This window comes from Arachis hypogaea, chromosome 17 (genome assembly GCF_003086295.3).
Source record: "Arachis hypogaea cultivar Tifrunner chromosome 17, arahy.Tifrunner.gnm2.J5K5, whole genome shotgun sequence".
Lineage (NCBI taxonomy): Eukaryota > Viridiplantae > Streptophyta > Magnoliopsida > Fabales > Fabaceae > Arachis > Arachis hypogaea.
In genome coordinates, this window is record NC_092052.1 from 61,846,243 (window position 1) to 61,918,331 (window position 72,089).

At 38.8% G+C, this 72,089-nt stretch overlaps 1 non-coding gene across 1 annotated transcript; it reads left to right on the forward strand.

Annotated features, from left to right (window-relative positions):
* Positions 1 to 30,422: 30,422 nt before the first annotated feature.
* Positions 30,423 to 30,530, forward strand: LOC112768416 (small nucleolar RNA R71). Its single transcript, XR_003185849.1, has one exon. It is a non-coding gene; the product is annotated as a small nucleolar RNA R71 (small nucleolar RNA).
* Positions 30,531 to 72,089: the final 41,559 nt, after the last annotated feature.

A 72,089-nucleotide genomic window follows, 5' to 3' on the forward strand; every position in this document is an offset into this window, starting at 1 on the left:
ATATCTATAATATATACCAAGCAATATAAAAGGTGCAACATATATACCAAGACTAGAGATGCAATACTAATGATGACTAAAAGCAACTAATATATATACCGAAAAATAGTAAGCAATATGAAAAAGTAAAGTACTGTCAATATCCACAAAAGCATAATAAAACTAAAAGTAAACTAAATGAGAGTGTTCAGGAGAGAATATTTACACCCAAAAATAGAAGATCCTCCTGCACACTTAAGTTATGCATTGTTCTCAATGCCAAAGGAATCAATCGGGAGAGGTCAATCATGTGAGGCTCCACCGCCTGGCGGTGGTGGGTGGTGATGGCGCTGGTAGACAATAAGGGCGCTGGATGGCTGTGTGGTGGTCTGTGCTGCTGGCGGGTCAACTGCCTGGTCAGCTGCCTCAGCTCTCGGCTCGGCTACAGTTGCTGGCTCCTCAGCTCTATCAAATACTACCTCCTCAACTGTGGTCTCCTCAGGTACAGGCTCAGGTGGCTGGACTACCTGGCCAGCTTTAGTTGCTGGCTCTTCAGATACATATTCCTCGGCCTCTAGCTCTGGTGTATTTGGAGGAGGTGGCCCAGGGTTTCTACCCTCAAACTTTGCCACTATCCACTGAAAGTGGTGAGTGTTGCGGCGCTCGGATCGGTGGAGGGCCTGAAGGATGTCCCGGCATAACTCATATGGTGTCTGAGGTCAGGGTATTGGTGCAGGTGCTGAAGGAGGTGCTGAAGGCTCTGCTGCTGCTGATGGAGGCTCAATAGTCTTCCTCTTCTTCTGAGGCGGCCCGTCATAATCTCCGTATCACAGATACAGCTGCTTACTGATGTAGATAGACATCCGGTCAGTTGGACGTCTCTCTACACCAGATAAGGCTGCTAATCTGGTGATGAGGGATGAGAAAGGAATGTTGAATTTCTGCTGCAGGTTCACCTTCATCATCGACTCTCTGATAAGAGGAAGAATAGAGATCCTCTTCCCCTTCAGAATAGACCATAGTAATACTGCCACATGGATCTTGATATGAGTGGCATGTGTGCTCGGAAGGATGTAATCGGCAATGATCTGCTGCCAGATCCTTGCCTCTGGGTTCAGGTCTGTGCACGTAATGCTCGCGGGGACAGGCTGCTCGCCCTTGCTGTATTCCCATGTAGCCTCAGGTTGGCCAATCTTTTTCAGGACCGCATCCAAAGAGATTTTACCCATGGTGACATTCGTCATTATTTGAGTATAAGCGTCCCTACCCGGAGGAATATGCGGAATGTCCAAGAGGGCCTCTAAAGCAATATTAGAGGTGTCCAAGGTGACACCTCTTAAGAAAACGGTTTGGGCATCCCTCTTGAGAAGATTGGCGTAAAATTCCTTAACCTAGTGTTCATTCACTTCCACCGGGTTGGATTTTACGAATCCCCAATGATAAAAATTAATTTTGTCAAGGATTGTATCCGCATATTTCTCGGGTAGGTTTAGCTTCCTCTCGTAATGAAAGGCACGCTTTTCTAGCTTCTTATATTGTTCTTGGGCCTCGAAATTGATGAAAATGCCCGGTTGGTCACTGGGAGGCATGGGTGGAGGGCGAACCAAGGGGTTGTCTTTCTCCTTTCCCTTGCGACCCATCCTGAAAAAGACAAAAACAGAATACAACTCAGGGAACAGATAAAATCACAAAAATAGAAGGATATAATCAAACAATTCAATTAAGAGCCAATTAGGTAAACAAATATCAGGGAAAACATGTACAAAGCAGTTAGAGTTTCAAATGAGATGTGTTTTCCCAAGATAAGGCAACCTAAGTATCAAAAGGATGAGTGAACAAACAATTCAAGCATCTGTATGTCTTGGGTGCATCATGTGAGTGAATTGAATTTTGAAGAATTTGATTATTGCAATTGTGCTTGTACAATGAGAAGAGTTTGCAAAAATCAGCACTAAAGGTAAAAAATCAAAGTCACAGTGAAAGAGTTGCATATTCATGTTGAGACAAAGAAAATGATCGCATGTACATAGCCCTTTGGCCAAAGCAGTGCTCGCTTGAAAAAAAGGTACATTGCTTAAAAAGATAAAGGCACAAGTTGCTATATAGGTTGTCATTGATATTAAAAATACATGAACATGCACTTAATCAAAACCACATTATGCGTACTGCTGCAAAGGGTACCAAACAGGTTTCAAAAATTCAAGTTGAATCCATCTTTGGTGTCAAAAATAAGTGCATAGGTACAGGTTAATTAACATGGGGTGATAAGCTCAGTAAGATTGGTATCAAAAAAGAAAATCACAAAGCAAAAAGAAAAGAAGTTTAGTTTGATATTCCAGCATGAAAACAGAGTGCACAAGTCATTTCAAATTAGTAGAAAAGTGCACAGTTATGAAGTAGTGATGCAGAATGGAAGGAAATTCAAAAGTTATGATGATCAGACATAAAAATTGAATCAAAAACTCTGTTCAGGCATTCTGACAAGCATGATATGTGCAATAATAATGAGCAGCAGTCACATTTCAATATACATTGTAGCATTCACAATGCAGGCAAAATCAGTAGCATGTAGTCTTAGCAATCAATCCAAATAATTAGCCAGTCAATCAATAGTATCCAATTCAGTGAACACAAGTCATCTAATCCTAATACCACCTAATTCTAAAGCAGAAATTAAACACAGGAGTAAAAGGAAGCAGTAAAGCAAAGTAGAAAAGAAATGGAGCAGGGGAGGGGAAACATGGGCAAACCTATGATGTAAAGGAGAGGAAAGGTGGTAGACGGAGAGGGAGAAATGGGGTGTGGTCACGGCGGCACAGAAGCTCGCCGCCCCTGATGACTGGTCGCCAGATAGGCTGACGCGTCTAGGGTTGGAGGCTGCGCAGAGTACAAAGACAGGGAAGATAGAGAGAAGGGAAATGTAGGGGAGAGAGTGAGAGAAGGAGTGTACAGCGGCGATGGCGGGGCGGTCACCGGCGGTGGTTGGCTGCGGAGTGGAGGGAGAAGAGGGGTTGGGTGAGTATATGTTCAGGGAAGTGAGGAAATGAAGCACGAGTCCCTGATCTTTTCGAATTAACGTTCGAAAAGTGACATATGCGGATGCACAAGGTCATGTGCCGACGCACACAGGGGAGAAAGAAGGGGGTATGCGCGCTCACAGAGTCGTGTGAGCGCTGCGAACAAAGGGTGGAACGCTGCTTATGTGGGTGCACACTTGGTGTGCGGACGCACAGAAGAGGAAAGAGAGTAGGGTGCATACGCACAGCTTGTGCGTGTGCTGCGACCAGGGGGCGTTGTTGAAGATCTGCGGGTGCACAGAGGGTGTGCATTCGCACAAGGGATTTTTTTTTGAAACGTGCGGCCGTACGCATGGTTTGCGGATGCATAGAAGAGGGAATAGGAGGTGGTGTGCACACGCACAAGACGTGCGCGTGCTGCGAACAGAGAGGGCTTTTGAAGTCGTGCGCGCGCACACTACTGTGCGAACACATAGGAATGCGAAACAGGGGAGCTGTGCACACGCACAGGTCTGTGCGGACGCACAGGCCTCTGTTCTTGCAACAAGAATTTTGGCTCTAAGGCACCGAAATTGACATCCGCAACATGTTTTCAAGCCCCAAAACATCATAAAACTCCCAAAAACACCTTATTTTACCCAAACCAATCAACAAACATCAAAATAAAACAACCAGCCAAGCAAACTAACCCATTATTCATGAAACAATAACTAAAAGAGACAAGATTAGAAGGATATTACCATGGTGGGGTGTCTCCCACCTAGCACTTTGGTTTATAGTCCTAAGTTGGACTTGGTGAGGAGATCCTTGTTAGGGCGGTTTATGCTTCCACTCCTCCTTGAATCTCCAACCAAGTTTGCTATTGATTCGACCTCCGGGGTTCCAATTGAGTTTCATCAAACTTATGAGGGACTTCAAGCTAGCAAATGGGATCCACAAGTATTGACTTTTGAAATTAATACCTGGATCCCATACTTGAGTTCCTCTATCACCATTGACATGATTGTGCACTCCCCGGAATCCATTAAATTGACTCATGCACCAAAATTGAGCTTCAAATGTTGAGTTAGCTCCGTTGATAAACTTCCCATTTCTTAGCCAATCAACATTCTTCTCTTTACCATCCACTACTCCAAGGAAGGTTCGAAGTTGACTATCCGTTTCTAAAATGGCATATTGATATGGGCTTAGGAATTTTGTTAGAGAAGTCTTCACCCGCTCAATTCGTTCTTGCACAACTACCTTCACTTCTTGGTATACAGAATCTTCCTCAACCTTTTTTGGATCTTCTTCATCATCACTCAAGTCAAATATTGGAGGTTGTGTGAAGTCCACATCAACATCTCCTTCCAAATCTAATGATAAAGGTTCATGAAAGTCATAGAAGGAATTACCCAAGTTGGACAAAAAATCTTGAATGATGGAATCCTCTTGATCAATTCCTATCCACTGTTCATTCATCTCCTCTTGTGCTTCCTGTTGTGACTTGAAATCTTCCATTTGATTTTGCGATTCTTCTTCCACTCCACACTTTTCACTTGGTTCCGCACATTCACCCACTAGAGTTTCTTGCTTGTGGCATGAACGCAATGAAGCTAAATGACCCAAAGCCTTGGCTAAGGTAGACATGACTTGCTCTTGCTTCTTCTGGAACTCTTGTTGTTCTTGAATGAGCATGAAAAGTACTTCTTGTGTGGCTTGATCCATGTATGAAGATGAGGATTGAGGTGATGAAGGTTGACAATCAAACTCATGAGGGTAAGTATTTTGGTTTTGTATGTAGTGAGGTGATGGTGTATAAGGTTGGTGACTATATAGGTAAGTGCTTGGGTTCTGTTGGGGTGCATTGTGGCCATAGTGTGAAAAAGTCATTAAGAAAATATTAACAAAAACAAATAAACAACCAAAAAGAGCTATTTACACTATTAACATATTCACAACAACCAAAAGATATAACACCGTTTGTGTTCCCCAGCAACGGCGCTAAAATTTTGATAAAGAGAGTTCTCGCATGGTTTGGAATCAAGAATCAATTCGTTGGTAGCATAGTCCAAACCAACAATGAACTCTCACAATCAAAATAATAAATTCAATACAAGATATAAACTAAGATCAAGAGTAAATCAACCTCGGGTCGTCTTTCCTAGGAATGCAAATGAAATGTTACTTCTTTCGGTTGTGAAGAGGGCAAAAGGGGTTTGAAATCAAAGGATGAAAGATTAAAAGAACTTAAGCAATAAGAGAACTAAACAATGATCAAAATTGGAAATTGATGCAAGCAAGGGAAAATGAGATCAAAACTAGTGAAAATGCAATAAAAGAAAGCCTTGACTTGGGAATGAGTATCCAAAGAATCCTATCATGGTCATAACCACAACTATGGTAATTATGATGAGTCAATCTCGCCTAGTCAACCCCAACCATCGAGGAGTAAGTCAAGCAAGCATAATTGACCTTAATCCATAAGTCCTAACCAACTTACTAAACTAGTTGATAAAAGGCTAGCGTCAATGGAAACAAGAGCCAACTAACTACCCAAGAATTACCTCTAAATGTCGGATATTATGACTCTAGTATCCTAGGAACTCAAGCTACAAGCCAAGGTGGGAAAATCTACTCAAAATCTAGAGTTGGCATTTTCACAAACACCTTGTGTGCATAAAAGTAAAACATGGAGAATTGCAAAGTAAAATGTAAAACTATGACTAACTACCAACAAAACCAAACATAAACAAGCAATCAAACATAAGGGAAGCATGAAATCTAAAATTCATTACTCAAAACTTCAAGAAACACAAAATTGCAATATGAACAAAGGAACTTGAACCAATAGAACTTGAAAGTAAAAGTGCTTGAATTAAAGAGGAAATTGAGAGTACTTACAATTGAAGAAGTAAAATCCAAATCAAAGCTTACTATAAAATGCTACAATGGAAATTGATAAACCCTAGGAGAGCTATCTACTCTACACTACTCCTACTCCTAATTACTATGAAAACTATATAAAAATTGCTTTCATGCTTCCCCCATTTGATAAGTGTTGAAGCCTCTTTTATATAGCACTCCAAAATAGCATTACAGCCTCCCAAAAATGAGCCAAGGACCTCAGAAATCGCAAAGCACGTGCATCATTAATGAAATCACGTGTTGGGACCTGTGTGGACGCACAGACGTGTGCGTCCACACATGCGGCTGAAAATGGACCTATGCGTACGCACAGGTGTGTGCGTACACACACATGGAAATTCTCGCTTGTGCGCGTGCACGCAGGGCTATGCGCACGCACACTTCGCTGTGTGTGTTTTTCCTTGTTTTCTTCATATTTTCTCCCTTGTACATGCTTTTGGCTATCCATTCTTGCCTTCAAGGCCTGAAATCACTCACAAACCATATCACAGCATCGAATGGCACAAAGGTGGGATTAAATTGCTCTATTAAAGCACAAAATTGCATGTTTCCACGTTTAAGAACACACTAGGGGTCAAACACAAAAGTATGCTATTTTGGTGCTTAAGTGTGAGTTCATGTGCTAGAATCCATCCAAATTGAGTCAAAATATACCATCAAATATGGACTCATCACGCATCCAGTGTCTTTGAGGAGTAAGCAATGATGTAAGGGAGCTTACCATCGCGCTGTGCAAACGCGGCACCTACGGCATGATTTGACGTGTCGCACATGATCTTGAATGGCTGTGTCCAGTCAGGGCCCTGATAAACCCCATTTATAGGGTTTATCTTGTGCCAAATTTAGGTGATTTTATGACCTTTTGCCCGCTTTTATTCAATGAAATAGCATGGTTTCATGATTGTCTCCCAATTTGTGCTTAAGTGTGAAAACATGCTTTCTAAACCCTTAATTAGCTAAATTCAATTCACCTTTCATTCCACTAGATGCCTTGATTTGTTTGTTAACTGATTTCAGGATGAAAAGGCTAGGAATGGATCAAATGAATAGAGAGGAAAGCATGCAAAGTGGGAAAATCATGAAAAGCCAAAGATTTGGAAAACGCCCAAGGACACGCGCGCACCATGCGCTTACGCGCGGATCGCGAAATGCTCCATGGACACATACGCGCACTGTACGCGTACGCGCCGAAGGCCGCACATGATTTTTTTAGTCAAACTCGTGCCTGGCGATTTTGGAGGGTTTCTGGCCCCATTTGGAGCTGAGTTTTGGCGGGAAATGCATAAAAGGACCAAGGATTGAAGGGGAAGTCATCATTCACATCACTTCACACACTTTACACACTTTAGATCTAGTTTTAGTTAGCTTTAGAGAGAGAATCTCTCACTTCTCTCTAGGATTTGGATTAGGATTAGGTTTAAGTCAATAATCTTAGATCTAGGTTTAATTCATGCTTTGATTTACTTTTCTTTTGCAATCTCTTGTTTCTCTACTCTTCCTCTCTCTAATTTTGTATTTCATTCTTGTAATTTCTATACTTTGTTGTTGATGCACTATTTCTTCTTATATTTTCTTTCAATTCAATTTGAGGTAATTCATGATAATTCTGTTTCTCTTGATTGTTGTTATTAATTCCTTGCAATGATTGTTGTTAGATTCTATTCTTGTTGTCAATTTACTATGCTTTCTTTTTGTGCCTTCCAAGTGTTTGATAAAATGCTTGGTTGGATTTTAGAGTAGAATTTTATGCTTTTATCTTGGGAAGGTAACTTAGGAACTCTTGAGTTGCTAATGTCCAACTGATTGATGATTGGGAGCCATTAACTCTAGTTCTCACTAATTGAATTAGTGGATAGTTAGGACTTATGGACTTGGATTGATATAACTCATTTGACTTTCTTTTACTACTAAGTTAGAGGATGACTTAATGGGATTGATCCTTGCCAATTCTCATGTTGTGGTTAGTGATAAGGATAGAGATCCTTGATCACCAAACCTTGCCAAGACCACTTTATCATTTACATTTCCATTGTCATTTACTTTTCTTATTTCTTATCCAAAACCCCAAAATATACAACTCATAACCAATAACACGAACACTACCCTGCAATTCCTTTGAGAGACGACCCGAGGTTCCAGTACTTCGGTTTATAAATTTAGGGGTTTGTACTTGTGACAAACAAAATTTTTGTATGAAAAGATTATTGTTGGTTTAGTAGCTATACTTTACAACGAGACTTCATTTGTGAAATTCTATACTGTCAAAATTCCATTCATCAAAATGGTGCCGTTGCCGGGGACTTGCAATGGTGTTATGTTATTGGTTATTGTATATTTGTGAATAGTGTGAATAGGTTTGTCTTTTACTTGTTTTTCCACTATGAATTCTCACTATGGCTATGAGTTTGGTTCTCACTATGTTATAGAAAATGTGGACTTTATCGACAATATGTACCAAGGATGGAACACTTCAAGATGGGAGGAGCCTCAAGGAATTGATCACTCCTATTGGCAACAACCTCCGGATACTTATAGGTATAATTCACATCCTAGTACATGCCAATTCAATGGCTATGGTGACTCTTTTTGTGATAATCAATTACCACCATCATATGCCCATGACTCTTATCCTCAACATGAACCTCAACCATACTCACAAGCCTTCCCGTACCAAGCATCTTCCTATGATCCATATCCATCATATGACCAATAACCCATACCATATTCTCATGACCATTATGAACAAGAACCTTTAGAACCACCACAACCCTATCAAGATTACTACCATGAACCACCTCAATACTCACCATCTCCACACCCTTATCAAGAAGAACCACCTTCCTACTATGAACCCTCTCTCCAAAATGATGAACCCTCTTATCCACCCCAAGCCCAAATAGATAATTCTCTTACCTTACTACTTCAAGGACAAGCGAATATGCAAAGAAACACCCTAGAGTTTGTGACTAACTTGACCAAGGTAGTGCATACCTTAGCCTACCAATGCTTGAATATTCAAGGTGCTTCCATGGCCATATGTGAAGAATTACTTGAAGATCATAGCATGAAGGAGAGATTGGAAACTCCGGTGGGAAATGAGGAATGTTATTTCATATTGGAGCAACTAGAGAAAGCCATGATTGTTGAAGAAAAGGAAGAAGTGGTTGAAGATTTAGGAGATGTTGAAAGTCCATGGGAATGTAGCATCATGGAGCACACTTCTAAGAAGCTTGATATTGATGTTGAGGAGGGTGCGCAACCTCCAAGGCATATTATAGTTGGAGACTTGGAAGAAGTTTATCAAGAGATGGATTCAATCATGGATGAATTTCTATCTACAATTGAATCCTCTCCCATTAGACGTGAAGTTGAAATTATAGAAGAATGTGCACAACCTCCCATACCCTTGGTGAGCAATGAAGAAAAGAGTGAATCAGAAGAGAGCTACCAAGGGGAAAAGGTTGAAATTGAAGAAGCTTGCGAAGAGGTGGGGAGAGTCAAGGAAGAGCACAAGGGAGTGGAGCTTGCAAGATCATTAGGACCACCCCTTCCTAAGTCACCATCCTACACAACATTTAAGTGGGTAAGATTCTTATCCCTAAGCTTTACCTTCTCACTTGAATATGGTTTTATTGAAAATGATGGTCAACTTAGAGCTCTCTGTGGAGTTAAAAGTAGAAGAGAGTTTTGTAGTGGTCAGAAACATCACTCTAAGTTCATGATGGTTCCATGCTCAAAGTTGTATAGTAATGATTGGTGGAGAGCCAAATTGCATGAGTCTAAGAAGTTGTTTGGAAGTTTCTTTGAGAATTCTAAGGTCATGCCACTCGGATGGAATAATGATGACCAATTTAAGGACAGGTGTCAAAACGAAGTGTGGGATCCCGGATCGCACAAGGAAAATCAAATTTGGGAGCTCATTGTTTGTGAAGAACTCCATAAAAGCTTGAAGATATTAAAATTGAAGAATGGAGCTTATTGGAGACTCAAGCATTGGTGGATGTTCAAGGATAGCTTCAAGCAAAAGCCACCTTGAAAGGAGCTCCCCATAAATCCAACTTAAGGACAATAAACAAAAGTGCTAGGTGGGTGACAGCCCACCATGGTAACTTCTTTTCATTTTCTCTTTTTGTACATATTGGTAATTAGTTTAATTTCATGATTTGTTGAGTTTGTTGAGTATAATCGATAGTTTAGTATGTTAAATATGGTTTTGTGGTGTTTTGGTAGCCGTTTGGAGGTTTGGAATGCTTGGCTTGGTGCGAAAATAGAGAAATTTTTTTTTTGAAAAACAGAGCACAATCCACGCGTACGCGCACCTCACGCGTACACGTGCATCAAGCATTTTCACCAATCCACGTGCACGCATCATGCTGATAAACCCCGATTTCTTGATTTATCTTGTACTTATTTTGGGGGATTTTATCAACTTTTCTCACATTTATTCAATGAAATAGCATGGTTTTGCAATTCTCCCTTGATTTGTGCTTAAATGTGAAAACATGCTTTTTAGGCCTTAAAATAGCTAAATTTAACTCACTTTAATTCCATTCGATGCCTTGATATGTTTGTTGAGTGATTTCAGGTTGATAAGGCAAGTATTGGATGGAAGAAGTGATGAGAAAAGCATGCAAGTGGGAGAACTCATGAAGAAATGAAGGAACCGTAAAGCTGTCAAGCCCGACCTCTTGGCACTAAAACAACCATAACTTGAGCTACAGAGGTCCAAATGAGGCGGTTTCAGTTGCGTTGGAAAGCTAACATCCGGGGCTTCAAAATGATATAAATTTTGCTATATGTTGCTACGCGTTCAGGGGCGCGCACGCGCACTTTGCGCGCGCACGCCGATGCTGTCCGTGGCCCACTTTAATGAAATCGCCCCCAGCGATTTTGCAGCTCATTTTGGGCCCAATCCAACCCATTTCTAATGCTATTGAACCCAAGGATTGAAGGGGGAATGAACCAAGTAGTCATAGTTTAGTTTTCATCATGTTTTAGGGTAGAATTCTAGAGAGAGAAGCTCTCTCTTCTCTCTAGAATTTAGGGTAGTTTAGGTTTAATTTTCTTGAAACTCACTTTTATTCTTGTTTTGATTTAGTTTCTCCTTTTAATTTCTTGTTGTTACATCTCTACTCTTCTAGTTTTTACTTGTTCATTTCTTTTATTTTGTTGCTTTTATGTTCATGAACCTTGTTGGATCTTAATTTTCCTTTAATGCAATTTTATGTTTGATGTTATTTTTTATTGTTGATTTGAGTTATTGATTTTACTTTTCTTGCTATTGGTACTTGGTAGATTTTACTATTTCTTGTCATTTATTATGCTTTCCATGTATGCCTTCCAAGTATTTGATAAAATGCTTGGAAGGATGTTAGAGTAGATTTGAGCATTCTTGGCTTGGAAAGAGTAATTAGGCAATCTTGAGTCATGAAAACCCAACTTATGTTGGTGATCTAGAGTTGTTAGCTAATATTGTTTCCATTGACGCTAATCTTTTGCTAATTTAATTAGTAAGTTGGTTAGGACTTATGGAATATCGTTTCCATTGACGCTAATCTTTTGCTAATTTAATTAGTAAGTTGGTTAGGACTTTTGGATTGAGATTAGCTAGTCTCGTTAGACTTTCTCCCTATTTGTTGGAGTTGACGTAATGAGATAAATTCTTGTTATTATTGTGGTATGATTAATTAGTCTTGTTTGACATTCTCCCGATGTGTGAGTTAACTAAATAAGGCGAATTAATCATGCATGACTAGGATAGAAAGCCTATGATCTCAATTCTTGCCATGAATATCTCTCTTTATTACTTGCTTTCTTTAATTACTTGCTCAATTTACTTTTCTTGTGTTTTTACTTTCTTGCCCAATTATCAATCAAACCCCCCTTGCATTTTTATAGCCAATAATTAAACACTTCATTGCAACTCTTCGTGAGACGACCCGGAGTCTAAATACTCCAGTTATTTCTTATTTGGGGTTTGTTCTTTGTGACAACTCAAATTTTTGATTGGGAGGATTGTTTGTTGGTGTAGAACTATACTTGCAACGAGAATTCATTCAATTTGAGGAAATTCTATACCAACACGACAATTTTCTTTAAATCACATGCACGCATACACATGGATCCCAAAATCCCACATCCCAGCCATTTTCCAGAGAGTTGCGCCTACACTGCGCCAACACTGTGCCTGAGGCACAAATCAACCCGCGCGGACGCGTACCTGACGTGTACGCATCCCTTCTCTTGTTTGCCATGCACGCGGATGCGCCATATGCGCGTATGCGTCGCGTCCATTGAACCACCATCCACGCGCGCGGGGCATGCACACGTACCCGTGGATGCCCTTCCTTCACTCCATTTCTTTTCTTCTCCCCCTTCTATTTCTTTCCCTCTCCTTTCTTCTTCCCTTCTCCTACCCCTCATCCAACACTTCCAACAGCATCTATAACCACGTCTTTTAGTTAGTTAGGTTAGTTAGCTAGTTACTTAGTTTAGTTTTCATCTTTTTTTCTCTTGTTCATTATAAGTGTTGGATTATTAATTTTGTTTGCTATATATTGCTGCTTATTCCTAATTGCATGCTATCTTAGCATAATCATTGTTTATAATCTTTGTTGGATTCCTTGATTGAGGTTATAATTTGCTACTTGGTTTTGACTTTTCTACTTAATCTTGAGAATACCAAGTGATGAGAATTGCCTTCGAGCTTGTAACTCTTTGTGAATTGCATGATTTGGCCACCATGTAATTGGAATCCTTCTCCTCGATTAGGCAATCTCTTGATGGACGTTGTGCATTTATCGTAATGCATTGTGTTTCATGATTATATGCATCCATATGCTTCTATTATTACCTCATTCCAACAATTATGCTTCCTTGCTTTTGTATCTTCTCATCTTATGGTGTTATTTTCTGTTTTTCATGATTGATGCACCACAAGCAAAAATGAAAGCAGAAGAAAGAACACGCAACAACCGGTTGACCTACCAGCTGAAGGTAGCAATCCAGAGAGTCTCCGTACCCCCTTGCTCATATTTGAATGCACCGAGGACTGTGCAAACTTTTAAGTGTGGGGAGGTCATCCGATCGTGCGGAGTTTTTGGGTGACAAATTTTTAATCCCAACACTTTTGCATCTCATTTTATATTTTTTGGATTTTTACTTGTATCTTCTTATTTTTTTGCATATATATACATAATAAGCTTAGTCAAAATAATGAGATTTTTCAAGGAAATTATCCATAGGGCACCCCAATTGATTTGAGTGAAAATTCTTCATAAAACTTGCTTGGATTATACATATATTGTGGAACATGATTTTCGAGCTAAGAACACAAGCTTGTGAGATTTGAGCCTAATGGTGTGGTTACATCTTATAACCACTTATTTTCCTTCTTCTGTGTAGTATTCTCTTTCTATGATTATAATTTTTTATTTGTTTGATTCTTTATGTCCATTATTTTATGTATTCATGCATTTATATGATTGAGGCCATCATTTCATTTAGTTCAATAACCCAAAAAGCCTTACCTTTATCTTCCTTTGTTAGCCAACTTTGAGCCTACGATTAACCCACTTTGTTCTAATTTTAGCACAATACAAGCCTTAAAGTGAAAAACAATAAAATTCCTTTTTTGGATCTTTAATTGGCTTAGGCTAGTGAGTGTGTAACATTCAAGTGTGGGAAAACTTGGGACATTGGTCCAGTAAAAGGGTAGTTTTGTATTTTTGTTGAAAATATTGGGAATTGGGTATATGCTCATGTATTTATTAAATGTATAAACCTTATGCATTGATGTTCTTGTAAATAGTTTGAAAGAAAGAAATATGAGAAAAAAAGAGAAAAAGAAAAAAAAGTATGGAAAGAACAAAAAGAAAAGAAAAAAAAATATATGGAAAAGAAAAAAAATAGAAAAAAGAAAGAAATAAAAAGGGACAAAATGCCCCAAAGCAAAGTGAAGCTCAATAAGATCAATGGATATGAGTTGAAATGAAAAAGGAAATGCATGAGTATGTGAAAAAATGTGAAAATGGGTAGTTAGGTTAGAACTTAATTGTATAGGTTGTCATAGGTTAGGTGGAAAGTTTAAGTTGATCAAAGATTCAAATTTCAAGCTCACTTAACCAAATATGCATCCTACCTTGACCCTAGCCTCATTATAACCAATGAAAAGACCTCATGATAATTGTATGCATGCATGGAATAAATGTTGATTGTTAGAAGAAAAACAAATCTTGGAAAGCATGATTAGGAGAGAATTGAGAGAATCGATCCGAAACACTTGAGCGACTAGAGTGCAAACACATCTGGTGAGGGTTCGATTGCTCAATTACATGTTTTCCACCTATGATCATCACTCCTCATGCAAGTTTGTAAAAATATTTAATAACTCAATTCAATTATGGATTAGATTGGCTAATACCGTTGGCCCTTGCGCTTATATTGGTTTTCTTGGGAATTGATTTATTTTGACCAAGCAATTGCATTCGTGTAGATAGTTGTGTATAGGTTGTTTGCATATAGTTTATTTCCATTGAATAAATGTCATACCCCTTACTTCATTCTTGGCTTAAGCATGAGAACATGCTTGGTTTAAGTGTGAGGAGGTTGATAAAACCCATTTGTAGGGTTTATCTTATGCCTAATTTAGGTGATTTTATGACCTTTTTCCCATATTTATTCAATGAAATAGCATGGTTTCATGTTTGTCTCCCAATTTGTGCTTAAGTGTGAAAACATGCTTTCTAAGCCCTTAATTAGGTAAATTTAATTCACCTTTGATTCCACTAGATGCCTTTATTTGTTTGTTAAGTGATTTCTGGATGAAAAGGCTAGGAATGGATCAAAGGACTAGAGAGGAAAGCATGCAAAGTGGAGAAATCATGAAAAGCCAAAGATTTGGAAAACGCCCATGGACGCGCGCGCGTACTATGCACTTACGCGCAGATCGCGAAATGCTCCATGGACGCGTACGCGCGCTGTACGCGTATGCACTGAAGGCCGCACGTGATTCTTTTAGTCAAACTCGTGCCTGGCGATTTTGTAGGGTTTCTGGCCCCATTTGGAGCTGAGTTTTGGCGGGAAATGCATAAAAGGACCAAGGATTGAAGGTAAATCATCATTCACATCACTTCACACACTTTACACACCTTAGATCTAGTTTTAGTTAGATTTAGAGAGAGAAGCTCTCACTTCTCTCTAGGATTAGGATTAGGATTAGGTTTAGGTCAATAATCTTAGATCTAGGTTTAATTCATGCTTTGATTTACTTTTCTTTTACAATCTCTTGTTTCTCTACTCTTCCTCTCTCTAATTTTGTATTTCATTCTTGTAATTTCTATACTTTGTTGTTGATGCACTATTTCTTCTTCTATTTTCTTTCAATTCAATTTGAGGTAATTCATGATAATTGTGTTTCTCTTGATTGTTGTTATTAATTCCTTGCAATAATTATTGTTAGATTCTATTCTTGTTGTCAATTTACTATGCTTTCCTTTTGTGCCTTCCAAGTGTTTGATAAAATGCTTGGTTGGATTTTAGAGTAGAATTTTATGCTCTTGGCTTGGGAAGGTAACTTAGGAACTCTTGAGTTGCTAATGTTCAAGTGATTGATGATTGGGAGCCATTAACTCTAGTTCTCACTAATTGAATTAGTGGAGAGTTAGGACTTATGGACTTGGATTGATATAACTCATTTGACTTTCCTTTACTACTAAGTTAGAGGATGACTTAATGGGATTGATCCTTGCCAATTCTCATGTTGTGGTTAGTGATAAGGATAGAGATCCTTGATCACCAAACCTTGCCAAGACCGCTTTATCATTTACATTTCCATTGTCATTTACTTTTCTTATTTCTTATCCAAAACCCCAAAATATACAACTCATAACCAATAACACGAACACTACCCTGCAATTTATTTTGAGAGACGACCCGAGGTTCCAATACTTCGGTTTATAAATTTAGGGGTTTGTACTTGTGACAAACAAAATTTTTGTATGAAAGGATTATTGTTGGTTTAGAAGCTATACTTTACAACGAGACTTCATTTGTGAAATTCTATACCATCAAAATTCTGTTCATCAGGCCCCTCACAATTGGTATCGTGGTAAGAGCTCTCCTTAACTCCTCAAATGCATCCGCACAAGCACTATCAAACTCGAAGTCTATGTCCTTTTGGAGCAAGCGCAACAATGGCAATGCAATCTTACTAAAATTCTTGATGAAGCGTCTATAGAATCCTGCATGCCCAAAAAAAGAATGGACCTCCCTCACAGAAGAGGGGTGAGGTAAACTGGTAATGACATCAACCTTGGCCAGGTCCACAGAAATGCCCTTATCAGAAACTATGTGTCCTAACACTATGGCTTGTCTTACCATGAAGTGACATTTTTTGAAATTGAGGACAGGATTAGTGTCAACACACCTCTCTAAGACCTTGGCCAAGTTCTCTAAATAACTATCAAAAGAAGTCCCATATACACTGAAATCATCCATAAAGACTTCCAGACAACTCTCCATAAGATCGGAAAAGACACTAGTCATGCACCGCTGAAAAGTGGCGGGTGCATTGCATAACCCAAATGGCATCCTTTCGTAAGCAAAGGTGCCAAAGGGACAAGTAAAGGTGGTCTCTTCCTGATCCTCAGGAGCAATATGTATCTGGAAGTAACCAGTAAAACCATCAAGAAAGCAGTAATGAGATTTACCTGCAAGTCGGTCCAACATCTGGTCAATGAATGGCAAGAGGTCTTTCCTTGTTGTGGCATTCAACTTCCTATAATCAATGCATACCCGCCAAGCATTTTGCACTCTTGTGGTGACCACTTCACCATCATCCTTCTTAATAGCAGTGATTCCTGATTTCTTTGGAACAACTTGGACCGCGTTCACCCACTCACTGTCAGAAATCGGGTAAATAATACCCGCATCAAGAAGCCATGTGACTTTCTTTTTCACCACATCAAGAATAGTAGGGTTGAGCCTTCTTTGGGGTTGTCTAACCGGCCGAGCTCCCTCTTGGAGAAAAATACGATGCATACATATACGGGGGTCAATCCCCACAATGTCGACCAAGCTTTAACTAATTGCTTTCTTGTGCTTCCTTAGGACCTCTAGGAGCTTCTCTTCTTCTTGGCTAGAAAGCTCACTAGCAATAATGATCGGAAACTTTTGGTTGTCCTCAAGGAATGCATACTTCAAGTGAGAAGGTAGAGGCTTCAATTCACTTTTTGCTTCAAATTGAGGTTTTTTTTCACAAGATCATGAAGCTCATCCTCATCAACTTTCTCTCGTTCACCCTCATGTTTATCCTTTTATTTAACAACGGGATAGTACAACTTGTTATGATCTTCTCTTTGTATCTCCGCTACTACCTCATCAATCACATCACATCAGAGAATGGAGTGCTCTTCGGGTCGGTGTCTCATGGCCTCTTCTAAATTAAACTTGATGGTCTTGTCATCTACCTCAAAGGAGTATGTGCCGGTAAAGGCATCCAATTTAAATTTAGAGGCCTTCAAGAAAGGTCCACCAAGCAAAACAGAGGAAGAACTTCCATTATCCATCGGAGGCATTCCAAGGATATAGAAATCAACCGGAAACACTAAATCCTTGATTGTCACAAGCACATCTTTCGCTATCCCTACTATGGTGATCACACTATTATAGGCTAAGACAAAGTTGGTGGCCGACTGATGTGCTTATTTTAGGGAATTTTATCACCTTTTCCCACATTTATTCAATGAAATAGCATGATTTTGTAATTCTCCCTAAATTTGTGCTTAAGTGTGAAAATATACTTTTTAGGCCTTAAAATAGCTAAATTTAATTCACTTTAATTCCATTCGATGCCTTGATATGTTTTTTAAGTGATTTCAGGTTTGAAAGGCAAAGATTGGATTGAAGGAATGAAGGAAAAATATGCAAAGTATGAGAACTCATGAAGAAATGAAGCAACCGCAAAGCTGTCAATCCTGACCTCTACGCACTCAATCGATCATAACTTGTACCGCAGAGGTCCAAATGAGGCGGTTCTAGTTGCATTGGAAAGCTAACATCTGGGGCTTCAAAATGATATAAAATTTTCCATAGTTGCCTGGCGTCTAGGGATGTGTACGCGTGCATCATGCACACGCATTGCAGGATCAGCATGGGTCCATTTTAGCAACTCGTGGCCAACGATTTCTAGCTTATTTTGGGCCCAATCTAACTCATTTCTGATGCTATTGAACCCAAGGATTGAAGGGGGAATGGGCAAGTAGTCATAGTTGAGTTTTCATCATGTTTTATGTTAGAATTCTAGAGAGAGAAGGTCTCCATTCTTTCTAGAATTTAGGGTAGTTTAGGTTTAATTTTCTTAAATCTAATTTTCAATTCTTGTTTTGATTTAGTCTTCCCTTTTAATTTCTTGTTATTACATCTTTGTTCTTATAGTTTACTTGTCATTTCTTATTTTGCTCTCTTATGATGATGAACAATTGTTGGATCTTGATTTCTTTTAATGCAATTTTATGTTTCCATGTTTCTTTTATGTTGATCTTGATTGTTATTATTGATTTCTTGCTTATGTTAGTTGTGGGTTTCTTTAATTCTTGCATTTTGTGATGTTTACTTTTCTTGCACACTAGGTGTTTGATAAAATATTTTCATTAGTTTTTGAGTAATTTTCTTTACTCTTGGCCTAGGCTAAGGGGATTGAGTGACCTTGAGTCATTGGGTCTAATGGATTTGGTGATTTGAGAATCTTTAGTGGTCAATTTGATAACCATTGACACTAGCCTACTACTAAGTCAATTAGTAGCTAGGTTAAGGCTTATGGATTGATGTTGATCAAGCCATTTGATATACTTCAAGTATAGAAGTAAACTTAATGATCTTGTTTTCTCACAATTGTCAATATATGGTTTGTTGACAAGGATGGTGATCTCAATTTCCCATGTCTTAGCCAAGGGTTCTTTTCCTTTATTTTATTAGTTCTTATCATTTACTTTCTTGTTGGTTACTTTTCTTGTCAAACTATAAAATCAAACCCCCCTTGCATTTTCATAGCCAATAATTGACCACTTCATTGCAATTCCTTGTGAGACGACCCGAGGTTTAAATACTTCGGTTAATTTTCATTGGGGTTTGTACATGTGACAACCAAAATTTTGATGTGATAATTGTTTGTTGGTTTGGAGCTATGCTTACAACAAAGTTCTTATTTCTATAAGAGAAATTCTAGACCGACACAATAATTCTTCACTATCAAAATGGTGCCGTTGCTGGGGAATTGCAATGGTGCTATGTTATTGGCTATTGTATATATGTGAATATGTTTCTTTGGTTGTTTTTGTTTGCTTTAGGAGTTAGTTTTTATTAGTTTTATTAGTTTTTGTTTTATTTTCGCTTTCACTATGAATTCTCATCACTTTTGCTATGAGTATGGTTCAAACTATGTTGTAGGAAATGGAAGCTTTATTGAGGATTTGCATCAAGGATTTAGAGATCAAAGGTGGGAGGAGCCCCAAGCTTATGGACAACCATCTTGGCAACAACCTCCTTCCGAATCTAGTTTGACAAGAGTTCTTGGAGATATGACTACTCTCCTTACGGAGATGCGCAAGGACCAAAAGGTATTTTGTTCCACCCAAGCCGTTCAAGCGTCAGCCCAACATGACTACTCTCCGGATTCTTATGGGTATAATCCTAATCCTAATGCATACCAATCTAATGTATGTGATGACCCTTATTGTGATTGTCAACCACAACCACCACATACATATAACCCCTTCCCCCAACATAGTTTTGAACTACCAAACTCACAAGCTTTGTACCATCAAATACCTCCATATGATCCTAACCCATATCCACCATACCAACCACCTTGTGAACCATGTGAACCATATGAAAAACCACCCCAATTCAACCCCTAATACCCTCAAGAACCACCACCTCTATGTTATTATCAAGATGAGCCACCTCCAATGTATAAGAACTCTCAACCACAAGATGAATCACCTCCCATATTTGAAAAAATCATGGCTCATTTTGCCAAAATCACGGCCACCTTGGAATCATGGGACCCATGCAACAAGCAAAGCATCTCCACGGATGAATGTGAGGAATCAACCAAAGAGTGGAGCATGAAGGAGATTCTAGAATCCCAACATGAGGACAGGGAGATGGGGCATGTCTTGCAACAAGTGGAGGAGAAAGAGATTGTTAAAGAAGAAGAAGTGGTTGAAGACACTTCCACACCAGGTGATGTTGTTGATGATCTTGTGGAAGTTGTTGAACCTTCTTCCAATGAGCTTGAATTTGGTGTTGAGGAGGATAATGCACAACCTCCAAGGCATAGCATGAATGATGAAAGATTGGAAGAGGTTGAGCAAGAAGCAAGCTCCATCATTGAAGATGACTTCACACCAACCAATGTGTCTTTTGAAATTGATGAGCCTACCTCATTGTGTTATGAAATTGATGACAAGGAGGGCCGTGCACAACCTCCAACACATGATTTGAGCAATGAGGGGTGTATAGAAGAAGTTGGTGAGCAAGAAAGTGAACTTAGAGAAGCTTGCAAAGAGGTGGAATTTGCAAAGGAAGACCACAAGGGAATGGATCTCGCATTGGGTAAGTGCGGGGAGGTCCCCTTTCCTAAGTCACCATCATCCAACACAACATTCAAGTGGGTAAAATTCCTATCCTTAAGCTTTACTTTCTCACTTGAATATGGTTTGTGATGTGTGAAATTTTGTTGATATAGAATTTCCTCAATTGAATGAATTCTCGTTACAAGTATAGTTCTAGACCAACAAAGAGTCCTCACATGAAAAAATTTAGTTGGTTGTCACAAATAACTATCCCCAATGAAAATTAACCGAAGTATTTGGACTCCGGGTCGTCTCCCTAGGATAACAATGTAATGCTTAGTTATTGGCTATGAAGGGGTAAAAAGGGGGGAGGGGTTCTTTTGGTTCATGAGATGACAAGAGAATAAATTTAGCAAGTGAATAAAGGAAGTAAGATAAAGAACTCTTGACTAAGACTTGGGTAATTGAGATCACCATCCTTGTCAATAAACCGAATATTGATAATCATGAGAGGCCAACCTATTAAGTCTACTTCCCAAAAGCTTAAAGTACGTAACGTTTACTCCTAAGCTTGAAATACGTCAAATAGATTTGATCACATCCACCCTTAAGTCCTAACCTACCTACTAATTAACTTAGTAGTGGGTTAGCGTCAATGGGTGTCAAATTGATCACCATGGGTTCTCAAATCACCAAATCAATCATACCCAATGACTCAAGATTACCCAATTCCCTTGGCTTAGGCCAAGAGTTGACAAAACTACTCCAAAATTAAAGAGAGCATTTCATCAAACACATAGAGTGCAATAAAAGTAAGCATAATAAATAGCAAGAATAATAAAATCCAACAACTATTAAGTGCAAGAAAAGTAAGATCACAACCCAATTCATTAATAAAAAGAACATCAACACTAAATTTCATTAAAAACAAATCAAATCCAACATGAGTTCATCATCACAAAAGAGAGCAAAACGAGAAATTAACATCACAATTAAGAAAACCAAGATGTAGGAATGAGAAATTATAAAAGAAACAAGATGAGATCAAGTAATTGAACTTGAATTTAAGATAATCTACCCTTCTAACCTAATTCTAGGGAGAAGAGGGATCTTATCTCTCTAGAAAACTAACTAAAGGCTCATGTTGGCTAAAACTAATTGCTCCCTCTTTGCTTGGACTTCAATTCTTCATGAAATACACTCAGAAACAAGTTGGACTTGGGCCTGGGCAGCTCAGAAATTGCCCCCAGCATTTTGCCTTCAAGTGGGCCATGTAAGAGTATTGGCGCGTGCGCGCCATGTGTGTGTGCGTGTCGATTGGCAATTTCTCCATCTGCGCGGAAGCGGCATGTACGCGTGCGCGTCCATGGGCGAGATCTCTTTTGCGCGTGCGCGCCTTGTGCGCGTGCACGTCCTTTGATGAACTTCCAATCTTTGTTTCTTCATGTATTCTCCCCTTTGTATGCTTTTCTACTCACTTCTCCCATCCAATACTTGCCTTATAACCTGAAATTACTCAACACACACATCAAGGTATCGAATGGAATTAAACTGAATCAAAATTACCAATTTAGGGCCTAAAAAGCATGTTTTTACACTTAAGCAAAAATCAAGGGAGAATCATATAACCATGCTATTTTATTGAATAAATGTGGAAAAAGGTGATAAAATCCCCCAAAATAAGCACAAGATAAATCACGAAATCGGGGTTTATCAAATCTCCCCACACTTAAACTAAGCATGTCCTCATGCTAAAATCAAGAAGAAGCAAAGGGTATTAACATTTATTCAATGCAACTACTAAATGCAATCTATCTATATGCAATCTATTCACATGATGTAATGGCTTAGTCTAAACAAATCAATCTCCAAGAATACACATACAAGCACAAGGGCCAAGATATTAGCAATCAAGCAAACCACAATAGGATTGAATCATTGAAAGAGTTCACAAACCTGCAAGAAAAGATGATCATGGGTGGAAACATGTAATTGAGCAATCGAACCCTCACCAGATGTGTATCCGCTCTAGTCACTCAAGTGTATGGGGTTGATTCACTCAATTCTCCCCTAATCATGCTTTCTAAGATTTGTTTTTTTTTTCATCTAACAATCAACAATTATTTCATGCATGCATACAAATATCAAGAGGACTTCCCATAGGTTGTAATGGGGCTAGGGTCAAGGTAGGATGCATATGGTCAAGTGAGCTTGAAATTTGAATCTTTGATTAACTTAAACTTCCCACCTAACCTATGAGAACCTAAACAATTCTAAACAAGCCTAGCTATCCATTCTTCACTTTTCACACACTCATGCATTTCCTTTTCTCTTACCACACATATGTATTGAATTTACGAAAACTTAAACTCTGGGACCCTTTGTTCCCTTTTTTGCTGCAAAATAAATTTTTTTTTTGTAATATATACAAGAATATCAATGCATATGGTTTACATATGATTAATACATGAGTATGCATCCATTTCCTAAAAATTTTCAATAAAAACATAAATACACTTTTATCTCTACCCAATGTACCCAACCTTCCCAAAATCAAGTAATGAACACTTTCACTAGCCTAAGCTAATCAAAGATCCAAACAAGGGACATTTATTGTTTTTCACTTAAGCTTCTAATGTGCTACAATTATGAACAAATGGGTTAGGCATAGGCTCAAAATTGGTTAACAATGGAAGATAAAAGGTAGGCTATTTGGATAAGTGAACTATTTAAACAATGGCCTTAATCATATAAATACATGTATACACAAAGCAATGGACATAAAGAATCAAACAAATCAAAGATTACAATCATAAGAAGAGATTGATCCACACAAGAATGAAACTAAGTGGTTATATATGATGTAACCACACAATTATGCTCAAATCTCACATGCTTGTGTTCATCGCTCAAAACATGATCTACAAGTATATAATTCAAGCAAGTTCTAAAAATTTTTTCAACCAATTGGGTGGTACCCTAAAAATGAATTCCTTGGGAATTTTCATCATATTGACTAAGCTTATTCTAAAGCAATGTTGTGATTTAGAAAATTTTTTAAAAAAAAATTCCCTAGTTTATCCCTTTTTCAATCAAAACACAATTCTTATATAAAAAGGGTCAACTAGATTTTTAACAATCCAGAACACTTTTCTAATCACAATCAAAAACTAAGATGCAAAACATATATATATACATACTAAAAGTGTGCAACTATCAAAACAAGAGCGTCTACAATAGCAAATATATACAGTCATCCCAAAATGATCTAAAATATAAAGTGCAAAATAAAATAAGGTAGCAAAAAACATAAATAGATGTCCGAAAGTTCACCACATCAATGTAAACACCGGTCACGAACGGTGACCTCCCCACACTTTAGAATTAAGCATCATCCTCGATACTACTGCTGAAGCTCGGGATGGGGGTCAAACAAATTAAGGAAACTTGCAAGCCAAGCAAAAACTCAAATTCAAAGAATCATCCCTAATTAAAGCATAAAATGTATAGATGGTGCACGAAATTGTGATCATCAATAGCGCCAACAGCTTGGTATGCACAATTGTAATCTCAACTTCTTGTCACAACTCCGCGCAACTAACCAGCAAGTGCACTGGGTCGTCCAAGTAATAAACCTTACGTAAGTAAGGGTCGATCCCACGGAGACTGTCGGCTTGAAGCAAGCTATGGTCACCTTGTAAATCTCAGTCAGGCGGATTCAAATGGTTATGGAGAATTGATAATTAAAATATGAATAAAACATAAAATAAAGATAGAGATACTTATGTAGTTCATTGGTGAGAATTTTAGATAAGCGTATGAAGATGCTTTGTTCCTCCTAAACTTCTGCTTTCCTATTGCCTTCATCCAATCATTCATACTCCTTTCCATGGCAAGCTTTATGTTGGGCATCACCGTTGTCAATGGCTACTTCCCGTCCTCAAAATGAAAAGGTTCCGAATGCACTGTCACCGCACGGCTAATCATCTGTCGGTTCTCGATCATGTTGGAATAGGATCCATTGATCCTTTTGCGTCTGTCACATGCCCAACACTCGCGAGTTCGAAGCTCGTCATAGTCATCCCTTCCCAGATCCTACTCAGAATACCACAGACAAGGTTTAGACTTTTCGGACCTCAGGAATGGCCACCAATGATTCCAGCCTATACCACGAAGGTTCTAATCTTAGATTAGAAACCCAAGAGATACACATTCAAGCTTGATTGCATGTAGAACGGAAGTGGTTATCAGGCACGCATTCATAGGTGAGAATGGTGATGAGTGTCACGGATCATCACATTCATCATGTTGAAGAACGAATGGATATCTTAGAGAAGAAGTAGGCGTGAATTGAATAGAAAAACAGTAGTACTTTGCATTAAGTCATGAAGAACAGCAGAGCTCCACACCTTAATCTATGGTGTATAGAAACTCCACCGTTGAAAATACATAAGAACAAGTTCTAGGCATGGCCGTGAGGCCAGCCCCCCAAAACGTGAACATACAAGTTTGAAAGATTATATGAAAAGTGTCAAAATACAATAGCAAAAGGTCCTATTTATAGAAAACTAGTAGCCTAGGATTTACAGAAATAGGTAATTGATGCAGAAATCCACTTCCGGGCCCACTTGGTGTGTGCTTGGGCTGAGCATTGAAGCTTTCACGTGTAGAGACTTTTCTTGGAGTTAAACGCCAACTTTTGTACCAGTTTGGGCGTTTAACTCTAGCTTTTATGCCAGTTCTAGCTTTTTGATGCCAAAATTTCTATGCTAACTTTGAACGCCGGTTTGGGCCATCAAATCTTGGGCAAAGTATGGACAATTATATATTGCTGGAAAGCCCAGGATGTCTAATTTCCAGCGCAATTGAGAGCTTGCCAATTGGGCTTCTGTAGCTCCAGAAAATCCACTTTGAGTGCAGGGAGGTCAGAATCCAACAGCATCTGCAGTCCTTTTTCAGCCTCTGAATCAGATTTTTGCTCAGGTCCCTCAATTTCAGTCAGAAAATACCTGAAATCACAGAAAAACACACAAACTCATAGTAAAGTCCAGAAATGTTATTTTTATTTAAAAACTAATAAAAACATAATAAAAACTAGCTAAAATATTCTAAAAATATACTAAAAACAATGCCAAAAAGCGTATAAATTATCCGCTTATCACAACACCAAACCTAAATTGTTGCTTGTCCCCAAGCAACTGAAAATGAAATAGGATAAAAAGAATAGAATACACAATGAATTTCAAAAACATCTATGAAGATCAGTTTTAATTATATGAGCGGGGCTATTAGCTTTCTGCTTCTGAACAGTTTCGGCATCTCACTTTATCCTTTTGAAGTTCAGAATGATTGGCATCTATAGGAACTCATAATTCAGATGGTGTTATTGATTCTCCTAGTTCAGTATGTTGATTCTTGAACACAGCTACTTTATGAGTCTTGGCCGTGACCCAAAGCATTTTGTTTTCCAGTATTACCACCAGATACATAAATGCCACAGACACATAACTGGGTGAACCTTTTCAGATTGTGACTCAGCTTTGCTAGAGTCCCAAATTAGAGGTGTCCAGAGCTCTTAAGCACACTCTTTTTGCTTTGGACTACGACTTTAACCGCTCAGTCTCAAGTTTTCACTTGACACCTTCACGCCACAAGCACATGGTTAGGGACAGCTTGGTTTAGCCGCTTAGGCCAGGATTTTATTCCTGTGGGCCCTCTTATCCACTGATGCTCAAAGCCTTGGATCCTTTTTATTTTACCCTTGCCTTTTGGTTTAAAGGGCTATTGGATTTTTTTGCTTGCTTTTTCTTTTTCTTTCTTTCTCTCTTTTTTTTCGCATATATATTTTTTTCTACAAGCTTTTCACTGCTTTTTCTTGCTTCAAGAATCAATTTTATAATTTTTCAGATTATCAAATAACATTTCTCCTTTTCCATCATTCTTTCAAGAGCCAACAATTTTAACATTCATGAACAACAAATTCAAAAAGTATACACTGTTCAAGCATTCATTCAGAAAGACAAAAGTATTGCCACCACATCAAAATAACTAAACTGTTTTAAAATTCGAAATTCATGCACTTCTTTTTCTTTTTCAATTAAAAATATTTTTCATTTAAGAAAGGTGATGGACTCATTTTCATAGCTTTAAGGCATAGACACTTAGACACTAGTGATCATGTAATAAAGACACAAACATAAATAAACATAAAGCATAAAAATTTGAAAATAGAAAATAAAGAACAAGGAAATTAAAGAACGGGTCCACCTTAATGATGGCGGCTTGTTCTTCCTCTTGAAGATCTTATGGAGTGCTTGAGCTCCTCAATATCTCTTCCTTGCCTTTGTTGCTCCTCTCTCATAACTCTTTGGTCTTCTCTAATTTCATGGAGGAGGATAGAATGCTCTTGGTGCTCCACCCTTAGTTGTCCCATATTGGAACTTAATTCTCCTAGGGAGGTGTTAATTTGCTCCCAATAGTTTTGTGGAGGAAAATGCATCCCTTGAGGTATCTCAGGGATTTCATGATGAGGAATTTGCTCATGCTCTTGTCCATGAGTGGGATCTCTTGTTTGCTCCATCCTTTTCTTAGTGATGGGCTTGTCCTCATCAATGAGGATGTCTTCCTCTATGTCAATTCCAGCTGAATTGCAAAGGTGACAAATAAGATGAGGGAAGGCTAACCTTGACAAAGTAGAGGACTTGTCCGCCACCTTGTAGAGCTCTAGGGATATAACCTCATGAACTTCTACTTCCTCTCCAATCATGATGCTATGGATCATGATAGCCCGGTCTATAGTAACTTCAGACCAATTACTAGTGGGAATGATTGAGCGTTGGATGAACTCCAATCTTCCCCTAGCCACGGGCTTGAGGTCATGCCTTCTTAGTTGAACCAGCTTTCCTCTTGAATCTCTCTTTTATTGAACGCCCTCTTCACAAATGTCTATGAGGACTTGGTCCAACCTTTGATCAAAGTTGACCCTTCTAGTGTAGGGGTGTGCATCTCCTTGCAACATTGGCAAGTTGAATGCCAACCTTACATTTTCCGGACTGAAATCTAAGTATTTCCCCCATACCATTGTAAGCCAATTCTTTGGATCCGAGTTCACACTTTGATCATGGTTCTTGGTGATCCATGCATTGGCATATAACTCTTGAACCATTAAGATTCCGACTTGTTGAATGGGGTTGGTGAGAACTTCCCAACCTCTTTCTCGAATCTCATGTTGGATCTCCGGATATTCACCCTTTTTGAGCTTGAAAGGGACCTCGGGGATCACTTTCTTCTTGGCCACAACTTCATAGAAGTGGTCTTGATGCACCCTTGAGATGAATCTCTCCATCTCCCATGACTCGGAGGTGGAAGCTTTTGCCTTCCCTTTCCTCTTTCTATAGGTTTCTCCGGCCTTTGGTGCCATAAATGGTTATGGAAAAATAAAAAGCTTTAGCTTTTACCACACCAAACTTAGAAGGTTTGCTCTTCCTCGAGCAAAAAAGAAGAAAGAAGAGAGTAGAGGAAGAAGAAATAGAGGAGATGGAGGGGGTAGTATTTCGGCCAAGGGGGTAAAGTAGTGTTTAAGATGTGTGAAAATGAAGGATGGAAGATGGGTTTATATAGGAGTCGAGAGGGGGGCTTGGGTTCGGCCATGTATGGGTGGGTTTGGGAGGGAAAGTGGTTTGAATTTGAATGGTGAGGTAGGTGGGGTTTATGATGGATGGATGTGGATTGGTGAAGAGTATTTGGGGAAGAGTATTATGAAAAGGGGTGAAGAAGAGAGAGAGTGAGTTGAGGTTGGTGGGGATCCTGTGGGGTCCACAGATCTTGAGGTGTCAAGGATTTCTCATCCCTGCACCAATTAGGCGTGCAAAACGCCCTCTGCTTCCCATCCTGGCATTAAACACCAATTTGCTGCCCATTTCTGGCATTTAACGCCAGCTTCTTGCCCTTTTCTGGCGTTAAACGCCAGTCTGGTGCCCATTTCTGGCGTTAAACGCCCAGAATGGTGCCAGACTGGGCGTTTAACGCCCATTCTGCTACCCTTACTGGCGTTTAAACGCTAGTAGGCTTCTTCTCCAGGGTGTGCTATTTTTTATTTTATTTTTCAGTTTGTTTTTACTTTTTTAATTATTTTTGTGACTTCACATGACCATCAACCTATAGAAAACATAAAATAACAATGGAAAATAGAAATTTAACATAGATAAGTAAAATTGGGTTGCCTCCCAACAAGCACTTCTTTAATGTCAGTAGCTTGACAGTGGGCTCTCATGGAGCCTCACAGATACTCAGAGCATGATGATGGCCTCTCAATACCAAACTTAGAGTTTGGTTGTGGCCTCCCAACACCAAACTTAAAGTTTGAATGTGGGGATTTTATTTCACTCTGCATTGAGAGAAGCTTTTCATGCTTCCTCTCCATGGTTACAGAGGGAGATCCTTGAGCTTTAAACACAAGGGAGTCCTCATTCACTTGAAGGACCAATTCTCCACTGTCAACATCACTCACAGCTCTTGCTATGGCTAGGAAGGGTCTGTCAAGAATGATGGATTCATCCATACACTTCCCAGTGTCTAGGATTATGAAATCAGCAGGGATGTAGTGGCCTTTAACCTTTACTAAGACATCCTCTACAAGTCCATAAGCCTGTTTTCTTGAATTGTCTGCCATCTCTAGTGAGATTCTTGCAGCTTGTACCTCAAGGATTCCTAGCTTCTCCATTACAGAGAGAGGCATGAGGTTTATGCTTGACCCTAGGTCACACAGAGCCTTCTCAAGGGTCATGGTGCCTATGGTACAAGGTATTGAGAACTTTCCAAGATCCTGTCTCTTCAGAGGTAATTTCTGCCTATTCAGGTCATCCAATTCTTTGGGGAGCAAGGGGGGTTCATCCTCCCAAGTCTCATTACCAAATAGCTTGGCATTTAGCTTCATGATTGCTCCAAGGTACTTAGCAACTTGTTCTTTAGTAACATCTTCATCCTCTTCAGAGGAAGAATATTCATCAGAGCTCATAAATGGCAAAAATAAATTCAATGGAATCTCTATGGTCTTAGTGTGAGCCTCAGATTCCCATGGTTCCTCATTAGGGAACTCCTTGGAGGCCAGTGAACGTTCATTGAGGTCTTCCTCAGTGGAGATCACTGCCTCTTCCTCTTCTCCAGATTCGGCCGTGTGGGTAATGTTGATGTCCTTGCACTCTCTTTTTGGATTCTCTTCTGTATTGCTTGGGAGAGTACTAGGAGGGAGTTCAGTAATTTTCTTACTTAGCTGACCCACTTGTGCCTCCAAATTTCTAATGGAGGATCTTGTTTCAGTCATGAAACTTTGAGTGGTTTTAATTAGATCAGAGACTACAGTTGCTAAGTCAGAGTGGCTCTGCTTAGAATTCTCTATCTGTTGCTGAGAAGATGATGGAAAAGGCTTGCTATTGCTAAACCTATTTTTTCCACCATTATTGTTGTTGAAGCCTTGTTGAGGCCTCTGTTGATCTTTCCATGAGAGGTTTGGATGATTTCCCCATGAAGGATTATAGGTGTTTCCATAGGGTTCTCCCATGTAATTCACCTCTTCCATTGCTGGATTCTCAGGATCATAAGCTTCTTCTTTAGATGAAGCTTCTTTGGTACTGCCTGTTGCTGCTTGCATTCCAGACAAACTTTGAGAAATCATATTGACTTGTTGAGTCAATATTTTGTTCTGAGCCAATATGCTATTCAGAGTATCAATCTCAAGAACTCTTTTCTTCTGATTTGTCCCATTATTCACAGGATTCCTCTCAGAAGTATACATAAATTGGTTATTTGCAACCATTTCAATGAGTTCCTGAGCTTCTGTAGGCATCTTCTTCAGATGAAGAGATCCTCCAGTAGAGCTATCCAATGACATCTTGGACAGTTCAGATAGACCATCATAGAAAATACCTATGATGCTCCATTCTGAAAGCATGTCAAAAGGACACCTTCTGATCAATTGCTTGTATCTTTCCCAGGCTTCATAGAGGGATTCATCTTCCTTTTGTCTGAAGGTTTGGACTTCCACTCTAAGCTTGCTCAATTTTTGAGGTGGAAAAATTTTTTCCAAGAAGGCATTGACTAGCTTTTCCCAAGAGTTCAGGCTTTCTTTAGGTTGTGAATCCAACCATGTTCTAGCTCTGTCTCTTACAGTAAAGGGAAAAAGCATAAGCTTGTAGACCTCGGGATCAACTCCATTGGTCTTGACAGTGTCACAGATTTGTAAGAATTCAGCTAAGAACTGATGAGGATCTTCCAATAGAAGTCCATGAAACTTGCAATTCTGTTGCATCAGAGAAACTAATTGAGGCTTATGCTCAAAGTTGTTTGCTCCAATGGCAGGGATTGAGATGCTTCTCCCATAGAAGTCAGGAGTAGGTGCAGTAAAGTCACCAAGCACCTTCCTTGCATTGTTGGCATTGTTGTTGTTTTCGGCTGCCATGGCTTCTTCTGGTTTGAAAAGTTCTGTTAGGTCCTCTATAGAGAGTTTTACTTTAGCTTCTCTTAGCTTTCTCTTCAAGGTCCTTTTAGGTTCAGGATCAGCTTCAACAAGAATGCCTTTGTCCTTACTCCTACTCATATGAAAAGGGAGGAGAAGCAAATATAGAATCTTATATGTCACAGTATAGAGATTCCTTGAGGTGTCAAAGGAAAATAAAAAAATAGAAGGATGAGGTAGAGAAGAGACAATTCGAACTTATCAAGAGAGATAGAGTTCAAATTGTTGATAATGAAGAGATGTTAGTCCTTTAAATAGAAGGATGTGAGAAGAGGGGAAGAATTTTCGAAAATAAAGTAAAAGATTTTGAAATAATTAAGAGAAATTTTGAAAATTTGGTAAATGATTTTCGAAAACTAAGATTGGGAAAGAAATTAAGTGTTTTTTGAAAAAGATTTTGAAATTAGAAATCAAAAAGATATGATTGAAACTTAATTTTGAAAAAGATGTGATTGAAAAGACATGATTGAGAAGATATGATTGAGAATCAAATTTAAAAGAAGAAAGTTTTTAAAATTAAAGTTGATTATTTGACCAACAAGAAATTAAAAGATATGATTCTAGAATTAAAACTTTTGATCCTTTCTTAATAGGCAAGTAACAACTTGATAATTTTGAACTAAATCACTAATTGTAGCAAGGATTTTCGAAAATAGTAATAAATAAAAAATTGAAAAGAAATTGATTTTGAAAAGATATGATTGAAAAGATATGATTTGAAAAAAATTTGATTTTTAAAAATTATGAAAATTTGAAAAATATTTGAATTAAAAACAAAATCTTCCCTCTAGTGTCATCCTGGCATTAAACGCCCGGAATGGCATCCATTCTGGCGTTTAACGCCCAAAATGCTACCTTTTTTGGGCGTTTAACGCCCAATCAGGTACCCTGGCTGGCGTTTAAACGCCAGTTTTCCTTCTTCACTGGGCGTTTTGAACGCCCAGCTTTTTCTGTGTGATTCCTCTGCTAAATGTTCTAAATCTTCAATTCTCTGTGTTATTAACTTGAAAAGACACAATTTTGAAATTTTTTTTTTGAATTTTTAAAGATGAGACACAATAATAAAAAGGATGCAACTAAGATCAAATAAACAATGCATGCAAGACACCAAACTTAGAAGTTTGTATACTAAGGACCATAACAAATTGGAAATGCATATGAGAAACAACAAAAGACACAAAATAAGAGAAATTAAAGATCAGAGCTATGGAATCATCAAGAACAGCTTGAAGATCAATGAAGAACATATTACATGTATTCGAAAAAAATGCGAGAAGAATAAAGACATGCAATTGACACCAAAATTAAAAATTGACACTAAGATACATAAAATATTTTTTATTTTTATGATTTTATAAATTTTTTTTGTGATTTTTCGAAAATTATATGGAAAGGAAAATAAAGGGATTCAAAATTTTTAATGAGAATTCCAGGAATCATTGCAATGTTAGTCTAAAACTCCAGTCCAGGAATTAGACATGGCTTACTAGCCAGCCAAGCTTTCAGTGAAAGCTTCGGTCCAAACCACTAGACATGGCCAATGGCCAGCCAAGCTTTAGCAAATCATCACGTTCAACAGCAAGATTGATAGAAATTAACAAGCCCTTGTGATGATAATTTGAAACCTCGGTCCAAAAGATTAGACATGGCTTCTCAGCTAGGCAGACTTCAACAAATCATCATGAACTCTAGAATTCATTCTTAAAAGTTCTGAAGAATAAAATAGAAATAAAAAATATATTTTTTTTGAAATTTTTTGAAAATTAAAAAGTAAAAAGCTTAAACATAAATTAAAATTACCTAATCTGAGCAACAAGATGAACCGTCAGTTGTCCAAACTCGAATAATCCCCGACAACGGCACCAGAAACTTGGTGCACAAAATTGTGATCATCAATGGCACCAACAGCTTGGTACGCACAATTGTAATCTCAACTCCTTGTCACAAATCCGCACAACTAACCAGCAAGTGCACTGGGTCGTCCAAGTAATAAACCTTACGTGAGTAAAGGTCGATCCCACGGAGACTATCGGCTTGAAGCAAGCTATGGTCACCTTGTAAATCTCAGTCAGGCGGATTCAAATGGTTATGGAGAATTGATAATTAAAATATGAATAAAACATAAAATAAAGATAGAGACACTTATGTAATTCATTGGTGAGAATTTCAGATAAGCGTATGAAGATGCTTTGTTCCTCCTAAACTTCTGCTTTCCTATTGCCTTCATCCAATCATTCATACTCCTTTCCATGGCAAGCTTTATGTTGAGCATCACCGTTGTCAATGGCTACTTCCCATCCTCTCAATGAAAATGTTCCAAATGTGCTGTCACCGCACGGCTAATCATCTGTTGTTTCTTAATCATGTTGGAATAGGATCCATTGATCCTTTTGCGTCTGTCACACGCCCAACACTCGCGAGTTTGAAGCTCGTCATAGTCATCCCTTCCTAGATCCTACTCGGAATACCACAGACAAGGTTTCGACTTTCCGGACCTCAGGAATGGCCGCCAATAATTCTAGCCTATACCACGAAGGTTTCTAATCTTAGATTAGAAACACAAGAGATACACATTCAAGCTTGATTGCATGTAGAACGGAAGTGGTTGTCAGGCACGCATTCATAGGTGAGAATGGTGATGAGTGTCACGGATCATCACATTCATCATGTTGAAGAACGAATGGATATCTTAGAGAAGAAGTAGGCATGAATTGAATAGAAAAACAGTAGTACTTTGCTTTAATTCATGAAGAACAGCAGAGCTCCACACCTTAATCTATGGTGTGTAGAAACTCCACCGTTGAAAATACATAAGAACAAGTTCTAGGCATGGCCGTGAGGCCAGCCCCCCAAAACGTGAACATACAAGTTCGAAAGATTATATGAAAAGTGTCAAAATACAATAGCAAAAGGTCCTATTTATAGAAAACTAGTAGCCTAGGATTTACAGAAATAGGTAATTGATGCAGAAATTCACTTCCGGACCCACTTGGTGTGTTTTGGCTGAGCATTGAAGCTTTCACGTGTAGAGACTTTTCTTGGAGTTAAACGCCAGCTTTTGTGCCAGTTTGGGCGTTTAACTCTAGTTTTTATGCCAGTTCTGGCGTTTTGACATCAAAATTTCTATGCTAACTTTGAACGCCAGTTTGGGCCATCAAATCTTGAGCAAAGTATAGACTATTATATATTTCTGGAAAGCCCAGGATGTCTAAGTTCCAACGCAATTGAGAGCGTGCCAATTGGGCTTCTGTAGCTCCAGAAAATCCACTTCGAGTGCAGGGAGGTCAGAATCCAACAGCATCTGCAGTCCTTTTTCAGCCTCTGAATCAGATTTTTGCTTAGGTCCCTTAATTTCAGTCAGAAAATACCTAAAATCAGAGAAAAACACACAAACTCATAGTAAAGTCCAGAAATGTAATTTTTATTTAAAAAATAATAAAAACATAATAAAAACTAGCTAAAATATACTAAAAATATACTAAAAACAATGTCAAAAAGCGTATAAATTATCCGCTCATCAATAGACACCTTAACAAGCAAAGCGAAATGTACCAAGAAGCAAAGGATTTATATACAATGGAACTCAATTCATTCATTCGTTATATCTACAAGGGAATAGAAAGAGTTTACCATGGTGGGGTGTCTCCCACCAAGCACTTTTGGTTTAAATCCTTAAGTTGGACATTTAGGAGGCTTCTTGTCAAGGTGGCTTATGTTTGTACCCATCCTTGAACCTCCAAGAGTGCTTGTCCTCCAATCGGTTGTCAGAAGTTCCAGCCATCTTCAATAAGCTTTGGTGATGTCCTCTCCAAGACACGAGCTACCAAAATTGATTTTCATAAGCTAATCCAGGATCCCATATCTTGTCCTCGCACCCATCTTCTAATTTATTGCCTTGACTTTGTTCGGGGGACGAGAAAGCAGAATTCTCATGGACGCACCAAACTACTCTCCTTAACCCATTTACTTGAGCATTACACCAATCCATGTTCTTCAATTTTGAGCTTCCAACCATAATGAGTCTAGATTTACAACGCCAACCACTAAACATCCCCCTTTTTCGCTTAATTCCACAAAACGCCCTAAGTTGGCCATCCGTCTCAAGAAAACCATACTCAAGTTGGATAATAAAGCTGAGAGTTAGAAGGTTTACCCACTCAAGCGGAGGATTGGATGACGAACTAAGTGAAGGAGTTCCCAAGGGTCTTGATAAAGCGTGTTCTACTCCCGCACATCCTCTTCTGGAGGGTTCCACCACTTGACAAGGTTCTTCAAGTTTCTCCTCATGCCAAGCTTCTTCAAGTTCACATTCTTTTTCACCAATTTCTTCCATCTCCTCCCCATCACTCTCATCATAGATAGGAGGTCTAGTGAAGTCTATCTCCTCATGAAGTGCAAGCATTTTGGGGGAGGACTCTTCAAACTCGAAAGGATCACATGTTGACGCGGAATCATCATAGATGGGAGGGCTTGTTGCTTGGAACACTTCTTCCAGTTCTTCACTTACAATGGGTTTTGAAGGTTGTACATCCTTCTCAACCTTGCTTTCTAATCCACTAGGAGAGGGCTCAACAAGATCGTTAAGGGGGTTGATCAATGTGGGCAAAAAATCACTAGTGATGGAATTCACTTCCTGATCATTTTCCTTCAACTCTCTATTTACTTTTGCAACTTTACTCTCCTTTTTAACATCCTTTATGAGCTCAACGTATCCCAAACATCTATCCACTACTTCCTTTTGATCGCTAATCTCTATCTTCTCCTCTTGTTGCATTTCTTGCTTCAACTCTTCTTCCTCACCTTGGAGCTTCAAGATTATTCCCTCGCTAGGCTCCTTGATAGTTTCTCCGCATTCAATGATGGGAGTGCTCAGGGTACATGAACCTAGGTGAGATGTTAGGTGATTTACGACTTCTACCATGCTAGCTACCCTTACTCTTAGCTCCTTAAACTTAGCTTCATCCTCCTCTTGTCGCCTTAAGATGCGAGATTCAAGATCTCTTAGTTCTAATATGAAGGCTTCGTCGGGAGGTGGTGGTGAAAGATAGGGTTCAGTGTTTGAGGGAAGATTGTCAATATTGGAAGGTGGTTCATATTGGGGGAATTCTTGAGGTGGTGTATATGAAATTTGTGGTTCTTGGGAGTATTGGTATGGGGATAGTGGTTGTTCTAGATGTGATTCAAATGGTGGTTGATATGGTGTGTGTGAGTTATGGTCATATGAAGTTGAATGGCGATGTGAGGCTTGTGAGTATGGTGTGTGGCTATATTAAGGAATGGGATCACATGCATATGATGATTGTGGTTGACAACCACAATTCACACACATTGGATTGATACACATTAGGATCAGGATTATACCCATAGGAGTTCGTAGGAGGTTGTTACCATGAAGGTTGTTCATAAGCTTGAGGTTCCTCCCATCCTTGAATTCCAAACCCTTGATGCATATTCTCAATGGGGCTTTCATTTCCTACAACATAGTTTGAACTGCACTCATAGCCAAAAGGATGAGAATTCATAGTGAAAGAGAAAATAAAAAAATCAATAAGAAACAAAAAGATAAAATCCTAACTAGTAAAAACTAGCAAACAAACCAAAATTCAAGTTATTCATAATATATACAATAGCCAATAATATAGCACCATTGTGATCCCCGGCAATGGTGTGATTTTGATGTGTGAACTTTTGTTGATATAGAATTTCCTCAATTGAATGAATTCTCGTTGCAAGTATAGTTCCAGACCAACAAAGAGTCCTCACATACAAAAATTTAGTTGGTTGTCACAAATAACTAACCCTAATGAAAATTAACTGAAGTATTTAGACTCCGGGTCGTCTCCCTAGGATAACAATGTAATGCTTAGTTATTGGCTATGAAGGGGTAAAAAGGCGGGGGGATTTGGTTCATGAGATGACAAGAGAATAAATTTAGCAAGTGAATAAAGGAAGTAAGATAAAGAACTCTTGGCTAAGACTTGGGTAATTGAGATCACCATCCTTGTCAACAAACCGAATATTGATAATCATGAGAGGCCAACCTATTAAGTCTACTTCCAAAAAGCTTTAAGTAGGTAACGTTTACTCCTAAGCTTGAAGTACATCAAATAGACTTGATCACATCCACCCTTAAGTCCTAACCTACCTACTAATTAACTTAGTAGTGGGTTAGCGTCAATGGGTGTCAAATTGATCACCATGGGTTCTCATATCACCAAATCAATCATACCCAATTACTCAAGATTACCTAATTCTCTTGGCTTAGGCCAAGAGTTGACAAAACTACTCAAAAATTAGAGAGAGCATTTCATGAAACACATAGAGTGCAATAAAAGTAAGCATCATAAATTGCAAGAATAATAAAATCTAACAACTATTAAGTGCAAGAAAAGTAAGATCACAACCCAATTCATCAATAAAAAGAACATCAACACTAAATTGCATTAAAAACAAATCAAATCCAACATGAGTTCATCATCACAAAAGAGAGCAAAACGAGAAATTAACATCACAATTAAGAAAACCAAGATGTAGGAATGAGAAATTATAAAAGAAACAAGATGAGATCAAGGAATTGAACTTGAACTTAAGATAATCTACCCTAATCCTAACCTAATTCTAGAGAGAATAGGTAGCTTCTCTCTCTAGAAAACTAACTAAAGGCTCATGTTGCCTAAAACTAATTGTCCCCCTTTGGTTGGACTTCATATCTGCATGAAATACACTCAGAAACAAGTTGGACTTGGGCCTAGGCAGCTCAGAAATCGCCCCCAGCGTTTTGCCTTCAAGTGGGCCATGTAAGAGTATTGGCGCGTGCGCGCCATGTGCGTGTGCACGTCGATTGGCAATTTCTCCGTCCACACAGAAGCGGCATGTACGCGTGCACGTCCATGGGCGAGATCTCTTTTGCGCGTGCGCGTCCTTTGATGCACTTCCATTCTTTGTTTCTTCATGCATTCTCCCATTGTATGCTTTTCTATTCATTTCTCCCATCCAATACTTGCCTTATAACCTGAAATTACTCAACATACACATCAAGGCATCGAATGGAATTAAAGTGAATCAAAATTACCAATTTAGGGCCTAAAAAGCATGTTTTTACACTTAGCTAAAATCAAGGGAGAATCTTAAAACCATGCTATTTCATTGAATAAATGTGAAAAAAAGTGATAAAATCCCCCAAAATAAGCACAAGATAAATCACGAAATCGGGGTTTATTAGTTTGGTTGAAAATGATGGTCAACTTAGAGCTCTTTGTAGAGTAAAGAGTAGGAGGGAGTTGTGTAGTGGTTGGAAACATCACTCTAGGTTCATGATGGTTGCATGTTAAAGGTTGAATAGCAATGGTTGGTGTAGAACTGAATTGCATGGGTCTAGGAGAATGTTAAGATGCTTAATTGAGAATTCACAAGCCTTGTCACCCAGATTCAACATAGTCAACAAGAAGATGGGTGCAAGAACAAGGTTTGGGACCCCGGAATTCATTTCAACAATCAAAGCTCTTGGGGCCTTGTCAATTACTTAAGCTTACTTGAAGGCCTTGTGCGCCTAATTTGAGATCCCGGAGGCTATTGGAAATGCAAGCATTGGTGGGGATTCAAGGAAGAGTTCAAGTAAAAGCCACCATAGAAAAACCCCCACCAAATATCCAACTTAAGGACTTAAACTAAAAGTGCTAGGTGGGAGACACCCCACCATGGTAACCTCTTTCAATTGTATATATAATGCATGAATGAATTGAAGTGAAAGTTTTGTGTGTCTTGTATTTGAAAATTTTTCAAAAACCAAAAAGATTTGTTGTTATATTTTGATTTTAATTGTTTTAGAATTCTTGTAGATTAGGAGAGTGCCCTATTTCTATTTTCATATGTAAAAAAAAAGGGGGGGGGGGGCAGGCACGCGTACGTGTGCCCAAAGCTTACGCGTCGATGTGTCAACATGGCTCCATACATAGAACCCGAGAGTTGTGCGAACACCAGGCGTACACTACGCGAAACGCACAGCTGCACCTACGCGTATTTGTACATCACGCGTACGCGTCGATCTACATTCTCACCATCCACACTCAAGCGTACAGGACGCTTACGCGTCGCTTGTCTATCTTGCCATCCACGCGCATGCGTGAGTGACGCTTACTCGTCGATTCTGCGCCATGATTTTTTTCCCCTTTCTTCTTCTTTCTTTCTTCTTTCTTCTCTCCTTCTTATTTCTTTATACCTTTCTTCTTCTCTCATCTTCCTTTCTTACTTTCTTCCTCTCCTTTCAAAATTCTATTTTTTATCAATTATATTTTTCTCATCTTTCATTTTCTTTTATTTAATACATTTGCATACTTTTATTCATTGCATTTTAATTTTTTTTTATAGCTTGTTCTTATTTTCTTTTCTAAGTTTCTTATTTTAATAATGGTGTTGAATTTTCTTACTCAATTGTTAAGAATTTCTTGGTTAATCTTCGTGCTTCTTGACTTGTTTGATATTGTTGAGTGATGCAACTTTTAAATCAATGCTTAATCTTGTATGACTCTTATATTCTTTTTGCATTGATATAAACTTGCATGTCTTTCAAGACTCACTCTTTCTAGTTGAACTTGATGCTTTTGAGTACTCTTCATGCTTTGACTTTACTCTTGCATCAAGTGTTAGTTAATATGCCTTAGCGTATATTATTTTCTCACTCACATGTTGTAGCTACCATGTAGTAGAGAACCATGCTCTTATTTGGCACTAGCCCCTGCCTATGTTCTATTTGCTTTGATATCTTTGTTGTAGGCTTAGTTTTCTTTCTTTTTCTTTCCTTTTAGGATGGCCACCAAGAAGAAAAGGAAAGCTTCTAAATGGGGCAACACACAAGTCCTTCTGCACAACCTTTTGGAGAAGCTCATCAATTGTTGCAACCCACCCACCTTGCTCTTCTTTACATGCACCGAGGACGGTGCAAATTTTCAAGTGTGGGGAGGTCGTCCGACCGATCTCCATGGGTAACAACTTCTTTTTTCAACACCAAATTTTTATTTTCTATGTTAGCTAGTTGTTGCATTGCATGATAGGTTGCATGTTAGTTAGAGTTTGTACATATTTTACCACTTCTTTTTATGTTAGGACTACTTGGTTAGGGTAATGATTTCTTTTCCAAGAAAAATTGTTTTTAGGGCACCCTACCAATTTAAAAAAAAATTTTGTGATAAACTTGCTTGAAGAATTTATTTTGTAACATGGTTTTTGAGATAAGAACACAAGCATGTGAGTTTTGAGCCCAATTGTATGGTTACATTTTATAACCACTTATTTTCCATTCTTGTGTGCATTGTTTTCTTTCTATGATTGTAATCTTTGATTTGTCTGAGTCTATATGTCCATTATTCCATGTATACATGCATTTATATGATTGAGGCCATCATTTCATTTAGCTCACTTACCCAAATAGCCTACCTTTCATCAACCATTGTTAGCCAATTTTGATCCTATTTAATCCCTTTTGTTCTTAATTGTAGCACATCACTACCGCTAAGTGAAAAATAATAAATGTCCTTAATTTGGATCTTTGATTAGCTTAGGCTAGTGAAGGTGTTGATGATTGGATTTTTGATGGTATAGAATTCACAATAAATTCTCGTTGCAAGTATAGTTTCTAAACCAACAAAGAATCCTTTCATACAAAAGATTGTTTGTCGCTAAAACAAACCCCTAAAATTAATAACCGAAGTATTTAAACCTCGGGTCGTTCTCCCTAGGAATTGGAATAAAGTGTTCTTGTTATTGGTTATGAGTTATGTTTGGGGTTTTTGATAAGAGACATGAAAGATAAATGGCAAGGAAGTAAACTAATGGCTAGAAAGGTCTTGGCGAGGTTTGGTGGTCAAGGATCTCTATCCCTATCACTAACCACAACATGAGAATTGGCAAGGATCAATCCCATTAAGTCATCCTCTAACTAGTAGTAAAAGAAAGTCAAATGAGCTATATTAATCCTAGTCCATAAGTCCTAACTCTCCACTAATTCGATTAGTGAGAACTAGAGTCAATGGCTTCCAATCATCAATTACTTGGACATTAGTAACTCAAGAGTTCCTAAGTTACCTTCCCAAGCCAAGAGCATAAAATTCTACTCTAAAATCCAACCAAGCATTTTATCAAACACTTGGAAGGCTCAAAAGGAAAGCATAGTAAATTGAAAACAAGAATAGAATCTAACAACAATTATTGCAAGGAATTAATAACAACAATTAAAAGAAACACAATTGTCATGAATTACCTCAAATTAAATTGAAAGAGAATAGAGTGAACAAAACTAGATCTACAACAAAGTATAGAAGCAAAATAGGGAAAACTACAACAAGAAAATGAAAGAACAAGATATAGAAACATAGAATTGAAAGGTAGAAGTAGATGAAAGCAAAATTAAAACCTAGATCTAAGAGGAGAGATTAACCTAAACCTAATCCTAATCCTAATCCTAGAGAGAAGTGAGAACTTCTCTCTCTAAAACTAACTTTCCCTCCAAAACTCAGACTAAAACTAAAACTAGTGTAAAGTATGTTGATTCCTCTTTATTTCTTAGGTTAAATAGCATCAGAAGTGAGTTGGATTTGGGCCTGGGAAGCCCAGAATTCGCCCCTAGCGGATTCACTTTAAATGGGTCACGTGCGGACATCGACGCGTACGCGCACGTGCGTCGCTTGAAAATTTTCCATCCATGCGTATGCGTCCTGTGCGCATACGCATCACCATGCGACGTCACAATCCACGCGTGCGCGTCTACTGCGCGTGCGCGTGGGTCTCAGCATCCCAAATCCTTGCTTTTTCATGATTTCTCCACTTTGCATGCTTTTCTCTCCATTCCTTTGATCCATTCTTAGCCTTTTCAACCTGAAATCACTTAACAAACATATCAAGACATCTAATGGAATCAAGGTGAATTAAATTTAGCTATTTTAAGACTTAAAAAGCATGTTTTCACTCTTAAGCACAATTAAAGGAGAATTTACAAAACCATGCTATTTCATTGGATACATGGGAGAAAAGTTGACAAAACCCTCTAAATTCAACACAAGATAAACCCTAAAAATGGGATTTATCAACCTCCCCATACTTAAACCATAGCATGTTCTCATGATAAACCAAGAATGAAACAAGGGTATGACATTTATTCAATGCAACCTATCTATATGCATTCTATCTAAATGAATACAACTAAATGCAAAATGATTCTACGTACTTGGTTAAAAATAAATCAATCCTCCAAGAGCATGTATAAACGGGTAGGGCTAAGGTCATATGACGACTCATGAATCCTACCAACTCAAGTATAAAAATGAAGTTCAAGTAGACTTGCAAGAAGAACGCTCATGAAAGCGGGGAATCAAGGAATTGAGCATCGAACCCTCACCGGAAGTGTTTGCACTCTAGTCGCTCAAGTGTATAGGGTCGATTCTCTCAATTCTCCCATAATCATGCTTTCCAAGATTTATTTTTCATTTAACAATCAACATTTATTTCATGCATGCATACAACTATCATGAGGTTTTTTCATAGGCTGTAATGGGGCTAGGGTCAAGGTAGGATTGTATATGTTTAAGTGGACTAGAATTTGAATCTTTGATCAACTTAAACTTCCCACCTAACCTATGGCAACCTATACAATTTAAGTACTAACCTAACTACCCATTCTTCACTTTTTCACATACTCATGCATTTTTTTCTTGATCACAAAACATATGCGTTGATTATTATTGAGCTTCACTTGGGGCATTTTGTCCCCCTTTTTTATTACTTTTCTTTTCTTTTTTTCTTTTCTTTCTATTTTTTTTCTTTTACTTTTTATATCTACATATATTTTTTCTTTCTTTTTATTTTCTCATTTTTTTTTCTTTTTGCAATAAAGTATATACAAAAGTATCAATGCATATGGTTTTACATTTAATTAACACATGAGCATGTACCCAATTCCCAATATTACCAACAACAATACAACACACACCTTTTTATCCCACCAATGTTCCCAAATCTCCCCAAACTTGAATAATGAATACTCTCACTAGCCTAAGCTAATCAAAGATCCAAACTAGGAACTTTTATTGTTTTCCATTTTAGGCTTGTAATGTGCTAAAATAAAGAACAATTGGGTTAAGCGTAGGCTCAAAATTGGCTAACAATGGAAGATAAAAGGTCAGGCTATTTGGGTAAGTGAGTTAAATGAAATAATGGCCTCAATCATATAAATACATGAATACACAAAATAATGGACATAAAGAATCAAACAAATCAAAGATTACAATCATAGAAAGAGAATAATGCACACAAGAAGGAAAAATAAGTGGTTATAAGATGTAACCACACAATTAGGCTCAAATCTCACAAGCTTGTGTTCTTATCTCAAAAACCATGTTCCATAATATATATAATTCAAGCAAGTTCAATGAAAAGTTTTCACTCAAATCATTTGGGGCCCTATAGATAGAATCCTTGAAAAAATTTCATTATTTTGACTAAGCTTATTGTGTATATATATGCAAAAATAAGAAAATGCAAGTTAAAAATCCTAAAAACCTAAAATGAAATGCAAAAGTGTTGGGATTAGAAACTTGTCACCCAAAAATGCCGCACGGTCGGACGACCTCCCCACACTTAAAAGTTTGCACCGTCCTCGGTGCATTCAAAGATGAGTAAGGGGGTACGGCGACTCTCCCGAGTTGCTACCTTCAGCTGGCGGATCAACCGGCGCTGCGTGTTCTTTGTTCCTCTTCCATTTTCGCTTGCGGTGCATCATCCATGAGAAATAGAAAATAACACCATAAGATGAGAAAATACCAAAGCAAGGAAGCCTAATTGTTGGAATGAGGTAGTAAGCACTAGAATTGAGTGAGTGAATTGGTGTGACATTAATGACAAATAGGTGTGTGAATTCTAAATTGCGCCTTTTAGAACACATATTAGCATAAAAAGCTATGTCACAAAAGAAGCATGAACTTTACTCATTCTAGTGTGCTTGAAATACTTTAAGTAAGCTTGTAAGTTGAGACAAACTATAAAGAAGCACAAAAGTATTCAAGCCAAACATATATGGATGCATATGATCAAGAAGCACAATGCATTAAGATAAATGCTCAACATCCACCATCAAGAACTTGCCTAATCGAGGAAAAGGATTCAAATTACATGGTGGCTAGCTGCAACATGCAATTCACGAAGAGTTACAAGCTCGAAGGCAATTCTCATCACTTGGTATTCTCAAGATTAAGTATGAAAAAGTCAAAACCAAGTAGCAAATTATAACCTCAATCATAAAATACAATAATGAATAACAACAATGATTATGCTAAGATAGCATTCAATTAGGAATAAGCAGCAATATATAGTGAACTAAATCAATAATCCAACACTTATAATGAAATAGAAAAAAGAAGATGAAAACTAAACTAAGTAACTAAGTAACTAACCTAACTAACTAAAAGAAGTGGTCATAGATGGTGTTGGAAGTGTTGGATGAGTGGTAGGAGAAGGGAAGAAGAAAGGAGAAGGAAAGAAATGGAAAAGGGAGAAGAAAAGAAGTGTAGTGAAGGAAGGGCATCCACGCGTATGCGTGCATGGCGCGCATGTGTGGATGATGGTGCAATGGACACAACGCGTACGCGTGGGTCACGCGTCCACGTCGATGGGTTATTTCGAGAGTGACGCGTACGCGTGCATTGGTTTGTGCAAAAGGCACAATGCGTGCACAGCGTTCGCACAACTCTCGGGTCCTTGGCTGGGAGGTGGGATTTGGGATCCACGCGTACACGTGCATGACGCGTGCATGTACGCGTAGATGGTGCTCTATTTTTCAAAATTTTTTCTATGTTTTTGCACCAAACCAAGCCTTCCAAACCTCCAAACAGCTACCAAAATACCATAAAACCTTATTTAACCTACCAAACTACTAAATAAACTCAACTAACCACTCAAAACATGAAATTAAACTAATTATAAATATGTACAAAAGAGAAAAGGAAAGATGTTGCAATGGTGGGGTGTCTCCCACCTAGCACTTTTGTTTTAAGTCCTTAAGTTGGACATTTGATGGGGTCCTTGCTATGGTGGCTTATGCTTGAATTCATCCTTGAATCCCCACCATTGTTTGCCTCTCCAATGAGCACCGAGATCCCAAATTAGGCGCATAAAGCCTTCAAGTAAGCTCGAGCAAGTAACAAGACCCCAAGAGTGTTGATTGAAGAATTGAATTCAGGGGTCCCAAACCTTGTTCTTGCACCCATCTTGTTGTTGATTACCATCGTTAGATCCGGGTGACAAGGTTTGTGAATTCTCTTTTAGGCATCCAAATATTCTCCTAGACCCATGCAATTTGGTTCCACACCAACCATTGCTCTTGAATTTTGAGCATGCAACCGTCATGAGCTTAGAGTGCTTCTGTTTCCAACCGCTGCACAACTCTTTCCTACTCTTAACTCCACAAAGAGCTCTAAGTTGACCATCATTTTCAATCAAACCATATTCAAGTGAGAAATTAAAGCTTAAGGATAGGAGTTTTACCCACTTGAATGTTGTGTATGATGGTGACTTAGGAAGGGGTGGTCCCAATGATCTTGCAAGCTCCACTCCTTTGTGCTCTTCCTTGACTATCTCCACCTCTTCGCAAGCTTATTCAATTTCAACCTTTTCCCTTTGGTATCTCTCTTCCGATTCACTCTCTTCTTTATTGCCCACCAAGGGTATGGGAGGTTGTGCACATTCTTCTATAATTCCAACTTCATGTCCAATGGGAGAGGATACAATTGTAGATAAAAATTCCTCCACGATTGAATCCATCTCTTGATAAACCTATTTCACGTCTCTAGCGATGATATGCCCTGGAGGTTGCACACCCTCCTCAACATCAATATCAAGCTTCTTGGAAGAGTGCTCCATGATGCTACATTCCCATGGACTTTCAACATCTCCTAAATCTTCAACCACTTCTTCCTTTTCTTCAACAATGATGGCTTCCTCTAGTTGCTCTAATACAAAATAATATTCCTCATTTCCCACGGGAGTTTCCAATCTCTCCTTCATGCTATGATCTTCAATTGATTCTTCACATATGGCCATGGAAGCACCTTGAGTGTTCAAGACTTGGTAGGCTAAAGTATGCACTATCTTAGTCAAGTTAGTCACAAACTCTAGGGTGTTCCTTTGCATATCCGCTTGTCCTTGAAGTAGCAAGGTGAGAGAATCATCTATTGGGGCTTGGGATGGATAAGAGGGTTCATTATTTTGGAGAGAGGGTTCGTAGTAGGAAGGCAGTTCTTTTTGGTAAGGGTATGGAAATGGTGAGTATTTAGGTGGTTCATGGTAGTAATCTTGATAGGGTTGTGGTGGTTCGAGAGGTTCTTGCTCATAATGGTCATAAGAATATGGTATGGGTGATTGGTCATATGATGGATATGGATCATAGGAAGATGCTTTGTATGGAAAGGCTTGTGAGTATGGTTGAGGTTCATGTTGAGGATAAGAGTCATAGGCATATGATGGTGGTAATTGATTGTCATAAAAAGATTCACCATAGCCATTAAATTGACATGCATTAGGATGGTGATTGTACTATAAGTATCCGGAGGTTGTTGCCAATAGGAGTGATCAATTCCTTGAGGCTCCTCCTATCATGGCGTGTTCCATCCTTGGTACATGTGATCATTGAAGTTCTCATCTCCTACATCATAGTTAGAACCAAACTCATAGCCAAAGTGAGAATTCATAATAGCAAGAGAGAGGAAAAATAAAATCAAATAAGAAACAAAGAAAAACAAATTCTAAAACTAGCAAGAACTAACAAAAGCAAACATATTCTCACTATTCACATAAATACAATAACCAATAACATAACACCATTGCAATCCCCGGCAACGGCGCCATTTTGATGAACGGATTTTTGATGGTTTAGAATTCACAAATGAAGTCTCGTTGCAAGTATAGTTTCTAAACCAAGCAATAATCCTTTCATACAAAAATTTGTTTGTCACAAGTACAAACCCCTAAAATCTATAAACTGAAGTATTTAAACCTTGGGTCGTTCTCCTTAGGAATTGCGATAAAGTGTCTTGTTATTGGTTATGAGGTATGTTTTGGGGTTTTTGAGATAGGAGACAAGAAATGTAAAATGCAATGAAAATAAACTAACAACTATGAAAGCCCTTTGCAAGGTTATGAGAATTGGAAGTCCTATCCTCATTATCCTCCTCAATTGTGATGAGAATTGTCCATTGCTACCACTTAATTAACCTCTAACCATGAAGGAAAGTCAAGTGGATAAATCAACTTGATTCAACAAGTCCTAGCCAACTCCCAAGGAAAAGACTAGCTTTAGTGGTATCCAAATCAATTAGCAACTTCTATTTGTCAATCAACAAGGGAATTAGATAATTCAAGAGTCACTAATTACTCTACCTAGGGCAATAGGAACAAAATCTATACTAAAATCCAACCAAGCATTTCATCAAACACTTGGAGGGCACAAAAGAAAAGCATAGTAAATTGACAACTAGAATGAAATCTAACAACAATTATTGTAAAGAATTAACAACAACAGTCAAAAGAAACACAATTATTATGAATTACCTCAAATTGAATCGAAAGAGAAGAGAAGGAATCTACAACAAAGTATAGGAACAACATAAAGGAAATTACAACAAAGAAATAGGAGAATGATGAATGTAACAACAAGGAATTGAAAGGTAGAAGTAGATGAAAGCATGAATTGAAACCTAGATCTAAAATTATTGAACTAAACCTAATCCTAAACCTAATCCTAGAGAGAAGTGAGAGATTCTCTCTCTAAAATTAACTCTACACTAATCTTAATGTGTAAAAATGGTGTGAATGATGCATTCCCCTTCAATCCTTTGTTCTTTTATGCATTTTGGTGCCAAAGTTGGTTGTAAACTGGGCCCCACAACTTTCAGAATTCACTGGTCACGTTTTCTATTTAAAAATCACGTGCGGCCACCGATGCGTATGCGTACAGCATGCGTGTGCGTCCCTTGAGGTTTTCGCGGTCCACGTGTGCGCATACAGTGCGCGTGCGCGTGGATGAATATTTCCAAATCTTTGGCTTTTCCATGTATTCTCCATTTTTCATGCTTTCCTCTTCACTCCTTTGATCCATTCCTAGCCTTTCCAATCTGAAATCACTAACAAACATATCAAGGCATCTAGTGGAATCAAGGGTGAATTAGAATTAACAATTAAGGCCCTAAAAAGCATGTTTTCACATTTAAGCACAAACCAAGGGAGAATCACAAAATCATGCTATTTTCTTGAGTAAATGTGAGGAAAGGTTAATAAAATGCTCTAAATTCAACACAAGATAAACCCTAAAAATGGGGTTTATCAGGTGTGTATCATTTGGGTATGGGAAACTTGGGACATTGGTTGAGGTAAAAGTGTAATTTTTATTTTTGTTGAAAATTTTGGGAATTGGGTACATACTCATGTATTAAATATGTAAAACCATATGCATTGATACGTTTGTATATACCTTAGTGAAAAAAAATGATGAAAAGAAAAAAAAATATACAAATATAAAAAGAAAAAAAAGAGAAAAAGAAAAAAAGAGAAAAAGAAATAAAAAGGGGACAAAATGCCCCAAAGTAAGGTTTAATAAAAATCAATGCATATGTGTGGTGAATTAAAAAGAATGCATGAGTATGTGAAAAAAGTGGGAATCATGGGTAGCTAGGTTATGTATTAGAATTACATAGGTTGTTATATAGGTTAGGTGAGAGCTTAGGTTAATCAAAGATGTAATTTTAAGCTCACTTAGCCATATATGCATCCTTACCTTCACCTTAGCCCTATTACAACCTATGAATAAAGCCCTGATGATGAATGTATGCATGCATTGAATAATTGTTGATTGTTAGATGAAAAACAAATCATGGAAAGCATGATTAGAAGAGAATCGAGTGATCGACCCTATATACTTGAGTGACCAGAGCGGATACACTTCCGGTGAGGGTTCAATGCTCAATTCCTTGTTCTCGGCTTTCATGAGCTTTTCTTCTTGCAAGTCTACTTGTACTTTATTTTGATATTCAAACTGGTAGGATTCATGAATCATCATACTACTTAGCCCTACATGTGCATATGTGTTCGTGGGGATTGATTTACTTTTAACCAAGTAGGTAGAATCATCTTGCATTTAGTGAATTCATATAGATAGGTGCATATACTTTATTTGCATTGAATAAATGCTCATACCCCTTTTCTTGTCCTTCTTTATTCTTAGCATGAGGACATGCTTAGTTTAAGTGTGGGGAGGTTTGATAAACCCCAATTTTGTGGTTTATCTTGTGCTTAATTTAGGAGATTTTATCACATTTTCCTACATTTATTCAACGAAATAGCATGGCTTTGAAATTCTCCCTAAATTTGTGCTTAAGTGTGAAAACATGCTTTTTAGGCCTTAAAATAGCTAAATTTAATTCACTTTAATTCCATTCGATTCTTTGATATGTTTGTTAAGTGATTTCAGATTTGGAAGGCAAAGATTGGATTGAAGGAATGAAGGAAAAGCATGCAAAGTGGGAGAACTCATGAAGAAATGAAGGAATCGCAAAGCTATCAATCCTGACCTCTACGTACTCAATTGATCATAACTTGAGTCATAGAAGTCCAAATGAGGCGGTTCTAGTTGCGTTGGAAAGCTAATATCCAGGGCTTCAAAATGATATAAAATTTGCATTAGTTTCCTGGCATTTATGGATGCGTACGCGTGCATCACGCGCATACATCGCAGGATCAACGTGGGTCCATTTTAGCAACTCGTGGCCAGCAATTTCTAGCTCATTTTGGGCCCAATCCAACTCATTTATGATGCTATTGAACCCAAGGATTGAAGAGCGGAATGGGCAACTAGTCATAGTTGAGTTTTCATCATATTTTAGGTTAGAATTCTAGAGAGAGAAGCTTTCCCTTCTCCCTAGAATTTAGGGTAGTTTAGGTTTAATTTTCTTAAATCCAATTTTCAATTCTTGTTTTGATTTAGTCTTCCCTTTGAATTTTTTGTTGTTACATCTTTGTTCTTCTAGTTTTACTTGTCATTTCTTATTTTGCTCTCTTATGTTGATGAACAATTGTTGGATCTTGATTTCTTTTAATGCAATTTTATGTTTCCATGTTTTTTTATGTTGATCTTGATTGTTATTATTGATTTCTTGCTTATGTTAGTTGTAGGTTTCTTTAATTCTTGCATTTTGTGATGTTTACTTTTCTCGCACACTAGGTGTTTGATAAAATGTTTCCATTAGTTTTTGGGTAGTTTTCTTTACTCTTAGCCTAGGCTAAGGGGATTGAGTGACCTTGAGTCATTGGGTCTAATGGATTTGGTGATTTGAGAACTCTTAGTGGTCAATTTGATAACCATTGACACTAGCCTACTACTAAGTCAATTAGTAGCTAGGTTAAGGCTTATGGATTGATGTTGATCAAGCCATTGATATACTTCAAGTATAGAAGTAAACTTAATGAGCTTGGTTCGTCACAATTGTCAATATATGGTTTGTTGACAAGGATGGTGATCTCAATTTCCCATATCTTAGCCAAGAGTTCTTTTCCTTTATTTTATTAGTTGTTATCATTTACTTTCTTGTTGGTTACTTTTCTTGTCAAACTATAAAATCAAACCCCCTTCCATTTTCATAGCCAATAATTGACCACTTCATTGTACTTCCTTGCGAGACGACCCGATGTTTAAATACTTCGGTTAATTTTTATTGGGGTTTATACATGTGACAACCAAAATTTTTGATGTGAGAATTGTTTGTTGGTTTGGAGCTATGCTTACAACGAAGTTCTTATTTCTATAAGAGAAATTCTAGACTGACACAATAATTCTTCATTATCACCGACCTTTTCAATGGAGCTAAATTCAACCTTGCAAATATAGAGAGTGGCATGATACTTACACAAGCCCCTAAATCACACATGCAGTCATAAAATGCAACTCCACCAATCAAACAAGACACTAAACATGGTCCCGAGTCACTACAGTTTTCCGGAATTGACTTCATCAATGAAGAAATGGAACTACCAAATGACAATGTCTCCAACTCACCAATCCTATCTTTGTATTTGCACAAGTCCTTTAAAAACTTATCATACTTCGGAATTCATTGAATGGCATCAATGAGTGGGATGGTTACCTCAACCTTCTTGAATACTTGAAGCATGTTGGGATCAAACTCTGGAGTTTTCTTGGTCTTCTTTACCATGGAAGGGAATGGGATGGGGATAGATTTATCCATTATAGCCTTCCTCTTGGGCTCCTCAGGGCTCACTTCTTCTTCCTCTTGCCTTGTGTTTACTTCCTCTTCTTCATGTAGAACTTCAACAACCACTTCCTCCTCATGAATGTCTTTCATTGTCCTAGGAGGTATCTCCTCCAATGTAGTCCTTGATCGTAGAGTGATGGCGTTGAGACTGCCCTTTGGGTTTGGAAGGGGTTGAGTTGGAAGGCTAGAAGAGCTTGAAGCTTGGTTGGTGTTGTTGGAGGAAGGTAAAGACATCCTTGAAAGCATTTCGGTGATGTTGGACAATTGAGTATTTATGTTACCAAATTAAGCCTTATTGTTCTCTTCATATTTCTCTACCATAATTCTAAGTCTCTCTTGCTCATGGTAGAGGGTACGGTTAGAATCATAAACTTGGTTGGTAAAGGATGGTGAGAGTTGGTTGGATTGTTGTCTTTGGTGTGGTGCTTGGTATCTAGAGTGGTTGTTTTGGTTTTGGTGAGGTGCTTGGTATGATTGGGTGTGATGATTTTGGTTGGCTTGATGGTTGTTGTTGTGATATTGGGATGAAGATTGGTGGTTGTTATGGTAGTGAGAAGAGGAGTTGTTCCATCTTTGGTTTTGATTGCTCCCTTGTGCATTGTCCTTCCACCCTTGGTTGGAACTATTACTATGAGAGTAATTGTTTTGGCTTTGAGATTGATAGGGTGGACGGTTGTTATAGTTCACATTGGCTACTCCAAGGGTATAATCCTCTTGAACTTGGTGGCATTGGTCGGTGTAATATACGGTGCTAGAGCATAAACCACATATTCTAGGAGGCCCTTCAAGTTGGAGGACTTGGGGTGGAGCTTGGATGGCTTGGACGGAATAAAATGCCTTTTGTTCCTTGCGCATCTCCATGAGGAAAGTGGTCATGTCCCCAAGCACTTTGGTCAAACTTGATTCGGAAGGAGGTCCTTCCACCACACCCTTGAGGGGATTGTTCCTCACCCTTACATGTTGTGTAGCCTCGGCGACATCATTTATCAAGCTCCAAGCTTCCGCCGCCGTCTTGTTTTTGGAAAGGGAACCACCACTAGAAGGGGTGAGCAATCTCTTGTCTACCGCACAAATACCTCCAGTGAAATAACTAATGAGCAAGTGAGTGTCCAATCCATAGTGTGGACAAGATTCCAATAGCCTCTTGAATCGAGTCCAATAATCATATAGGGTCTCTTGGTCCTTTTGCATTATACCGAAGATTTCTTTCCAGATGTAATCGGTCTTCTCTGATGGAAAGAACTTGTCTAAAAACTCTTTTCTTAATAAATCACATTCGGTCACAACTTCATCCAGTTGGGAGTAAAACCACTATTTTGCTTGCCCCTTAAGAGAAAACGGGAAAGCAAAGACCATGATGGCAATCTCATCGGCATCATGCCTTCGAGCCGTAGAACAAGCAACTTGAAAATCTCTTAGATATCTGATGGGGTCTTGGCCCGAAAGTCCATGATAGTTGGGAAGCAAATTAATCAAACTATTCTTCAACTCAAAGTTTGGATCAAGATTTGGATACCTAGCTTGAAATGGTTGAAGAATAAGATCCGGAGCCCCTTGTTCGTGCACGGTGATTCTTCGTGGCTCCGCCATGAAATTTTCACCAGTAGGATGCAAAGATGTATCAGTGGTGTCAACAGAAGAATAAAAAGTAGTGGACTCTAAGTCACTCTTGGTTCCGTCTAGTGGTTCAGAAGGCTCCTCAAAAGGGACCGAAGCACTAGTCGTATAGCTCAACCGCCGCATAGCTTGCCGAGTGTGTAACAATATTCTTTCAATTTCAGGATCAAACTCGGCTAAGCTAGAGTTCGGTTGAGACCGAGTCATCCAACTTAGAATTCATATCTCATGCATAAAAAGAAATCTAAACTAAAAACAAAATATTTAAAGCAAGTAAACTATCTACACTATTTACATTTTCACATAACCAATATCGCGGCATATGTTGCAACCATTCCCCATCAACGGTGCCAAAAATTTGATAGACAATATTATGGTCGTCTAGAATTTCATCAATAGAAGGTCGTGTCATAGTATAGTCCTAGACCAACATGTAATCCTACCACTCAAATTTTAGAATTTTGGTTGTCACAAAGTCAACTCCAATAAAAGTAAACCGAAGTATTCAAACATCGAGTTGTTGATAAACCCATATTTCATGAGTTCTTTTGTGCTTAATTAGAGTGATTTATTCAACTCTTCACCTACTTATTCACATTAATTGCATGGTTTTACTTTTCCTTCCTTATTATGTCATATTGTGAAAAACATGTTTCCTAAGCTTTAAAATTAATTATTTTAATTACCTTTATTTCCATTCGATGCCGTGATTAGTGTGTTGAGTAGTTTCAGATTTTCTAAGGTGGAATGACTTAAAGGACGGAAAAGGAAACATACTAAAATGAAAGGAGAAAGCAAAACGGAGCTTTAAGGAAACTGGTATCCATGCGATCGCATGGATGACGCGATCGCGTGCCAAGCACGAATCAGCTACGACGCGGCCGCATGACTGACGCGGTCGCATGACTGACGCGACCGCGTGGAAAGGAAAAGCTCCAGATGACGCGACCACGTGACCCACGCGGACGCGTGACAGAGGCCACGCACAAGAAATTACAGAATACGCCCCCAGCGAATTCTGAAGCCCTTTTTGGCCCAGATCCAAGTACAGACAGCATAGACCAGAGGTTATAAAGTGTGGGAATGCACCCATTCAGGGAGAGCTCGCATATTTTACCTTTCAATGATTTAGATTTAGTTGAGAGGGAGATCTTCTCTCTCTCTCTTTTAGGATTTAGGATTTCTTCTTGTTCTAAGAGTAACTCTGGATCCCAGGTTTAATGTTCTTTTATTTTAGTTTTACTTTTATTTATTTATTCCAACATTTGAATTGATTATTATACTTTGATTTACGAATTATTCCATGTTACAGACAGTTATTTGAATTAATGATAATTGAGGTATTTTCAGTTTATGATTGTTCTTTTTGATTTAAGTCACCATTGCTTCCTATCTAAGGATATTTTTATTATTCCAACAATTTTACTTTTTCCCTTTTTTGGTTCTGGTTAAGAATTTAGTAACTCAACAGTTATTAAACTCAACATAATTGATAATCATTATCTTGCTAATTGAGCTGAACTTAAGCAATCCCAACCTTTTCTTAGGAAATAAATAGGATTCAAAGGTCAATTTAATTAGTCCCTTGACTTTCCTTTACCCTAGTAAAGGTTGACCAAGTGGAGTTTAGATTCAACTTTCATTGTAGTTGAGAGAGATAACTACGTTGGACCTCCGACTTCTCTTACCTTGCCAAAAGTTTGCTTTACAGTATTTATTTATTTTAATTGCCATTTACTTTACTTGTCATTTAAATTACTTGCTTCTCATCTTCTAAACCCCGATTACAACCTTTATAGCCAATAATAAGAACATACTCCCTCGCAGTTCCTTGAGAAGACGACCCGAGGTTTGAATACTCGGTTAACAATTTTTAAGGGGTTTGTTACTTGTGACACCCAAAACGTTTGTATGAAAGGACTTTTGAAGGTTTAGAAACTATACTTGCAACGAGGATTTATCCGCAAATTTCTAGACCACGCAAAAGTTCTCTCGTCAAAATGGCGCCGTTGCCGGGGAACTGCTAACGTGTGCCTTATTATTGGTTATTGTAAATATTTTTTTTTGCTTGTTTATTTATTTTTGTTTTTCCTTTTTATCTTTATTTGCTACTATGAACTCTCACCCCTCTCACTTTGAGTTTGGTTCTAATATTGTTAAAGGAAATAGAAGTTACAGTAGGAATGTGCATCAAGGTCAGACCAATCAAGGATGGATGAAGCCAAGAGGATCTAATCAACCCTTTAGGCAGCAACACCCTCCGAGATATCCTGGACAAAGACCACTCTACAATGCATACCCAGCTGAAAGATATGGTGGACAACCTTGTAACTACCAACAAGTCCCACCCTGTGCATATGAACCATCCTTTCAACATAACCTCGAACCACCACACTCACAAGCTTCTCTTCGCCATTCGCCATCATATGATCCTTCCTTACCCTAATACCAATCCAATCGTTCCCAATCATCACCACTTTCCTTTGTACCATGTCCAAGTCTGGCAAACCGCGAAGCAGAGGATCGCCTAAAAAAAACAGTAATTAAATTTCAAACAACCATTCAACAACTGGAGCAAGCACTAATTCAATGGGCCACTAGACGCTCAAATATACAAGGACCAACCACAGCTCCATGTGGACAGCCCGATGAAGAGCGTAGCATGAAAGAAATACTAGAGACTCCAGTGGACAAGACAGAGAATGAATTCGTACTAGAACAAGTGGAAGAAGCTGTCATTGTTCAAGAAGAAGAGTTGGTTGAAGATCTAGGAGATGCTGAACTTCCTTGGGAATCCAGAATTGAGGAAAACTTCGTCCAAGATGCTACAGTTAATGCTAAGGAGGATACCGTACAATCTCCAAGGCAAGTCATTTACGAAGAATCAGACGGAATAATCCAAGAAGCAAATTTCCTTGATGATGATAGTCACAAGTCTAGCTCTCCTAGTGATGAACTTACGTCCGCAAGTGAATTCTCTGAGATCGAAGAATTTTTCCCAAGTGAATATGAAGATGACGCGGAGGTAGATTTCTCTCAACCTCCAATCTATGACTCAAGTGATGAGGAAGACATAGAAAACTTTGACCAGGATACAGATACAATTGAAGATCTTTGCAAGGAAGTGGAAGAATTCACAGAAGAGCACAAGGAAACAGAACCTGCAGAACCACCAAAAACACCTATCCCAAGGCCATTACCACCTAATACAAGCTTCAAGTGGGTACAATCTTTAACTTATAATTTTACTTATTCACTTGAGTATGGTTTGCTTGAAACAGATGGCCAACTTAGAGCTCTCTGCGGCTTTAAAAGTAAAAGGGAATTGGCTCGTACTCGGAGCTGGTGCACCAGGTTCAATAAGGTTCCACGCTTCACCTCGAAGTACACGGATTGGTATCATGGTCAATTGCATGGATCACGGAGAACGTTTGGTCGCCACGGTGAGATTCTACTTTTTAACCCGCCCGAATGGAAACTTGCAAATCAAAACGGAGGCGAATCTAAAAACACAGCTTGGGATCATGGATTATATTCTGACATTCGTCATCCCGGGAGGCTGAATACCTGTTTGAAGCTGCTTAGAAGCTTTACATGCCTAGTTTGGGACCCCGGAGGCTATTGGCATTCCAAGCACTGGTGGAAATTTTTGGACGAATTTAAACATAAGCCACCATAACAGGATACTCTTCCAATGTCCAACTTAAGGACTTTAACTAAAAGTGCTAGGCGGGAGACAACCCACCATGGTATGGTCGCTTCTTTCTCAATCTATTTCTTGTTTATTGTTTTCAATTTACTTTTTTTTTATTTTATTTTAACATTAACCTGGAATCATGCATAGCATTCATGTTAATCACTGCATCCTGCATTTTTAAGTTAAAAAAAAAAAGGGATGCACGACGCGACCGCATGCCCCATGCAATTGCGTCATATCGCGAAAAACACCACCCGCGCGACCGCGTGACTTACGCGACCGCGTGATATATATATCGGCGTAAGGATCCAACGAACAGAAAGTTAGGCTGAAATCGTGCGGCACCTGTGCGTTTCGCACAAATCGGCCCACGCGATCGCATGCCCCATGCGACCGCGTCCCTTGCACAATACCAATCCCACGCGACCGCGTGAGCGACGCGATCGCGTCGCATGGATTGCACATCACCCCAAAAGGAGACAGAGAGTTGCGCTAAAACGGCGCTGGAGTCGTGCATTTAGCACAAATTCCAGCGACGCGATCGCGCGACCCACGCGATCGCGTCACCCTTCTTCCCCCTCTCATGCGATCGCGTACCCCACGCGATCGCGTCACTCCCATTTTCGTCCGAACCACGCGACCGCGTGCCCCACGCGGCCGCGTGAATTCGAAAATATAACACCCCCTAGCCCGCAAACCCTATCAGTCGCGAGCCCCCCCACCCCCAACCCTCTTCTCCCTCTCTGCTCCCTCTCCCTCCAACCACCACCCAGCACCACCCAGCCGCCACCGCCGACCACCCAGATGCCGCCGCCACGCCGTACGCCGCCGCCCCAACTCCCTCCCCTCCCTTTTTCTCCCTTCCTCCTCTCTCCTCCCCTCTCCACCACTGCCTCCGCGACCACCGCCCCCCACCGCCGGCCACCCAGCCGCGCCCCTCTCTCTCCGCCACCCAACCGCACCCCCTTCTTCTATCACCAACCCAAAACCCTCGCCGCCACTGCCCCCATCAGCAGCCACTCCGACGCCGTGCACCACCACCGCGCCGGACGCCGCCGCCGCCACCTTCTTCCCTGTTCCACCCCTTCCGCTTCCAGGTTCCGCAACACGCAACCCTTTTTATCCGTTCGTCACTTTTATGTATTTTTTTATTCCGTTTATGTTCATGATTAGGATAGCTAGACTTGCATGTTGTAGTGGATTTTTAGGTTGTTAGGTAGCTTAGGCTGTGGTTAGTGGATCTAGGTCTGTTTCCTTGCACTGTTCTTACTTCTGTTTTATCCTATGTGCTAATCTGTTGCTGCTATAATCATGATTCATATGCTGCTTTCTTGTATGTTGCTGCTGTTTACATTGAGTTTTTATGTTTATTTTATATCTATGTACATGCAGCTTGATTATTTTAATTCATATGAACTGATATGATTGCTGTTTATTTTCTGGGACAATCCAATTTTAGCCAGAATGCTGCCCAAATTTTTTTTAAAAAAAAAATTATTTTCATTCTTGTTTTGGTTTGGCAACTCTGTTTTACTCTGCTTCCCCCAAACCATTCCATGAATGCTAGGGCCACTTTCTTATCCTCTTTGATTTCCTGGTTCATAACCTGCATTTGTGATTCACTGATTCCAATTTCTGATTTCTTTATTTTTTCGAATCAGCATCACCCTATTTTCTTTATTCGATTATGAGTACTTCTATTCTTACCTGTGAATCCTTGTTATATGGAATTTTTTTTCTATGCCACTTACTTTCCTAACTCACTAATTTTAATTTACTAATTTCTTTTTACCATACTAACCCTCTTGATCCCCTTTCTGATTACTTTTACTTCCTCTAACTTTCTCACTATGGCATATTGATTTTTCTTTCCATTTAACATTAATTCAATAAGATTTCAATTACTCATTTTCCTTATTCTATATCTCCCTTACCGCTTTGAGTTTCCTTTGTTTAAATTGCCTATTTGCTTTCCTATTTTATCCATTTCCTGGTTTTCTTTTTTTCAGGATGTCTGCCTCACAAAGGAAAGGCAAAGGCAAGGCTACTGGCAAGCGCAAGAGAGGAGATTCCTCCCAGTCCATCATTGCTCTAATGCATGATTACTCATGGCGGAAGAAGAACTTCACACAGCACGAAAAAGCTAACCAGCTGCTCCCTTCGACTGTGAGCTGAAGTACCCAACTTTTGCAAACTCCAGAAATCTATACCTGGAACGTACCTTGAAGATTCCAGAAGCCCTCCAGCAATACACCATTGAGCAAATCAAGCAAAGGGGCTGGTTCTTTCTGGAGAGACCACTGACAGAGGTCAATGCATCTTGGGTATGGGAATTCTATTGTAACTACTACCTTACTACCCTAGATGCAATGAACCTGAGGGGAAAGCGAATTCTGGTCACTGAGGAGGCCATAGAGACCATTCTCCAACTCCCAGCCAAGTCCGATCAGCCAGATGGTTATGCACAGGCTGAGGAGGACATGAGCCAGATGCGGTTTGATTGGGATGCTGTGAAGGCACGGATAGCTCTCGACCCTGCTGTTCCTTGGGAGATGGGTCAGGACACCACTATGCCTAGAGGGATCAAGAGAGTACACTTGAATGATGAGGCTCGACTATGGCATCAGATCTTGAGCAACTATGTGATGCCGAGTACTCATGAGACTGAGATCCCGGTTGCCATGATCACCCTCCTCTGGTGTGTGCTGGAGGGTAAGGACCTGTACTTGCCTCGTTTTATCCGGCATTATATGGCCAGGGTCCACGTCCGAGGCACCCTCCCCTTTCCTTATCTGGTTACACGGCTAGGCCGTCAGGCTGATGTGCCTTGGGAGGATGCCGATGAGCGACCACCAGCAGCGGACTGCAGGAAGATCATCCCTCACAGCAGGAACTTCCTTGCTTTGGGCTACAGACCACCACCTATCACTACTACTGATGAGACAGCCCCTCCGTCTGCTGGACCCTCTTCATCCACAGCGGCCCCTGCTGTCACCACTGCATCTCCACCCGCCTCTGAGCCGGTTTATCGCCTCGTGCACCGTCTATTCCGCCAGCTTGATCAGATGGAGCGCCGTAACAGGCGCCGGTATGAGAGATTGGAGCGCTGCAGCAGGCGACGCTATTCCCATCTGAAGCTGATGATCAGACAGGGCGCCGACATCCCCTCCGAGCCCGACACACCATCAGAGCCATCAGAGGAGGAGGAGGATGAGCACGAGGAGGAGCCTCATCAGCAGGCAGGCATAGAGCACGCTACACCACAACAGGAGGCCCAACATTAGCTTGAGGCTGCGGATCCGGAGATCCCGATCCAGTCAGTCTCCCCTCTACAGCAGCCAGACTCTCAGCCCACCACCGCCACAGAGACCCCAGCTACCATCCCTACCAGTGATGCCACTCCTTCACACCCGGCTTGATTGAGCATCGGGGACGATGCTTCATTTTAAGTGTGGGGAGGTCGCCATCTCTGGCGTTTATTTTGGTGAACTACTACATACTATAGAAAATCATGAATAGAGTTAAATATGGGAAACCTTTTGGGAACATGGATGATAGAACCAAAAAAGTAGAGAAATTAAAAGAAATAAAATAAAATTTGGGAAGCATGCTCATGAGAAAATCTAAGTGATTCAATTACCATGTGCATTAAAAAAAATAAAATAAAATAAAATAAAATATTAATCAGAGTCGTTGATAAACCCGTATTTCATGAGTTCTTTTGTGCTTAATTAGAGTGATTTATTCAACTCTTCACCTACTTATTCACATTAATTGCATGGTTTTACTTTCCCTTCCTTATTATGCCATATTGTGAAAAACATGTTTCCTAAGCTTTAAAATTAATTATTTAAATTACCTTTATTTCCATTCGATGCCGTGATTAGTGTGTTGAGTAGTTTCAGATTTTCTAAGGCAGAATGACTTAAAGGACGGAAAAGGAAACATACTAAAATGAAAGGAGAAAGCAAAACGGAGCTTTAAGGAAACTGGTATCCACGCGATCGCATGGATGACGCGATCACGTGCCAAGCACGAATCAGCAGCGACGCGGCCGCATGACTGACGCGACCGCGTGGAAAGGAAAAGCTCCAGATGACGCGACCGCGTGACCCACGCGGACGCGTGACAGAGGCCACGCACCAGAAATTACAAAATACGCCCCCAGCGAATTCTGAAGCCCTTTTTGGCCCAGATCCAAGTACAGACAGCATAGACCAGAGGTTATAAAGAGTGGGAATGCACCCATTCAGGGAGAGCTCACATATTTTACCTTTCAATGATTTAGATTTAGTTGAGAGGGAGATCTTCTCTCTCTCTCTTTTAGGATTTAGGATTTCTTCTTGTTCTAAGAGTAACTCTGGATCCCAGGTTTAATGTTCTTTTATTTTAGTTTTACTTTTATTTATTTATTCCAACATTTGAATTGATTATTATACTTTGATTTACGAATTATTCCATGTTACAGATAGTTATTTGACTTAATGATAATTGAGGTATTTTCAGTTTATGATTGTTCTTTTTGATTTAAGTTACCATTGCTTCCTATCTAAGGATATTTTTATTATTCCAGCAATTTTACTTTTTCCCTTTTTTGGTTCTGGTTAAGAATTTAGTAACTCAACAGTTATTAAACTCAACATAATTGATAATCGTTATCTTGCTAATTGAGTTGAACTTAAGCAATCCCAACATTTTCTTAGGAAATAAATAGGATTCAAAGGTCAATTTAATTAGTCCCTTGACTTTCATTTACCCTAGTAAAGGTTGACCAAGTGGAGTTTAGATTCAACTTTCATTGTAGTTGAGAGAGATAACTACGTTGGACCTCCGACTTCTCTTACCTTGCCAAAAGTTTGCTTTACAGTATTTATTTATTTTAATTGCCATTTACTTTACTTGTCATTTAAATTACTTGCTTCTCATCTTCTAAACCCCGATTACAACCTTTATAGCCAATAATAAGAACATACTCCCTCGCAGTTCCTTGAGAAGACGACCCGAGGTTTGAATACTCGGTTAACAATTTTTAAGGGGTTTGTTACTTGTGACACCCAAAACGTTTGTATGAAAGGACTTTTGAAGGTTTAGAAACTATACTTGCAACGAGGATTTATCCGCAAATTTCTAGACCACACAAAAGTGCTCTCGTCAGTCGTCTCACAAGGAATGGGCAAACATGTGCATCAATATTGGTTAGAATGCCGGGGTTGGTAGTCATGAGCAAGAATGTAAACTACTAAACTTAACATGCAAGGAATCTTAAAGTGCAAGAAACTAAATCAATTTCAATCTAGCAAGAGAACATATAAGCTACTTCTATTCCAAGACTAAGTAAACAACTAAACTTGCTACAACAAGAACTAAACAATTGGAATTTCTTTGGGTTTCAAATATGAATGATAAAAGGCACTCTTGGCTAGGCATAGGGATTGGGGTCACTATCCTTGTCTAATAACCATATCTTGACAATTATGAGGAACCAAGCTCATTAAGTCTACCTATATGCTTGAAGTATGTATAATGTCTACTTCAAAGCATTAAGTACGTCAAATGGCTTGATCAATATCAACTCATAAGTCCCAATCCAACTACTAATTGACTTAGTAGTAGATTGGTGTCAATGGGTATCAACTTGACCACTAGGGCTCTCAAATCACCAAATCAATTAGACTCAATAACTCAAGTTTACCCAATCCCCTTAGCCTAGGCCAAGAGTAAAGAAAACTTCTCCATAATCAAATGAAATATTTCATCAAACACATGGCATGCATTAATAAAAGACATATTCAAATTGAATTTAATTAGAAACTACAAGTATCCACTAACAATTATCAATGGAAAACAACTCAATTAACACTATCAATCATAGAAAACATCAATACACTAAAAGAAATTTAAGATCCATAAAGTTCATAATATGAGAAGAAAAGGGAAATAACAAGAAAACATAAATTCAACACAAGATCTAAACAAAATAAAAACTAGAGAACTCAAATTAAGTAATTGAAACTAAAATTAACAAAATTCAATTCAGAAATTCAACAATGGAAGATCAAATCAAACTAGATCTAGTGAGGAGCAAGAGTTTCTTTCCTTAGAACATGAGAACCAAAAACTAGCTCAAATTTTGTGTAAAGTGTAAAATGATTGATCCCCTCCTTTCCCCCTTCAGTCCTGGGTCTTTTCCATTTAGAATCCAGTTAAATTTGGGCCTGGAGCTCCTAAAAAACCGCCAGCCACGAGTTCATTAATGATGTCACGTGCGGAGCATCACGCGTGCGCATCGGCCACGCGTGCACGCCATCTGAGTTTTTGCAATCCACGCGTACGCGTCAGGCACGCGTATGCATCGGTGGGATTTTTGCTCAGCCATGCGAATGCGTCAACTTTTACGTGCCAATCCTAGAACCATGCTCCCACGCGTGCGCGTCGGCCACGCGTGAGCGTCGCTGCCAATTTTCAAAGGCTTCATTCTTCATGTTCCTTCCACTTGTGCATGCTTCCATTCTCTCTTCTAAGCCATTCTTGCCCTATAAACTTTGAAATCACTCAACAAACATATCACGGCATCGAATGGTAATAGAAGAGGATTAAAATATAGCATTTTTAAGGTAAAAGAAGCCTGTTTTCAACCATGAAGCGAAATTAGGACAGAAACACAAAACCATGTAATTTATATGAATAAGTGTATAAAATATTGACAAAACCACCCAAATTCTACACAATATAAACCACAAAATTGGGGTTTATCAATGAACAATTGGTAATATAGGCTGGAATTTAAATAACTTGATAAAGAAGTAATTGAAAGCAATAAATGACTTGAATGTAAATGACGAGAATGTAACTGGAACTTAAATTTCAGGAATGTAAATAACTATAATATAAATGGCAAGAATTAAGGTGTATAAAGGCAACAGTAAAGTGCAAGGAAAAGAATCAATGTAAATGCATTAATTAAAACAATTCTAAAGCAAGATAAGAAGATAATAATGGGAAGAACATTGAGGTAAGGAGATGTTGAATCCTCAGGATCAATAGATCTTATCTCAACTTCAATCATAAGTAATTGAATTCTAATTCCTTGGTAATTCAATTTCTCTTGACTTGATCAATTGCCAATTCCTTGATCAATTGCTCTTGAGAAGAGATGAAGCACATTCTCTAACTTATCACCACACAATTCTTCAAGATCTAGATATGATTGATTTAATGGAACATATCAAATCCAGATCCATAATCATGAGAATTGAGACAAAGAGTTTTCAGGCTTAATTTCATGAATCCACTTTTCCAAGTGACTATAAAAGCTAATTTGAATCTAAATTATCTTCCAATAGATTTAGATCCTTGATGAAGAATGAAGACTCTTTATAAAGAAACAATTGAAAGATGAATTGAAGTTGAAAAATCAATTATATTAATCCATTGAAATTCAATAGAGCTTTTTTCCCCAAATAAAGAGAGGATTAGCTACTTATAGCTCAAAGAATTACAAAATAGGTGTGATAATGTGGAAGAAGTAGAAAGTCCAATCCCTGATAAAGTCCCTTGGATCTCTATTTATAATCTATGTTAAATTAAAAATTCAAATAAAAATCAAATGCACTTTCTAACTAACTATCACTAGTGGTCTTTCTTGCTCTCTTTGGATCCTGAGCGTTGTGAGTTATTGTGTTGAGGGTTGTGGGCTTTATTAGTTAGGCTTGATGAGAATTAGATATGACTTAAAATTCATGTTCTTAGGAGTGCATGGTTTTGCATGTTAGGTGTTCATTTAGAATCAAATTGAAGCTAAAAAATCTTGCTCCAAATGAAGTCCTAGAAGTGGTCTTTATTAGTGGCGTGTGAGGCTCCATACATGGCATTAGAGATGCCATTTCAAGCTTTGTTTTAGCTTGACTCTCGAAGGCGTCTTAGGGGAAAACGCTTCATTGTGGCATCTTGGACGCCACATTGTTGCCTCAAATTTTGCTCCATGGTATGGTGTCTAAGACGCCAATTTATGGAGTTTGAGACACCAAGTTTTGAGTCCCTGAGAGGTGAATTATTGTGGCGTTAGAGGTGCCATTCTTCTTTCATGGAAAGTGGCATTGAAGTCTCCAAGGGAATGACATCTAAGGCGCCAAGATGGGGCTTCCTGGAGGTGCTTGAAATGGTCTTGGAGACTCCAAGGGAATGGCATCTAAGGTGCCATTTTGGTGCTCAAAATGGAGGCCCTGGAGTTTGCATTCCATGAATTTTTTAACTACCAAAAGAGGCTTAGCAAAACTCCATCTTGTCTCTAGAAATGTTGCTCTAGAAGTGTTGCTTGAATGCTTCTTCTATTAGTGGTTTTGTTACTTCTTTTTCTATCATTTCTTACAAAAATTCATTAACTTAAATCAATCAAAGTAGTATTCAAATTAAACACTAAAACACTTCATAATTTAGCAAAATTCATTGACTTTTTATATGAAATAACATAGAAAAATAACTCATGATGCACATGCATCACAACACCAAACTAGAAACTTTGCTTGTCCTCAAGCAAATGAAGAATTATGTAAATTAACTCTATGGATTCAATCTTGACAATCCAGAGTGTGAAGATTAGCAATTCTTAATGTTCTTGATCACATTATGAAATCCTTTCAAATATGTGGTGCGTGGCAGAAGTTAACCAATTTGGAGATTTCAATTAAGAGACAGCATTGCACGTATAGCTCTTAACCGGCTAAGATCTGCCTCACCAATTTAAAAAGGGTTGTCACAAAATTTAGAAATAAAATACTGGGAGTATGAGTCCCAGGTCATCTTCCAACGAGTTACAGGAAAGAGTGCTATTTTATTAACTAGGGGTTTTCAGAAAAATTGAGTTTTGATAATGAGTAATTAAAATGCTTAAAAATTAAAACAAAAAAATAAACTTGAGAATGATTATTGGTACTCTAAATAAAAGTCCTTGACTGGGGGAATAATTAAGTGGAACTTCTATCCTTGTTGGGATCTTCTCAAGTGTGGTGTAAAAAGGTTGTTGTTCTCACTCGATTACCCCTTACTAAATAAGGGAAAGTATGGTGATTGAACTAACTCTTACCCTCAGATCCTAGTCCTCTCCCTTGGGGAGGTCTAGTGTTAGTAGGTATGGAATTAGCTAACAACGTCCAGTTTAACCAAGCACTTGAGCATTCCAACTCAAGTATCGTCTCTTAATCAACCCCCATGTCAAGTAGAAATTCTACTCCATTGACATGAAATTAATAATCATAAAAATATGAGAAGACATAATTAATTAAAATAAAATAGAGAATTAAAATTAATTAAAATAAAAATAACTCTATATATTAATAAATTCAAAACGCAACATAATTATCTGAACAGAGCCAATGAGTAACTAACTAAAAATAAGGGAATAAGGAAACAAACTAAAGCAATGTCTTCAACGGAGGTAATGACTCTCAGCATCCAAAAATCCAAGCAAAAGCATAAACTATCAATGTAATTCCAATCTAAAAACTCAGATCTAAAACTGAAGTAATCCTAATGTGATCAATCTCAATGTGTGTGGATGCTTCTTTGAGTTTCTGCATGTTTCCTAGGTTAAGTCTATGTTTCTGGGCCAAAAACTAGGTCAAAAAGCGGCCCAAAATCGCCTCCAACGTATTCTATCATTTTTGCAGATCGCGCAAGTCACACGTACGCATCGTCCATACGTTCGCGTCAGTCAGCGATTTTCCTTGTCACGCGTTTGCTTCGTCCATGCGTTCGCGTCACTCGTGCAGACTCCAATCTACGCGTTTTCGTCAGGCACGCATTCGCGTCGCTGCGAATTCTCCATTTCGCGCATTCGCTTAGGCCATACGCTCGCGTCATTGCTCGCTGGTCATCTCCTTAGTTTCTTGTGTTCCTTCCATTTTTGCAAGGCTCCTCTCCAATTTCCAAGTTATTCATGCCCTATGAAGCCTGAAACACTTAACACACAGATCACGGCATCGAATGGGATAAAGGAGAATTAAAATACATAATTAAAGGTATCTAGGAAGCAAGTTTCCAACCATGGAGTAATTTTGGGAAGGAATTGTAAATACATGCTAATCATATGAATAAGTGGGTAAAGATTTGATAAAACCACACAATTAAACACAATATAAATCATAAAATAATGGTTTATCAACCTCCCCACACTTAAACATTAGCATGTCCTCATGCTTAGTTGAAGGAGATAAAGTAAATGAGTAGGGACATGTAAAACTCATGCAATGCAATGCAACCTATATATATATATATATATATATATATATATATATATATATATATATATATGAATGCAACTATAAGATTCTTGTCTAATTGGTTAAAAGTAAATAAACTCTTCAAGACAAACATAAATCAAATTCCACTAATTCAGTTTATACAGTAAGAACAGGTAAAAATGCAAGAAGATAGCTCATGAAAGTGGGGAACATAGAATCAAGCATTGAACCCTTACTGGTAGTGTATGTGAACTCTAATCACTCAAGTGTATAGGGTAATCACTCTACTCTTCTCTAATCATGCTTTCTAAATTTTGTTCTTCACCTGATCAATCAACAATATTTAACATACCAATGCAAACATCATGAGGTCTTTTCAAGGTTGTAATGGGGCTAAGGTAAGGGTGAGGGTATATATATATGGCTAAGTGAGCTACAAATTGAATCTTTAATTAACCTAAGCTTTCACCTAACATACATATACTATATATAACTTTAGAATCATGCCTAGCTACCTATAATCTTCACTTTTGCATTACATACTCATGCATCAACTTTCTTTTAATTTTTATTACACATGCATTGATCTTTGGACTTAACTTAACTTAGAACCGGGGTAATTTTGTCCCCTTATTATTATTATTAGAAAAAAAAATTTTTTTTGAACATGAAAATAAATATAGCTTATCAATGCACATGGATTTTTTTAATTTTTATAGTTTCACATGAGTAGGTACCCAAATTCCCATTATTTTATCATGACTCATTCCCTTATTAACCCTTGTTCCCACAATCTTCCCATACTCAATTAACACACAATTTCTATCTTAAGCTAACCAAAGATTCAATTGGGATATTTTAATTGTTTTTTTCTGCTTAAGGCTAGTAATGTGGTAAAATATAGAATAAATGGGATCAAAAGGCTCAAAGTGGCTGACAAAGGTAATTTAAAGGGTATGCTTATTTGGGATAAGTGAGCTAAACAAATAATGGCCTCAATCATATGCAAGCATGTAAATACATTAAACAGTGGACATATAGGATGAAACAAAATAAGATTACAATCATAGAGAAGTAAACACACAAGAATAAATATTTATGGTTAAATAATGTAACCATGTAGCTAAGCTCAAATCTCACAGGTTGTGTGTTCTTAGCTTTTTAAACTATGTTCCAAATACAACTTCAAATAATTTTAACACAAAAGTTTTGATTTAAATTAGTGAAATTTTTCAAAAATAGGGTCTTTAGAAGAAACTTATTATTTTCAATCAAGTAGGACATGCAGGTAAATAACCTATTTCTATGCAATCTATCCTATTCTACAAAAGAAAAATTAACTAAATATCCTATTTTACTGGTGTTTAAGGAAAAGAAATTACCTCCAAAAGTCAGGTACTGACCGACCTCCCCACACTTAAGGCTTTGCACCGTCCTCGGTGCCATCTGTCAGGAACAAAGGGGGGCTGGTAGCAGCATCTCCACCATCGGGATCGTCATGACTCCCTGTGCTGGTAAATGAAGTGAACTTCGAGGTGTCTGGGTCTTTGTAGTTTCCCAAAAGTAGCTCCTTGAGGTTTGTGAATCGGCGCTTGTTACGGTGCTCTCCTAGCTTTGCTTTGTGTTCTTGTCGATCCAATCTTTCAAGTATCTGATGGAGCAGTTGGTTTGTTGTAGGTACTTGTGGTGTTGAAGGAGGAATGTCTTCAGCCGGTTCTGTAGGCTGGCTTGTAGTGGCTGCTGGCGGTCTGATATATTTCCCGTTAGGGACATGCTGATCATCCCGTGGGAGTATGGCTTTAGTGTCCCCAGCTCTGTAGGAGACTCCGGCTGCGGAGACGAGATCTGAAACCAAGGCGAGAAAAGGTAAGTTGCTTGCAATTTGTACGTGTCCCATTGCATTCCGGATGTGTCTTGGTAAGTTTAGAGGCTGGTTGTAAGAAAACACCAGAGGAAAACAGCCATGTTTGTAGTAAAGAAGGACTCGTGAGTGCTCGGAAAGACATAATGAGACATAATCTGTGCCCATACTCGAGCCTCCAAGGTAAATGCCGAAGCCGATATCCCTTTTGGTCGGGATTGATGGTATCCGTAGATCCATCTGCTGCCAGGTTGTGCGATAACTCTGAGAACGGCGTCCCAGTCAAATTGGTATGTCTGGTGCTTGAGTGAGGCTTCTTGAAATGCATCCAATCCTTCTGGAGCAGGGGAAAGATCTAAAGCTTGTTGAATGGCCTCTTCAGTTATGGGGAGTTGCTTCTGACGGACATAGACAGACTGCATGGTTGGCATGTGAAATTTGGAGTAGAATTCTACTACCCATGAGAGATTAACCTGCCGTGGCTGTCTTCGTAGGAATCCCCATTGTCTTCGATCAATTTGCGGCTCAACAAATTCAGCAATGTGGGTCGGGAGGATGAGAAGGTATTCATTGTTGTAATTCCTCTCTTCCAGGATGGGGAACATCTGCTCACAGTAGCGGTTAGGAAACCGCGCAGTGTCCTTTGCTGGGAAGGCTTTTTCTTTTTTATCGACCTTGATGATCCTCTTGATTCATTTTGTTGAGGGCTTTACTGCTGTTGAAGATGGCTCTGCCACTAATGCTCTTTTTGTTCCTCTCCTTGCTGGTGGTTTGGGAGTAGCTTTCTCTTTGCCTTTCTTGGTGGCCATCCTGAAAAAGGAAAGAGGTAAGTACTATGTAAAATGAAAGGTTCGAGCATGGGAGAGAACATTATGGGTGGTAATCAATGCACGGTGAAGAAGGATGTCGTTAACACATGGTCTAGACTACATGTGAAAAGTTCATCAAAGGTAATGTATTAAGTGCATGTTATGGCAATTAAATGCAAGATGTTTATTGACATGCTGGCAAAGGCATGAGTAGCATAGATCAAGCATTCAATATCCAAGTTATATTATCAAGTCTTTCAAACTAATAACCTGTTTGTATTGACAATTAAATTAAATTAATAAAATATAAAAGGGCTTTTGTGAGAAAACAGGCATTAAAGTAGTAGGACCACATAAAGGTAGTGCATGATGCCATACGGGCTTTTTCACAAACACATAGCATGCATGGTAAATATGTTTTTGAAAATATCAAATAGAACATGCAAGTAACCCTTTAAAAGGTAATATTAATTGTCAAACAAATCCATGATAATCCACAAGCAAAATATAGAAAATAAAGACCGAAATAAATTTCCAACACCAATTAAAAGGAATAAAAATAAAGAAACAAAAAGAAAATATAGATAAAGAGAGTAGAAAGAAAAAGAAGAAGAAAACATAATACAATTAAGAAGAATAATGGAAAAGTAAAGAAGGAAGAAGAATAAACCTTGATAATGGGTGTAAAAAGAAAAGAAAAGGCGAAGAGTAAAAAGTAAGAAAGAGTGGAGAAGGAAGAAGAGAGAAGAAGGAAGTAAGAAGGGATAAGAAAAATTAGGATTTGGGGAAGAAAAGATAAGATATTTTGGCTGATCTGGATATTCTGTGCACCACACGTGACGCAGACGCGTGGGTCACGTGGTCGCGTGGTATGCGATGTTTTTCTAGTGACGCGAATGCATGGGTCACGTGGTCGCGTGGTGTGATTTGTGCGAATGGCGCGAGGGCAGCGACGCGTTCGCGCAACTCTCTGTTTCAAACTCATTTTGCCAAAATATTTGGTTGACCCGATCGCGCATGGTTGACGCGATCATATGAATGGCCATGTTTGGAGGACGACGCGGACACGTGGGGCACGCGGTCGTGTGATAGGGCTAGTGCTTCTAGCATCACTCCAGCCCCACTCTATCATTACTTGCTGCCATACACCTCTTTTACGTCGATTTTTAAGGGCACGGGTTCGCGTGGGTGACGCGGACGCGTGGGAGGCTTATTTTTCAAATGACGCGGCCGTGAGGTTGACGTGGACGTGTGGGCATGTTTGTGCCTAAGGCACGCCTCCAGCCACGCTTTTCGCGTGACTCTCTGTCTAATTCTCTTTTCTTCAATACACCCTGGTGACGCGGACGGGTCAGCGACGCTGCCGCGTCACGTGCGTTTTTTTTTTAAATAATATGCAGAATGCTCATGCAAACTATATGCAGCTATATGCAGCGATGATGAGAAGAGTCATTAACATCATAAAAATAAAGTAAAAACAAAACTAAGACTGAAACGGAACGATCATACCATGGTGGATTGTCTCCCACCTAGCACTTTGCTTTTACATCCTTAAGTTGGACGCTCTTTAGGCTCATTTTGCTTCTCTTGGTGGGTCTTCCAAGAGGAAGATCTCTAGTTCCTTTTGATTCTTCATCTTCTCACCATGATAAAGCTTTAGGCGATGTCCATTGACCTTTAGAAATTTGGAGCTAGTAAGATGACGCAGGTGGAAAACTCCGTATGGCTCTACCTTCTCTACTCTGTATGGACCTTCCCATCTTGATCTCAGTTTACCTGGCATGAGCCTTAGTCTGGAGTTATATAGTAGAACTAACTCGCCTGGTCTAAATTCTTTCCTTTTAATGTGCTTGTCATGGACAGCCTTCATTTTCTCCTTTTAACGCTTGGAGTTGTCATATGCTTCTAGGCGGAGGTTCTCTAGTTCTGCTAGTTGTAGCTTTCTTTCAGCACCAGCTTTCGTAAGATTCATGTTGCACTCTCTTACAACCCAGAAGGCCTTGTGTTCCACTTCTACTGGGAGGTGGCAAGCCTTTCCGTATACCAAGCGGAATGGGCTCATCCCAATGAGTGTCTTGTACGCTGTTCTATATGGCCAGAGTGCGTCTTGTAGCCTGGCACTCTAGTCCTTCCTATGAGGTTTTACTATCTTCTCCAGAATATGTTTAATCTCTCTGTTAGAGACTTCTGCTTGTCCATTGGTCTGGGGATGATAAGCTGTTGCTATTTTGTGAATTATCCCATGCTTTTTCAGTAATCCTGTTAGTCTCTTGTTACAAAAATGGGTGCCTTGATCACTCACGATTACTCGTGGTGATCCAAAGCGACAGATAATATGGTTTCTAACAAAGGAAACAATAGTGTTAGCATCATCAGGGCGGGTAGGAATTTCTTCCACCCACTTAGAAACATAATCTACGGCTAACAGTATATAAAAGTAACCATTAGAATTTGGAAATGGACCCATGAAGTCAATGCCACAAACATCATAGAAAAGCATAAGCTGTTGAGGCATCTCATCCCTCTTGGATATATTACCAAACCTTTGGCATGGGGAACAAGATTTACAAAA